We start from the raw sequence: 72,089 nt of genomic DNA, 5'->3' as shown, positions 1-72,089 counted from the left end.
AATGCAACACAGGTGAATTTATTTCCTTATAACAAAATATTCCTGAAGAAAATAGTTCCACAATAGGATTTCCGAGTCAGGACTGTATTAAGAATGGGGCGATTGAGTTATCCAATTTTTACATGAAATGTGAGGACATAAAATTATTATGGAAAGCTAGAAAACGTTAAAATGGAAATGTGTAGACAACAAGTTGATGTAACGGATGTGAGTGAAAGCAAATGGCCTGAGAAAGGAGAATTCTGGTGTGATGACTACAGACTAATTTTCTCTGGTTATGATAACGAGTAACAGGAGCAGAAAAAAGTCAACCTAAATAAATTTCAAGGTGATCAAAAAATTTATTTGCAGTAAAGTGATAGATTAATTTTGTTAAAAAATGAGGTGTATCCGATTGATGTAACTATTATTCGCGTTTACGTGCAAACTACGGGACGCTTAGATAAAGAAGTCGAGGAATCATAGGAACTATTATAAGAAGTATTGTACCTCGTCAATGAAATGCAATTATGATGTCTGGAATGCGGTAACTGAAGAAAGCGCAGAGTAGAATACTGCTTGGAATTTCGGGCTGGGAAAAGAAGTAGCACACGACAACGACTGGTTGACGTTTGCCAAGAACGGGAAATGACAGTTGTCAATCCTCTGTTCCAACAGGAGGAGAGGAGAAAATACTCATTAACTGCACCAGGGGACACAGGTAGATGTCAAATGTATTACATTACTGTAACCTGGAAATACCGAAACCACATCAGTTACTGGTGCTGATGTCTGCAATGACCATAACTTTGATTGCGTGCAACTTAACTTGAAGCTAAAGGAAATAAGAAAACCCAATTCTAGACTAAGTTTAGAAGTGATAAAAGTAATGAATTAAAGCTCATGGATAGTATTTCAAAATTATGTAGAAAAAGGTTTGAATATAGAGGTAGCCAGCACAAGAAATGACAAGTGGAAAACCTGAGAAAAGCATATGTAGATGCTGCAAGAAAATAACGAATTCCCAATGACACCGGTACCAAGAAGCCATCAATAATGAATATGATTGGGAAAAGAAGCAAATTCAAAAGTTCTGGGCGTGGAGAAGGTATAGCAAATTGTAACAAATTCGTGATTTTATTAAACGGGGACTGAAAGAGAGTTAAGGAGCTTCGATTGAAAAGCAATGTACTAAAATTGAAGAAAGTATGACGAGATGATGTGTAGAAAAAGATTATCAACTAGTCAAGCACTACTAGGAAAGTAAAAGGCACAAGGAGCCGAAATCAAAAACTGTGCTAGAATTTATATCATACACATTAATAATTTAGCAGAACACTGGAAGGAATACATAGAGAAGTTATGTGACGTACCTGGCATCACAGATGTGTTAATGGAAAACGAACAGATATATTACAGAATACGCTAGGTCCAAAAACAGTTAGAAGGAATTCGATTTTGCAGCTAAAGAACTAATGCCAAAATAAGCTCCTACGTACGCAATAACTGGAGAAATGTTCAAGGCACCATATGACAAATCAAAAAGTTAACTGTATGAGCTCATTCTTGAGATGTATGAAAAAGAATAACTCTAAAGGTTTCCAAAGATCAGTCCTTGTATCAGTAACTAAGAAAACCAAATCATGTCTCCAAGGTACTGATAGAGACCATAAGCAACATAATATCAAAAAATTAACTAAAACTCCACTGAAGATCAATTTTGAGTTAGGAAAAATAGAGGAACTATAGAAGCGATAATTATCCTAAAAATACTGTGTGAAGAAATTCTCTGAATTAATAAACCACCTTTTATAGGTGTTACTGAGTTAGAAAGTATTTTCGACGATATAGGCTGATCTAAAACTATGCAAATTTAATTAAGAGTTAGGTTGTATCCCCGAGACAGGAAAATAGTAAAGCAATTTTACAAGACTCAGACAGCAGTTGTCGAAATAAAAGACAGTTACAGAAAATTTGCATGCGTAAATAAAAATGTTGGGCAGGGACGCAACTTTCCCTATTACTCTTCAACTTTTACGTGCGTATGTTGAAGGAAGATTTGCAGGTGATATCACAGAACCATGGACCTTGCCGTTGGTGGGGAGGCTTGCGTGCCTCAGCGATACAGATGGCCGTACCGTAGGTGCAACCACAACGGAGGGGTATCTGTTGAGAGGCCAGACAAACGTGTGGTTCCTGAAGAGGGGCAGCAGCCTTTTCAGTAGTTGCAGGGGCAACAGTCTGGCTGATTGACTGATCTGGCCTTGCAACATTAACCAAAACGGCCTTGCTGTGCTGATACTGCGAACGGCTGAAAGCAAGGGGAAACTACAGCCGTAATTTTTCCCGAGGACATGCAGCTTTACTGTATGATTAAATGATGATGGCATCCTCTTGGGTAAAATATTCCGGAGGTAAAATAGTCCCCCATTCGGATCTCCGGGCGGGGACTGCTCAGGAGGATGTCGTTATCAGGAGAAAGAAAACTGGCGTTCTACGGATCGGAGCGTGGAATGTCAGATCCCTTAATCGGGCAGGTAGGTTAGAAAATTTAAAAAGGGAAATGGATAGGTTAAAGTTAGATATAGTGGGAATTAGTGAAGTTCGGTGGCAGGAGGAACAAGACTTCTGGTCAGGTGACTACAGGGTTATAAACACAAAATCAAATAGGGGTAATGCAGGAGTAGGTTTAATAATGAATAGGAAAATAGGAATGCGGGTAAGTTACTACAAACAGCATAGTGAACGCATTATTGTGGCCAAGATAGATACGAAGCCCACACCTACTACAGTAGTACAAGTTTATATGCCAACTAGCACTGCAGATGATGAAGAAATTCAAGAAATGTACGATGAAATAAAAGAAATTATTCAGATAGTGAAGGGAGACGAAAATTTAATAGTAATGGGTGACTGGAATTCGAGTGTAGGAAAAGGGAGAGAAAGAAACATAGTAGGTGAATATGGATTGGGGCTAAGAAATGAAAGAGGAAGCCGCCTAGTAGAATTTTGCACAGAGCACAACTTAATCATAGCTAACACTTGGTTTAAGAATCATGAAAGAAGGTTGTATACGTGGAAGAACCCTGGAGATACTAAAAGGTATCAGATAGATTATATAATGGTAAGACAGAGATTTAGGAACCAGGTTTTAAGTTGTAAGACATTTCCAGGGGCAGATGTGGACTCTGACCACAATCTATTGGTTATGACATGTAGATTAAAACTAAAGAAACTGCAAAAATGTGGGAAGTTAAGGAGATGGGACCTGGATAAACTGAAAGAACCAGAGGTTGTACAGAGTTTCAGAGAGAGCATAAGGGAACAATTGACAGGAATAGGGGAAAGAAATACAGTAGAAGAAGAATGGGTAGCTCTGAGGGATGTAGTAGTGAAGGCAGCAGAGGATAAAGTAGGTACAAAGACGAGGGCTGCTAGAAATCCTTGGGTAACAGAAGAAATATTGAATTTAATTGATGAAAGGAGAAAATATAAAAATGCAGTAAATGAAGCAGGCAAAAAGGAATACAAACGTCTCAAAAATGAGATCGACAGGAAGTGCAAAATGGCTAAACAGGGATGGCTAGAGGACAAATGTAAGGATGTAGAAGCTTATCTCACTAGGGGTAAGATAGATACTGCCTACAGGAAAATTAAAGAGACCTTTGGAGAGAAGAGAACCACGTGTATGAATATCAAGAGCTCAGATGGCAGCCCAGTTCTAAGCAAAGAAGGGAAGGCAGAAAGGTGGAAGGAGTATATAGAAGGTTTATACAAGGGCGATGTACTTGAGGACAATATTATGGAAATGGAAGAGGATGTAGATGAAGACGAAATGGGTGATACGATACTGCGTGAAGAGTTTGACAGAGCACTGAAAGACCTGAGTCGAAACAAGGCCCCCGGAGTAGACAACATTCCATTAGAAATACTGACGGCCTTGGGACAACCAGTCCTGACAAAACTCTACCAGCTGGTGAGCAAGATGTATAAGACAGGCGAAATACCCTCAGACTTCAAGAAGAATATAATAATTCCAATCCCAAAGAAAGCAGGTGCTGACAGATGTGAAAATTACCGAACTATCAGTTTAATAAGCCACGGCTGCAAAATACTAACGCGAATTCTTTGCAGACGAATGGAAGAACTGGTAGATGCAGACCTCGGGGAGGATCAGTTTGGATTCCGTCGAAATGTTGGAACACGTGAGGCAATACTGACCTTACGACTTATCTTAGAAGAAAGATTAAGAAAAGGCAAACCTACGTTTCTAGCATTTGTAGACTTAGAGAAAGCTTTTGACAATGTTGACTGGAATACTCTTTTTCAAATTCTAAAGGTGGCAGGGGTAAAATACAGGGAGCGAAAGGCTATTTATAATTTGTACAGAAACCAGATGGCAGTCATAAGAGTCGAGGGGCATGAAAGGGAAGCAGTGGTTGGGAAAGGAGTGAGACAGGGTTGTAGCCTCTCCCCGATGTTATTCAATCTGTATATTGAGCAAGCAGTAAAGGAAACAAAAGAAAAATTTGGAGTAGGTATTAAAATTCATGGAGACGAAGTAAAAACTTTGAAGTTCGCCGATGACATTGTAATTCTGTCAGAGACAGCAAAAGACTTGGAAGAGCAGTTGAACGGAATGGACAGTGTCTTGAAAGGAGGATATAAGATGAACATCAACAAAAGCAAAACGAGGATAATGGAATGTAGTCGAATTAAATCGGGTGATGCTGAGGGAATTAGATTAGGAAATGAGACACTTAAAGTAGTAAAGGAGTTTTGCTATTTAGGAAGTAAAATAACTGATGATGGTCGAAGTAGAGAGGATATAAAATGTAGACTGGCAATGGCAAGGAAAGCGTTTCTGAAGAAGAGAAATTTGTTAACATCGAATATAGATTTATGTATCAGGAAGTCGTTTCTGAAAGTATTTGTTTGGAGTGTAGCCATGTATGGAAGTGAAACATGGACGATAACTAGTTTGGACAAGAAGATAATAGAAGCTTTCGAAATGTGGTGCTACAGAAGAATACTGAAGATAAGGTGGATAGATCACGTAACTAATGAGGAGGTATTGAATAGGATTGGGGAGAAGAGAAGCTTGTGGCACAACTTGACTAGAAGAAGGGATCGGTTGGTAGGACATGTTTTGAGGCATCAAGGGATCACAAATTTAGCATTGGAGGGCAGTGTGGAGGGTAAAAATCGTAGAGGGAGACCGAGAGATGAATACATTAAGCAGATTCAGAAGGATGTAGGTTTCAGTAGGTACTGGGAGATGAAGCAGCTTGCACAGGATAGAGTAGCATGGAGAGCTGCATCAAACCAGTCTCAGGACTGAAGACAACAACAACAACAACATCTGAATATGAAAGAAGTCTGCAAAAAGCCATCAAAGGATGAACAAGATGTTTTCACAAACATATAACACGAAAATTAATAAGAAGAAAACTGAAATCCTTGCATGTACCATAGGCCGAACATCATTAAACTTATGTCTGTATCGAGATACTCTGAATAATCTCGTCAGCTTTACGTAGTTGGGTAGCTATATAACAGAGAATGGTAGATCAAGCCAGGAGATTAAATACAGACTTCCGCAACCTATAGCAATGTTAAAAATCAAGAAGAAACACGTATCAACGATAAATACTAGTTTAAACGTCAAGAAACAGTATTAATCACTTTTGTTAGGAGCGTTACCCTATATGGAGGGACAATTTGGGAGACAGAACGGGAAAGATTACAAGATTTTGAGGCACAGTGTTGGTGAAGAGCTGTAAAAATTAAATGGACAGAGAGAATGCCTAATGAAGAACTCTTCAACATAGGCAAGAAAAAAATTTGTTGTGGCGGACTATCAAGGAACAGAGGTACCGATGGGATGGGAGCCTGTACAGATATTGTCACTTCCTTGTGAAATGAATAGAAGAAAAAATGATTTGGAAGAAATCACTAGAAAAGGACTAAGACTTCAATATATCAGGGAGATAAGACGAGATCTGAAGCTGACAACATATTCTGAAACGAATAGACTTGCGGAATGTAGGGAAAAATGGAGAACGATAATTGTTGCGGATCAGTCCAGGGATTGAGGAAAAAAGAAGAAGGAAAAGCAGCAGCCGCTCTTGGTCACCGACACCTACTTGCGTTTTAATTGTTACCGCCAGTTTGATTTTGCGTGAGGTCTTTGGCAGAGTGATATTTCAACATTACTTCACGCAATTAACACAGAGCACTCCTGATAGAGTAAATTACTTGGACAACACCATCGTTAAAGGTTCGACCTGCTTCTTTACTCCAAACGTTTTGGAATATCGAATTTCAGTAAAAACTGCAAGGGAATTTGTTTTTCTTTTTTTGCCTAACCTGAGGCACATGCTCAAACGTAAGGATACTCGGCCAACTGAACATCAACATTGCAGCTACTGATAATGTAGAGGCACTGATTAACCTTGAAAGGTTGGGAACGTTCCTTGGAAGATTAACTGCTGTGTTAAGGTCACGCTTCGGTCGGAAGCGGCTTTGTACCCATCGATTGAATTTCGCTAAAAAAGGGGATCTCTTTTTGTGTGGTCACTATTCTACGAAGATAAAACGCCATGCTTGAGAAGGTTTCCTTTGTATTCAGCAGGACCCATTACACGCCTGGAAAGTCATTAGTCGTGGCCGCCGACACGCCATCACACGAGGTCGGGGCCGTGTTAGCGCACCCAGGCCCAGACGGCGCAGATTGCCTCACCGCTTTCCCTTCCAAATTCTCTTTCTACTAACACACCACCATTAATCCTAGATCGCGAAAACGGTTGTCATCATATACAAAAGTGAAGAGATTCAACGAGTATATCTATGGCACCTCTTTCTATTTGGAGGCAGAACTTACGCTAGTAACGGGATTTTCCGGGAGAAACTATAATTTTCCAAACAAAACTACACGATGACTGGAGTTCTGGGCGTTTATCTTTTGCTGTTACTGTTAGCACAGTTAGACAACACACCGATGATGATGTTTTTTCCGGATTTTTTGCAAGCATTATTCTGTATGTCAATTTGCACAACAAACTTTCTTTATACGATGCTTTTCAGTCCGTCAACAGTTTTCCGAATTCTACTGCGCAGGTGGATCAGGAAACTTGACACTACGAAAGAAATCACATTAAATATGGAGTGGAATTTCATTGAGGATGGTTTCGTTAACAACTTTTTTTTGTATTGGATGATAAGTGAGGTGTCGTTCTGTTGATCATAGAGAGAGACACACACAATGAGCGGTCATTTTCTGCTCATTGTAGTGTAAGTCTTACATTTTCTCTCTACACTCAGTCGAGAATGGCCCATAAACATTTCCCTGCTATCAATGTAGAGTACTAAAGACATCAAAAGTAACTAATCTATGAGGGCTTTCACTTACTTCGCTCTTCAAATGTCTGCTGAACGACTTTAAAGCCATTTGTATGCAATTCAAGAGGCCCACCCTTCATTTCAGTGTCATCATCACTTTTATCAGTGATGTCATATCCTTGTCAATGATATCATCATCACATGATAAGCCATACCCACATTCGCCCTTCCCCTTTCCACCACTTTCTCCGATCCCCTCCCTCTTTACCCCAACCCTTTCCCTTTTGACCCCCTCCAACCTTTTTACCCTACCCCCCTTTCCCTTTCCAGTCAATCACGACGAAGAATTAAAAATGAGGCAAGCAATCAGACTGTAGCTGTGAAATTACGCAAGCGTAATTTAAATTGACGCCAAGTTCGAAGATATACAAAATTACGTAACTACATTTGAATAGGGACAAAGTCAAAAACATTTTCATGAAATAGCTGTATGTTCAAAGATATTTGCCTCTCAACTGATACAGCTACGTATTTCTGTATTTCTGCAGCGTAGTATTAAAGCGACACAGTCGATCTGTTGCAGTAAAATAGAGTCATTTTCAATTATTTTTGCTTCTGAACTGTGTACACACACATACATGCTGTATATACATCTATACTTCATCAGCTTCATATTACACAGTTCAGTCACATTAATGTGACCACCTGTCAAATGCCGGAATAACCACTTTCTGCAGCGCAGACTTTCAGGAAGAGAGTCAGTGAGATCCGGGAAGGTATCTACAGGGTTATGGAGCCATGCCAATTAAATGGCTGTGGTCGGCTGTAGTAGGTTTTTTGTTGAGTATTCATGGGGCGACAGTCCAATCGAGGTGATCCCACAAATTCTCGATTGGATTTAAATCTGGGGAGTTTGGTGGGCAGGGGAGTATGATAAAAACATCCTAGTGCTCTTCAAATGACTCACATACAGTGCTCGATGTGTGACACGTTGCACTATGGTACTTGTGTTGATCCATTGTGTATCCCAGAATGACGAGATCCCCCAGGGAATTCCACGAAAACATTCCCCGGATCAGAATTCTCCCCACTCCCATCTGGACTCCGACTTGAGCAATTCCAGCAGGACAATGCGACGCACCACACGTCCAGAATTGCTACACAGTGGGGCGAGGAACATTGTACTGAGTTTAGACGCTTTTGCTGACTAACATACGCCCCAGACATGAAAATTATTGAGCATATCTGGGATGCCTTGCAATGTGCTGTTCAGAAGAGATCTCCAGCCCATTGTACTCTTACAGATTTATGGACAGACCTGCAGGATTCATGGTGTCAATTCTCTCCAATACTATTTCTGACATTAGCGAGTCCATGCTATATCACGTTGCAGTATTTCTGTGTGCTGGCGGAGGCCCTTCGCAATAGTAGGCAGGTGTACTAGTTTCTTTGGCTCTTCAGTGTATGATGAAACCATAACTCAACGAAAGTAGAGCTACAGAAGGGAAAAATCAGTTTAATTTCTCTAAGGTAAATAATGAGGTTTCGAATGCAATACCAGCAAAAAGTACTTGACTGTGCTAGTAGGGGCTACACAATTCAAAGAATTTAGAAGAATATTTACCCTCTTTCTTACAATTTTCACAAGTAAATCTGTTTTTATTCCAGCTATTGATAAGTTACTTTATATGTCAGGGTCGTCCTAACCGCCGTCTGCTTCACGTCTTCTGCGCAGCGAGCTACCTTAATTTAAGTATTAACTCTTCTTACTTGTCACTTCTTCTTCCGTGTGTTTTTGCTTTTAGGAAGCTTTAATTGTCGAGTACTATTAATAGTGTTCCATAGATTTCGTGTTTGTTTTGAATACAGTCAGAGAGAGTCCCTTTAGTCAACCATAGTGCCAGTAGTGCTAGTGTTTGTTTTCAATACAGGTCAGAGGCAGGTAGTGCTATTTTCATTGTTTTCTACAAGAAGTGGCTAGCAATCACAGTTTAGTCAATAATCAGCCGCCTTTAGTGAATTAGCAGTCTAGTTGAAAGTTGATTAACTGTCTTCAGTAAATTGATTCCTTAGGATGGATAGGATATGTAATTGCTGTGTACGGACGCAGAAGGAGCTGGCCACTCTTCGCGAACAACTGAGCGTGTTGATGGCCGCGATCAGCCGTCTTCAGGCTGCTGCTTCAGAGTGTAGCGGCAGTGGGGAGTCTGGTGCGTCGCAAGGTACACCCCAGGTGTTACATGCTTCACCCACTGTCCGTCCTGTCGAGACATCTACGCGAGTACGGGGCGCGAATGGGCTATCCTCTCCCCAAGGGGAGTGGCGGGTTCAGCGGCTTTCGCAGCGCACGAGGCGGAGGGAAAATGTGGAGGCTGGCCGTGTGGCATCGCCCGCTCTGCCTGTGAGTGGACATGTGGCTGCTCCTTCAGCAAGGTCCGGGCAGGCACACGGGGGGAGGGGTTTATTAGCTATTGGGAGCTCCAGCGTTAGGCGGGTGATGGAGCCCCTTAGGGAAATAGCGGAAAGGTCAGGGAAGAAGGCCAGTGTTCACTCTGTCTGCTTGCCGGGGGGTCTCCTCCGAGATGTGGAGAAGGCCCTACCAGCGGCGATAGAGAGCACTGGGTGCACCCGACTGCAAATTGTTGCTCATGTCGGATCCAATGACTCCTGCCATCTGGGTTCAGAGATCATCCTCAGTTCGTACAGGCGGTTGGCGGAATTGGTGAAGGCGGAAAGCCTCGCTCGCGGGGTGGAATCAGAGCTAATTATTTGTAGTATCGTTCCCAAAACCGATTGCGGACCTCTGGTTTGGAGACGAGTGGAAGGCTTAAACCAGAGGCTCAGACGATTCTGCGGAAATCTGGAGTGCAAATTTCTCGACCTCCGCTATCGGGTGGAGAAATGTAGTGTCTTCCTGAATAGGTCAGGCGTGCACTACACGCCGGAAGCGGCTACAAGGGTAGCGGAGTACGTGTGGAATGCACATGGGTTTTTTTTTAGGTTAGAGAATTCCCTCCCTAGGCCCGACAAGACGCCTTCTGAGACGCGGCAAGGTAGGAGTAGGCAAAATGCAACATGGAATAACAATATTAATGTGCTAATAGTACACTGCAGGAGCGTCTATAGAAAGGTCCCAGAACTGCTCTCATTAATAAACGGTCACAACGCTCATGTAGTACTAGGAACAGAAAGTTGGCTGAAACCAGACGTAAACAGTAATGAAATCCTAAACTCAGATTGGAATGTATACCACAGAGACAGGCTGGACAGTGAAGGGGGAGGCGTGTTTATAGCGATAAGAAGTGCAATAGCATCGAAGGAAGTTGACGGAGATCCGAAATGTGAAATGATTTGGGTGAAGGTCACGGTTAAAGCAGGCGCAGACATGGTAATTGAATGTCTCTATAGCCACCCGGGCTCAGCAACTGTTGTGGCTGAGCACCTGAAGAATAATTTGGAAAATATTTCGAATAAATTTTCTCACCATGTTATAGTTCTGGGTGGAGATTTTAATTTGCCGAATATAGACTGGGAGACTCAAACGTTCATAACGGGTGGCGGGGACAAAGAATGCAGTGAAAAAGTGCTTTATCTGAAAACTACTTTGAGCAGTTAAACAGAGAACCGACTCGTGTCGATAACATATTAGACCTTCTGGAGACAAACCGACACGAACTATTTGAAACAGTTAATGCAGAACAGGGAATCAGCGATCATAAAGCGGTTACTGCATCGATCATTTCAGCCGTAAATAGAAATATTAAAAAAGGTAGGAAGATTTTTCTGTTTAGCAAAAGTGACAATAATCAGATTACAGAGTATCTGACGGCTCAACACAAAACTTGTGTCTCAAGGACAAATAGTCTTGAGGATCAGTGGACAAAGTTCAAAACCATCGTACAATATGCGTTAGATGAGTATGTGCCAAGAAAGATCGTAAGAGATGGAAAAGAGCCACCGTGGTACAACAACCGAGTTAGAAAACTGCTGCGGAAGCAAAGGGAACTTCACAGCAAACATAAACATAGCCAAAGCCTTGCAGACAAACAAAAATAACGGGAAGCGAAATATAGTGTGAGGGGGCTATGCGAGAGGCGTTCACTGAATTCGAAAGTAAAGTTCTAAGTACTGACTAGGCAGAAAATTCTAAGAAATTTTGGTCTTATGTCAAAGCGATAGGTGGATCAAAACAAAATGTCCAGACACTCTGTGACCAAAATGGCACTGAAACAGAGGATGACAGACTAAAGGCCGAAATACTTAATGTCTTTATCCAAAGCTGTTTCACAGAGGAAGACTGCACTGTAGTTTCTTCTCTAGATTGTCGCACAGATGACAAAATGGTAGATGTCGAAATAGACAACAGAGGGATAGAGAAACAATTAAAATCGCTCAAAAGAGGAAAGGCCGCTGGATCTGATGGGATACCAGTTCGATTTTACACAGAGTACGCGAAGGAACTTGCCCCCCCCCTTCTTGCAGTTGTGTACCGTAGGTCTCTAGAAGGGCGTAGCGTTCCAAAGGATTGGAAAAGGGCACAGGTCATCCCCGTTTTCAAGAAGGGACGTCGAACAGATGTGCGGAACAATAGACCTATATCTCTAACGTCGATCAGTTGTAGAATTTTGGAACACGTATTATGTTCGAGTATAATGACTTTTCGGGAGACTAGAAATCTAGTCTGTAAGGAATCAGAATGGGTTTCGAAAAAGACGGTCGTGTGAAACCCAGCTCGCGCTATTCGTCCACGAGACACAGAGGGCTATAGGCACGGGTTCACAGGTAGATGCCGTGTTTCTCGACTTCTGCAAGGCGTTCGATACAGTTCCCTACAGTCGTTGAATGAACAAAGTAAGAGCATATGGACTATCAGACCAATCGTTTGATTGGATTGAGGAGTTCCTAGATAACAGAACGCAGCATGTCATTCTCAATGGAAAGAAGTCTTCCGAAGTAAGAGTAATTTCAGGTGTGCCGCAGAGGAGTGTCATAGGACCGTTGCTATTCACAATATACATAAATGACCTGGTGGATGACATCGGAAGTTCACTGAGGCTTTTTGCGGATGATGCTGTGGTGTATCGAGAGGTTGTAACAATGGAAAATTGTACTGAAATGCAGGAGGATCTGCAGCGAATTGACGCACAGTTCAGGGAATAGCAATTGAATCTCAATGTACACAAGTGTAATGTGCTGCAAATTCATAGAAAGATAGATCCCTTATCATTTAGCTACAAAATAGCTGGTCAGCAACTGGAAGCAGTTAATTCCATAAATTATCTGGGAGTACGCATTAGGAGTGATTTAAAATGGAATGATCATATAAAGTTGATCGTTGGTAAAGCAGATGCCAGACTGTGATTCATTGCAAGAATCCTAAGGAAATGCAATCCGAAAGTAGTTTACAGTACGCTTGTTCGCCCACTGCTTGAATACTGCTCAGCAGTGTAGGATCCGTACCAGATAGTGTTGGTAGAAGAGATAGAGAAGATCCAACGGAGAGCTGCACACTTCGTTACAGGATCATTTAGTAATCGCAAAAGCGTTACGGAGATGATAGATAAACTCCAGTGGACGACTCTGCAGGAGAGACGCTCAGTAGGTCGGTACGGGCTTTTGTTAAAGTTTTGAGAACATACCTTCACCGAAGAGTCAAGCAGTATATTACTCCCTTCTACGTATATCTCGCGAAGAGACCATGAGGATAAAATCAGAGAGATTAGAGCCCACACAAAATCATACTGACAATCCTTCTTTCCACGAACAATACGAGACTGGAATAGAAGGGAGAAGCGATAGAGGTACTAAGGGTACCCTCCGTCACACACCGTCAGGTGGCTTGCGGAGTATGGATGTAGATGTACATGTAGATATATGTTCTGACTTATTTTCTCTATATTTTCTTTGTTGCCTCTTTATTGTAACTTTTATTTCTTTATGAATTTCTTTTTGGTGACTACAGAATGCACAAATGATTTTATTTGCACTTTCTGGTTACAAGGAAGATATTTATTACAATTGAGAAAACATAAAAATTTAATAAATCTTGTTATATGTATAAATGGATCCATTTTTAAATCTTAAAAACAACAAACTTAAATATAATGATAAGAAGTTTGAATAATTATTGATGAAAATAACAATCCACAGTTTAAAGCAAAAAATGTGGCTGAACTTTTAGAAGCTACGAACACAAGAAAACCAATATCATATCATGTTTGAGAAAAATTAAGAAAAACTATAAGGATTTATCGTAACAGTTCATTACTCATACATCCTAACACAGTTTTTATTAATAAATGGATTATATTATTTAATCATGAACTTCAAAGTGCCTTTTGCAAAAATGTTTGAAGATTGGATTTATGAAGATATTTTATAGTCTATTCATGATCATGTTGAATAAAAAATGAGGGCTAATGTAAAAAAACTCTATCAATGTCGACAAAACATTTGAAGAATATAAATAAATTTATAGATAGTAAACTAAATAAATAAGATGAAATATAGGATACAATGCTAGATATTTTATATATAAGATATGAACAAAAATTTTTTTATTTTAAAGTTATATGATTATAAGTTTGATTATGGAATTATTCGAACACATTTTAGAAATGTTCAAAAACAAATAAATACTATCACAATTGGACATTCAAACTGTGAAGAATGTTTAAGAATTAATTATGCACCTAATTCTAAAAATTTACTCCAAAGAATGATAGCAGAATTAGATATTGCTCACAGTAGAAATAATTCCAATAAAATAATTATTCATGAGGACATTGTATGATGATATAACTAATCGTGTGAATGTTTCTTATGAAATAAAACTGAGTTTCCAACTCCTTGTTTCATATTCTAAATTAATACAACACTCATACCGATTTTTATGTACATCTAAGCACTGAAACTATCAAAAATGTCTGATTCAATTAAGTTTAACATAATCATTCTTATCAATTTTTATTCTAATACTAACATATGCTCTACCTTCTTTAATAAAACAATAATCATAATGAATATTATATTCAGCAACAATCATGTTTAAATTTTCAATAACTAGCTACATGCACATAAATTTTTTTATAAGGCAATTTTATTTTCATGAAATAATTTTACCTTTATCTATCCAACTGCCGTGTGAATTATCAGATCCTAACCGTTTAACATATGCTTTATAATCTTTCCTATTTAAAACTTTTTCGGCAGGATATACATCTGGTAAATTTGCTTTCAGTAGATCTTATTCCAAAAGTTTCTCTTTATTTCTTTACCATTTAAATCTTTTATTCTGTATGTTGTTGGACTAGAATCAATAACACCTTCAGTTTTCTGTTGACTTATTTGCTATTGACCTTTTTCGAAAAGTACTTTTAGTTTACTTATTCTTACTTTATCCTCTTTTATATATTTAGCCTTAGTATCTAACAAATCTTTTACATAAACAGTTTTCAATATGATTTTTTTACTTTCTTTGTTTATGTCTTTCGGTTTCATTTTTATTATTGAATGATCTGTGTTGTTATACTCATCAACAAGATTTTTAACCAAAACATTTATTATATTTTTTATTAATTATTAAAACTTTTATTATAAAATTCTTTACCATTGTAAATTTTTTGGATAATGTATATTATTTTTAAAAATCTAACTGCATTTTTATCTGTTTCATCTTTAACTGGAGTAGGGCCACAAATTTGGAAAAAATGTTGATAAACATTAATAAAAATTAATATACTTTATTTATTTTTGATATAATTTTTTAAATTGCTAAAATCATGTTTTTCTAAATCAGCTTGCCATAATTCATCAATACCAAGTCAAACTATATTTCTGAGCAAAATTTTTTTTCTCATTCACTTGTGTAATTCATTACTAATTTCTTCATGGAAATTAACAGTCTTCAATTTTTCTACAAATTTGTTTAATGAGTTTGATCTTATTACTTTTACAAACTGTACAAATACCTTCAGTTCTTTGACTTTCTTTTTTAGTTGTTACTCTATGAGGATTGTGTGCTTATGTAAATTTTTTAGTATTCAAAGAGTTCATATTTGTTTATAAAGATAAAAATTTAATACTTTTAAATTAGTTCAAAAAGTGTAATTTACTTTACATCTGGTGGTACAGTTGAAACTGTATCTTTTATTCTCACAATTAGAAAATTTTATTAGTGTACAGTTATTGATTGACTGTTATTATTTATTTCATACAGCTTGTCAGATAAACTCACTGTAATATCAAAATCATAAAATTCAAAACCTCTGATTATATTCTTACCACTAACAATAATCCTTTTAAGCCTGAAATCATATATAAAATTATGTACTTTTGGTTCATAAAAGTAAATTCAATTTTTTGTCTATCATATACTATACCTACTACACTATGACAATTATCTGAAGCAAATGTAAGCTCCATACATATGATTTTCATTTTTTCATCAAGACTTATTATAGTCTTAAAATTATCTTTATGAATTTGTTTGACTTTATCATTAATATGTGTGTTTTCTGCATGATGATCGAATTGTGTAAGATATAAACGTACTCAGATTCTGAAACATAGCCGTTCCCCAACTTTTTTTTGGAACTACATCGTAGCTTGTTATAGGATGTTTTGAAACTATTAATCTTCTGCCTTGAAAATTGAAATATTATTATTTTGTTACTTTAAAAGTCTTACATAATGCCTGATGGAGTTGTTTAATTAAACTTTCTATTTTTGGACCAATTTTTCCTTCAAATTCATTTTTATATTTTCTAAATTTATCTGAATATGAATCAATGATCTTTAAACTGCAGCTTATTTCAAAATGTCCATTTTTTAAAATTCAGAATATAATTAAATTTATAATTATTTCATAACAGTTTCATAACAAACACTCATATGATCACAAATTATTTCACTAAATAGTTAACTAGTTGTTTAGGCATATTTCTTCCAAATGAATTTTTCGATTTATAATACAAATTACATTGAGTACCAACGTAATGAGATGCATGTAAATTCACTATTCAATATTCATTGTATTTAGGATGAAGTCTGATAATTCATTAGTTATGAATACACAATGAAGATGATTAATTTTTTGTTTTTAACTAATTCTACCATGTCAACATTAGATAAAGCATTAATATAATTTTGCATTTGTTATTCGAAGTTTTTTGCTTTTATTTATCTTAGTACCTACTATTTTCTCCATTTCTAGTTTGTTATTCCAATTCTGCATTAGCTTTTTCTTGCTTATTACTGCATTTACAATGTCTGTAGAACTACCAGCAAGGCGACCAATAATTCCTAAATATGAAAATGCAGTTAGTAGTAATGGTAAATATCCACTTTCATCTTATAATATTCCTAAACCTTCTTTCAGATTTGTTACATACTGAATAATTTTTGTCAGATCTGGAATACCTAATGTTCCCCCAGCTTTCTTATCTCTTTTTTTGTTTTGAGGATGAGTGAATATGATTCTTTGTATTTAATTGTTCAGTATTCATTTAATTTTATTTGATTTTGGTTTAGTCTTTCCACTAGATAGAAAAGAATAATCAATGCTTATTCATTAATATAGATTAAAATTAATAAAGAATTTTGTTATTAACTCCATCCTCTATCATCAACATTTACTCCCATTCCTAATTTTTGTGTATTCCTCTAACTGTATTTGCAGCTAATTTTTCACCAGTTTAGTCATCACAAGTGTGTATTCTTTTTTTGCAACTGATTTAAGCTCTTTATCTTCTTTGTGTCTTTTATCTAAATCTTTATTATCTCTATAAACAGTATCATATTTTTACAAGATTCATGTAATGAATTAATTCCTTGATCTCTTCTAGCTAATCTTTCTCCTAGTTCGGCTCTAGGATCACAATAATTATAACCAGGCAGATGTAAGTCATATGATAATTTGTTAGTCTAAGAATTTACTATACCTTTTGTATATGATTCACTTTTCCAAAAGGTGTGTGGTAAATTATTCAAAAATCTAATTAAATTTGAAATTCCTTGACTATTATTGATAATTAAATAACTAAATTTGCTTGTTAACATTTGAGTTATTCTTACTTCTTCATAATGATTTCATTTCAAGTTAATGCTTCTCTATGAATTACTGCTAATCTATCAATTAATTGATACACATAACTCAACCAACTGGTATTTCTGTAAATTTACTAGTTGAACCTTCACCAACTTTTTGAAATGAATTGTTAAGAGTTCTTTCTGAAAACCTAGGAGAATGATGTTCACAACTGTTTTCATCAAATTATTATATTTATTTCCTTTTCATGATTTTATTTTATTTGGTTTACTTTCGTTACACACAACATTTGAGTAGAATAAAATTCTAGCATAGTTTTTTAAAACAATGAAATGAAATTCTTAATCTCACTCATCTAAAATAAATTGCATTTTAGTTAGCAGATTCATTAATCCATCAGTAGTTTCATATCTTACTCACCAATTTTAATTTATCAGCATTAAATTCAACTCTGTATTTACAAATACATTTAAAAGTACCTATTGGTCTTAATCCAAAAACAGTATCATCACTATGACTGATAAATTCTGATATTCATTCACTTATATTTATTCTTTTAACATCTTTGGCTTTTAATTTTTTCTTTCTTTTTCATAATTTGCCAATTAATTAGTTATTTATGATTCACTTAACATATAACGTCTTTTATCTCTATCACAGTGTTTAATTGTTGGATTCTAAATAACTTTGATTATAAGGAACTATTTGTTTTACAACATTTGTTTCCTTCAATTGCTTTTAACCCATTACCAACTAAACCCTGAATTCCTTGTTTCACTTATTCGAATACATCGAGAACTAGTTGATCATCTTTTTCAATTTATTCATATTTTATTCTTGGTTGTTTCTTCCATTTTCAAACTCTTCTTTTAATTGTTCTTTCACTTTTCTTTTCATCTTCCTTTTTAACAACCTTTGGGTCGTACTCTGTAATCATTTGTTACGGCCAAAAAGCATAATTATCTTTATTTTACATTCATTATTTATGTTCATCATTTACATTAACTAGTTATGTTCATCGTTTATATTCAATGTTTACATTCAACATTTGTGTTCAATGTTTAAAAAATTCTTAATATTTTCTATGTATTTGCCATTAATAATTATTCATGTCATATCTATCATAATAAAATCAAATTCACCCTGAATCCGAAGTTTGGTATACATTTCTTTAAATTCATTGATTTTTTAATCACCTACTACAAATTGTTGATAAACATGATTTAAATCTATGTCATTTGTTCTAAAAATGTTTTTAAAATTTTAATTATCCCAAGTAATTATTTTGGTATTTTTGAATGTGTCTGAGTTGAATAGAAACAATCTATTCCTCTATTGCTATCTTGAGATAATGTTCTCTAACAGCATCTTGATTTTGAAGAATGAAACTGTCAGATATAATAACTGAACTATCTTCACATTCATTAAATAGAATAATTTTTCACTATAATCAATAAAATTACTAATTTTGTCATCAGTTTTATCTTCAAGTTTTTCACACTTTTCCATAAATTGTAGATGTTTTTGTTGACCTAAGCTTTAAGAGTAAATGTGCAAAGTATTAATTTCATTCCAATCAACCATCCAAGAGCTAGAATATAATTATTGATCATTACATTGGCTTTCCTCAACTGCTTGTTCTTGTTACTGAACATCGAATAGTATTTGGTAAAAGTTTACTGTGTTTATTTTCTCTGTAATTCTTATTTTTGGTCCCAAATCAGTCATTTATTTACATAAATATTTTATTAAAAATGAGTCATTTATTTCAGTTGATTGATAAATCATCTGTTCTTACAAAGATATTTACTGCACCAGTAATAGATATTAATAAAAAGGTTTCACTAGTTGGACTTTCTTCAACTTTTTTTGCTCCAAATGCTAAATCATAAATGAAGTAATGATAGAAATTCCTGTTGTTCAATACAGCTTGAAAATTTGGAAAAATTTATTCACTCAAATAACATGTATTATACACATTTGACAAGATAACATTTTAAACAGAAGTAGTATTGAGACCAATGTTAAATAATTTATGAATAAAGAAGATTGTATTGGACAGATTTTAGATTTCAATGATCAAATTATTGCAGCTAATGAAAGAATAATTGCTACTAATGTTCCCAAAATTATTCAATTTGAAGTAATAAATACAAATACTAATTTAGGTTATGGCATGTATGTTAAACATATTTGTAGAGAATGTAACATTATTTCTTCATTTAAACCAAATGCTGAATTTCGAAGACCAATAACTTGATACTATTCAAAATTTAATAATTAGTAAAAATTAATGAAATGATAGTTTTATAGAATGGTTCTTGTGTAACTGTAATTTTAAAAATGTCTTCAAGACTTTTTGTTAACAAATCAGGAACAAAATCAGGAGTTATCAGTTTTACTCATAACCTATTAATGAGAAAACAAAAAAAATAATATCCAATAAAGAACCAGAAATTAATATTAATGTTTGAGATGGAGGGAATAATCCAAATAATTACAACTTTATATGAACTTTAGAAGTGTTTTAGCTGATGGATCAGAATCTGATTTTCCAACTTATGATTTAAGGCCAAATAAAAAATTAATTACATATTATTTGCTAAACTGGTTGATGATATCTAAATTAAAAAAAGGGAAAATATTCTGTCTAGAGTAGAATATACATTTATTTCTTCATATCTTCTTATTCTATTGACTTCATCATTATCGAATTAATTAACTAGAGAAAGACATATTATTAATTGCAGAAAAATGAAAAACAAGCAAAATGAAGTACTTTATCCATTATAATCATCTGGTGGATTTTTTTAGAGGTTGTAAAGAAATTATGTGGGAAGGCGATTACATTGCAATTTTTACTTGGATTTCAACTACAGGAGATACAGTGTTTCGATGGGCTGATAAAAATGATACTTAAGTTGCAATAAAAAATACGGTTACAAAAAAGTGGAAAATTGTAGTAGAATCAATGTAAATTCATGTTCCAGATGTTAAATATTAACCGAATTATTCAGTTGAACTAGAAACATTGCGAAATCCAAAAATTCCCATTTCTTTTAATGAACCACAAACTACTGAAATTCCTGTACCATATGGAAAAAGAAATTTTGAACTAGGTATTACTAATGATTATAATTCTGCAGAATACGATGTGCAATATTTCATATTTGTTGTTTTTCAGACAAAAAGGAAAAATAATTAGTTAACTGATTCTTCTCTAATTGATCATGTTAAATTACGAAATATCTACATAAAGAAAGGAAGAAATGAAATTTTTCCTCAACAATTATGGAATTCTGATCCGCTGAATAAGTTTGTAAAAGCTTACAGCTCTTTTTATGACTTTAAAAGAATAACACAGTCAGATAACGGTGTCAGTGTAAGTTCATTTAATTTTATTGAAAATTATCCTATCTATGTCATAAATCTGACAAGACAAATGAATTTTAACGAGTTGAAAAACAACGAAGTTGTCTCTTGTTTTTAATGGAAATATACCAAATGTTACACTTGCATATATAATTATGTATGATAAAAAGTATTTAACTCATGAGTCACAACATAGAATATTAACTGAAAATTATTAAGCTTGGAAATTCACATTTAAAGAAATAAATGTTTGTTAAAATTTATATTTTTGAAATCTAATTATTTCTGTATAAATAAAAGCAAAAAAATGAATGTGAATGACAGTATTGGAAACAGAGGAAATGAAATTAACAATCACAGCCCAGACATTTTTCATTTTTGACGGCTTATGTAAGTAATATGTTATCACATAAGTAATTTTAGAAGTTTATGTATAGATTGCATAAATGGTCGAGATGTTATTTTGATCACATTTTAGGACTTCTGAAGAAGACTATATTATTATATTTGAAACCATAGTCAAGATATAGAATTCACATAGTTAGTGCAACTGTGGGCTGTTTTTCATTTGAGACAATTTCGTAAAGGTTGCTGGTGCCGCTGCCATGATGAAAATATTGTCATAGGATTTTATCATTTTGACAAGCTCTCTAGATACCTGCCAAGATAGCTATTAGTGTTAAAGCTCTGCTTCTGGGACTGGGAGGTGTGCCAGACTGGAATCGAATACGCCCGGTGGATTGATGACGAATGTTGGTATGCCACCCAGCCTGATTGTGGTTTTTAGTCGGTGTCCTATATCTCACTAGGTGAATATCGGGCTGGTACCCACATTGCACCTCAGCTACATGATTCGCAAACAATTATAAAATGTTCCAACCTGGGGATAGAGGAGTGGTGACTGTAAGGGCATCCAGTCACTCCTTAAATTAACAGCACCACATATGTTAATAACCATGCTGACCCTGCACTGATATAGGGCAAGGACACAGGAAAAGGAAGAAGAAGGCAAGCTCCACGGATGAAGCCATACATTGATATTAATGTACAAAATGTATGATTGAAAACAATGATTTCAAGAAAAACGTTTTCAGTCAGATAAATAGAACTGTATTTTGAAAAGATATACAAAATCAGAGAAAGATGCGGCATAGCGACATCCTGTGAGGGCAGCTGCATTAATTGCCAAAGCAAAATTCTTAAAGGAGTGTAATTATTAATGAATGTTTAGTTGCTACTGAACTTAACAGGCTTAATGTAGTCTTTGATAAACCAATTGGAGTAGGAATGGCGATTTTCGATACTTTGAAAATGCTTCTTGCCAACTTTAGTTGCTGATAGATATTACACGAGTTTCCGGCAAAATCATGTAAGACTGTGCTCCACAGACACCGATAGCCTCATCTGTCACACTACATCTCTAGATATCAATGAGGATAACAAGAATGATGTCCACATAAGATCTGATACTTGGGTTTCCCTGAAAATAGCAGATACAGTATTCCGCTGGTGGATAAATTATAGATCGGGTTAATCACAGACGAATTGAATGGTGAACCAACCACAGAATATCTTGGTCTACAAGCGAAAATGTATGCTCTCCAGATAGAGTCTGGGCACATAATATGGAGAGCAAAGGGTATAAAACAATCTTCCATTAATAGAGTACAAGCAATGTGTATTGGAGCCATAAGTACAGACGACTGAGTACTACACGATTCAATCAAAGCAGCAGGTTATTTCTACTACAAGCCAACCCAAACTAGCTTTATCTTAATGGGATGATAAACATTTGATATTTCTGGATAAAGCAAGTACAGTAAATTAGTGTCATTACTGCATAAAAATGATAATGATTAATTTTATTGCCAATAACTGTAGAGAATTTATATAACGTGAATACCAGAAAATTGTGTGTGACAAATGTAATTAGAAACAATTTTGCACAAGAAAAACCTTTTGAGAACATCTTGAATGAACAAATGGAGATTATTAGGTGGTGGTGGTTGTTGGGATGTTTAAGATGGACTAAACAGCTAAGGTCATCAGTCCCCCAGAGATTAATAGCCCCTGATTTTTCAGAAATTATAAAACTTTGTTTTTTGCTAAAGAAAGAAATATTTAATAGTGCAACAATTTGATAAATTAAGTCACATTTGACATATCGAAAAACATTTGTTTTATAAATGATATATCTGGTTAATAAATTATGTAATAGCTTTGTATTTTGTTTGACATAATAAGACCTGTGTATCTGTAGACTTGCAGAATCTTTACATTTGAATATTTTTGACTTGTTTTAACTTGTGTTTACAAATGCCGTAGAATGGGAAGTATATATATGTTTACTCATACTGTACCTTAATGCCATGTATCCACTACTGGAAACAGTAAGCACTTTTTTTCGATTTGTCCTAGTTTTGTAAACTTATATTCGCAGTGTACCACTTTGTAATATACCATTGTAATCTTACCAGGACCAGAATTAACCTAAATCTGAAAAAAAATGTTGACTATCAAGGCACCTGAAGCTAAGCCCATAGGTATCGAAAACCATCGTACATTGAAATAAAATCACGACTGTGTCTGAAGGCGGTTGATTTTTATTTTATAAAAATGTAAATTGCAGATAACAGCTTGAGGTCAATGCCAACTTTTTAACTGATGTGAATTCAGATACTCCTTTATGATTACAGTAATATTATCATTTTGATATCGTAAAAACACTGTAGAATTTAAGTTATGAATATCCCTTGTCTTAACTTGAGTGCATGTAATAGATAATGCTGAAATGTAACAACATTATGTGTAAGAAAAATCATAATTGTTGAAGTATAAAAATCACTGAAAGTATATAAATTTTATGCAAAAACAGTGAATGTAAAAACATTAAAGAAATCATAATTTTATATCTGGTGTACATTTTGTTTTCCTTGCTGTGTTTATGCTTCATGCAGTATAAATTTAATAAGCTGACGTGCATTGTGTCTCTTAGCAGACTGGCTGGGCTGTGTGTTGTATCAGACACCTCAGGTGTGAGGTGATATCTGTTCTCCTGCTCTGACCTCCACAAAATCTCTCTCTCTCTCTCTTTCTCTTTCTCTCTCTCTCTAACAAGAAGTAGCAGCACCGATGTCCATAGTCCGTTCCTTGTGTGTGAGTGAGTGTGCGTGCGTACGTGTGTGTGTGTGTGTGTGTGTGTGTGTGAGAGAGAGAGAGAGAGAGAGAGAGAGAGAGAGAGAGAGAGAGAGAGAGAGAGTATGGTTTACTAACGTCAAAGATCGGTTATTTATATCTTCTTTAGGGTGTCAGCTACTGCAGGTGTCAGCTAACGGAGTCATCAGCTGCTAAAGCTATACAAACGGTAAGGCTCAACTATTTATACTTTTCTTGGCGGCTACTGCTGGTGTCAGTCACTGGCAAGTCAGCTACTGGATGTGTACGAACTACATAGATCAAGCATATTCATTTTTCGGGGGGGGGGGGGGGGGGGTTGTAGGGACTGCAGGTGTCAGTTTCTGGGATGTCAGCTACTGCAGGTGTATGAACAAAAAATTTCGAGTATTTATACATCTGCAGATCTCCAGAATGAAATTTTCAGTCTTTAGCGGAGTGTGTGCTGATATGAAACTTCGTGGTAGATTAAAACTGTGTGCCGAAGCGAGACTCGTGGTCGGGATCTTTGCCTTTCCCGGGCAAGTGCTCTACCATCTGAGCTATCCAAGCACGATTCACGACCCGTCCTCACAGCTGCATTTCCGACAGTATTTCGTCTCCTAACTTCCAAACTTCACAGAAGGTCTCCTGCGGAAGCTGGAATCGTGCCTGGGTAGCTCTGCTGGCAGAGCGCTTGCCCGCAAAAGGCAAAGGTCCCGAGTTCGAGTCTCGCTTAATCACTGCTCACCTTATTCATTGAGAGTCTCAATCGTGTTACCAGCTTCGGCGTTATCTCAGTAACAGCCCGTTGCCACTGGATTCGATGCCAAAAAGCTAATGGCCGTTATTGAATTGCTGCGGGTTCTTCATAGGCTGGACAGAAGCTCTACTCTGCCCTTTGTATAGTTTGAGGAACGGAGACCATAGCAATGCGTCTTGTATAGATGGGCCCACAGCAGTCAGAAATGCATCGTGTTTGAATATGTTACATCGATGCTTGACTGGAGTGAAATAAAAGTTGCTAACCACTGAGTAAATTCTCGTGATCATGCCTCATGAGCTTATGACATTCCAAGAGTTGCAATCCTGCCATGTCGTCCTCATTTAGATTTGTTGTACCCCACGTGTCCTAGAACCATTTTACGCAGAATAAAACATTATCATAGCATAAAATAAGCTTACAGCTTAACGGAAGACAGATTTTACCTAACAATTACAGATGGATGACTAATATTTCTGGCAAATGTCAATGACTAATTACACTTTTATTTTATTTAAACTACTTAGATATCAGTACGCATGTGACAGCAAGCACTACCTATCATGTTCCCAAATACCTTGCATAAAAACAGGATTTTTCCAAGGCTAATATGTGAGGATCTGTTCGTGATAGAAAGATGGGGTCAAGTATTTGCATAGCTGTTCATACCTAAAAGAAGGACGATCTGACTGTAACTACCACACACTACAGGCTCAAAGCTTGAATATTACACTTTTCCTTCAGCTTAGGCACTGAGCAAATCGCTTGATTCTTTTTGCACTGTATGTGGTCTCTGGTGCGACTTAAGGGGCTTGTGGAGACATTATTTTGTTCATGGGCCGTTCCTGAGAAAACCTGAAAACCATGGTTTTTGATACCAAAACAGAGCTGTGGATTGCAAGACGTCTGTGCACAGCAAATAACTGAACTTTTTACGATGTACACTCCTGGAAATTGAAATAAGAACACCGTGAATTCATTGTCCCAGGAAGGGGAAACTTTATTGACACATTCCTGGGGTCAGATACATCACATGATCACACTGACAGAACCACAGGCACATGGACACAGGCAACAGAGCATGCACAATGTCGGCACTAGTACAGTGTATATCCACCTTTCGCAGCAATGCAGGCTGCTATTCTCCCATGGAGACGATCGTAGAGATGCTGGATGTAGTCCTGTGGAACGGCTTGCCATGCCATTTCCACCTGGCGCCTCATTTGGACCAGCGTTCGTGCTGGACGTGCAGACCGCGTGAGACGACGCTTCCTCCAGTCCCAAACATGCTCAATGGGGGACAGATCCGGAGATCTTGCTGGCCAGGGTAGTTGACTTACACCTTCTAGAGCACGTTGGGTGACACGGGATACATGCGGACGTGCATTGTCCTGTTGAAACAGCAAGTTCCCTTGCCGGTCTAGGAATGGTAGAACGATGGGTTCGATGACGGTTTGGATGTACCGTGCACTATTCAGTGTCCCCTCGACGATCACCAGAGGTGTACGGCCAGTGTAGGAGATCGCTCCCCACATCATGTTGCGGGGTGTGGCGCTCACCTGCACGGCGCCAAACACGCATACGACCATCATTGGCACCAAGGCAGAAGCGACTCTAATCGCTGAAGACGACACGTCTCCATTCGTCCCTCCATTCACGCCTGTCGCGACACCACTGGGGGCGGGCTGCACGATGTTGGGGCGTGAGCGGAAGACGGCCTAACGGTGTGCGGGACCGTAGCCCAGCTTCATGGAGACGGTTGCGAATGGTCCTCGCCGATACCCCAGGAGCAACAGTGTCCCTAATTTGTTGGGAAGTGGCGGTGCGGTCCCCTACGGCACTGCGTAGGATCCTACGGTCTTGGCGTGCATCCGTGCGTCGCTGCAGTCCGGTCCCAGGTCGACGGGCACGTGCACCTTCCGCCGACCACTGGCGACAACATCGATGTATTGTGGAGACCTCACGCCCCACGTGTTGAGCAATTCGGCGGTACGTCCACCCGGCCTCCCGCATGCCCACTATACGCCCTCGCTCAAAGTCCGTCGACTGCACATACGGTTCACGTCCACGCTGTCGCGGCATGCTACCAGTGTTAAAGACTGCGATGGAGCTCCGTATGCCACGGCAAACTGACTGACACTGACGGCGGCGGTGCACAAATGCTGCGCAGCTAGCGCCATTCAACGGCCAACATCGCGGTTCCTGGTGTGTCCGCTGTGCCGTGCGTGTGATCATTGCTTGTACAGCCCTCTCGCAGTGTCCGGAGCAAGTATGGTGGGTCTGACACACCGGTGTCAATGTGTTCTTTTTTCCATTTCCAGGAGTGTATTTATAAGATTTCAATGTCGAAAAATTTTTTTTTATACCTTTATCCTTTCCTGAGATATATAGGTTCAAAGTTACCCTACTTGTACATGTAAAATACACTATTGATGGCAGAGCTTAGTTCAATAGTGTTGTGGAAGTTTAAGCAACGCTTGAATTAACCTGGAAGTAGGCTCATAGAGACGTACATTTAATTCTTTGAAACCACTAATTGAAATCATGTTGCAGCGCGGGCTAGCGGCGCGGTATACGGCCTCTTGTTACGGTCCTCGCGGCTTCGCCCATCGATGGTTCGAGTCTTCCCTCGGGTATGGGTATGTGTGTCGTCCTTAGCATACATTAGTTTAAGTTAGATAAGTAGTGTGTAAGCTAAGGGACCGATGATCTCAGCAGTTTGGTGCCATAAGAACTTACCACAGCTTTCCGAATTGAAATCACGATGTCCAAATATGATCAAAAGCTCCGGTCGACATTTAAGGTACTCTTGAGTTAACCACAAACTGAAATTGCAACTATAAATATTATCAAGAGCTGACTATTAGGATGATCTGTTCCTCCATAATAACCCGCAACCCAGGAGAATGTTAGACAAGAATGTCTGAGAACAGCTGATCCAGTACATTAAAAGCAAATCATAAAATATTCTCCATATCATAAATTCAAAATTCTACCCCTCTCGACTTAAAACTAATAAACTTCCAGTGGTGACTCTGCCGTAAAATAAACGACAATGCCTTATTTCCTATTGCTAAAACGTCTATTAACGAATGCTTCCAAATACATACATAAGAAACCAAAACAACACACTGTGGTTTACTCAGCAAACCTTTAACAGATGAGATAGTTCATTTGGTACAATTCCATAATTGAGTCTCTGGATGAGAACATTTCGGAACATGCCATGCATCCAGTTGTCAAGAACCACTTTTAATACCGAGACCTTCATTCTTCCAGCCCCCTATGCCAACAATGCAGATCGAAGGTCCATCCACAAGAACTCATACAGTGCGTACTCAGTGCAGCATTGAACTATAGCACCTGACTTGCAGTGTCATTAGCAGAGCTTCAGAACCTGTGAGACTGCCACAGCGCGGCAAACACGATTTCTACTATTCTCACTTGGCGTCTCCTTTTCCAACTGCCATGCCACCTCGTTGCTCCAGCCCTGAGGAAAAAGATGCTAGGCATTAATTGATAGTAAAACCATAGTCGATTCTCAGAATTGTTCAACAGGCACAGTGACATGCCTTGCATTAGCATGGAAAATAAGGGAACCAGAAGAATAAAGCTCCTACAAGAGCACAAAAAAACCGAATATACTCCTGTTTAAATGACTCTGACAAAAATGGGGTAACAGCTGCCTCATTCTGCTTTCTTCAGCACCTTTATAAATTTTCCCAAAAATTTAGGCATGTAAACATATTTGTGCATTTTATGCTTAGGGAGAAGGAGGCAGTGGCAATGGGAAAGAGACGGAATAGTAATAAATGCTGGAAGATATTAGAAAATGGTTGTGGTATAGAGAGAGCGGAGGAGACTGTGAGAATGTAAGAGAAAGAAAGGGATACAGTAGCAGTGGAACATAGTTGACAGTCACAGAACAGTGCTAGGAAAAGAGTAAAGTAGACAGTCTCAGTGGGAAAGGAATAAAGAGAAGGAGAAAGTGGAAGTTATTAGGAACCAGTGCTAATGAGACAGAGTCTATGATAATGACAGTAAGGGAGAGAGAGGTAGTGACAGCGAGAAGAGATAGTTGTAGTAGGATGGAATGAATGAGATAGTAGAAGTAAATTAGAGAAATATGGAGACAGTGACAATTACAGTGAGAGGAGACAGTAGTGTCAGGACAGAACGGAGGAGGCTGTGGCTTTGAGACAGGAGACAGTGACAGAGAGACACAAAGAGATGATGGCAGTGAGTTGAGCAAAACGAGTGAGTGAGAATGGACATGAGGGAGTGGATGTGTATGAGCGAATTTCAGCGATGTACTAGTGGGTGTGATAGACTTACAGATAGGGGAGCTAATGGGAGTGTGAGGTGAGTTACATGTTGAAAAGAGCACGAATATGTTCGCATGCCGAAATTTTTGAGAAAAGTTTTAAAGGTGTTGAGGAAGGTAGAACGAGGCAGCTGGTGCTCCACTTTTCAGTTAGAATGTTCTAAACAGGAGGATATATTAGCATTTACCGCTGGTATATTCGGCGTTACGTGGCAATTACATGGCGAGATGATTTAACTCTTTGATCGCTAAGGGTACCTATAAACAACTAGTAACAGGATGACACTACGCGCATAAAAAAAAAGTATGTGAAATCTTATGGGACTTAACTGCTAAGGTTATCAGTCCCTAAGCTTACACACTACTTAACATAAATTATCCTAAGGACAAACACACCTATGCCCGAGGGAGGACTCGAACCTCCGCCGCAGTCCATGACTGCAGCGCCTTAGACCGCACGGCTAATCTCGCGCGGCCTGAGCGCATCACTACCCTAAACTGCATTAGAGTAAAACTCAACAGTGAATGACTGCCAAACGGGACGCCGACAATTTTGAGAACATGTAGACACTGGAGGACGCTTCACGAGCTGATCAAGCACCAGGAGTAGTAATTCTTCGACTCTGTGCTTCACATCCCAGGAACATTCACCCGGACCATTCGATAGAGCAATGTAATGTTCGACAAAAAGCAAAACATAGTAGAACATAGTACTGAACATTCGTTTTGACTTGGTATCCAATAATTTGATCCTGAAAGTGACGATCTATCTCCCAGAGAAAAACTGACATGTATACTGTGACGGATACTGAAAGCGTTACGTCATGAAACACCAGTCTAATATTTATCAAACATTGTGGAGATGTTCATTAAATGTTTCACCTTTCACTCCATTCTGAACTTATGTCCATAGTGAGAATAAGAATGACATTTAATCTCCAAAGACATGAACACACTCGTGCTTTCAATGTGGTGCGGAAGGAAATAGCCTCCGAATGTCATCTCGAAGAATTTATTGCCACTCCTGAGTCACATTCTGTGTCAGTTCATTGAGACAGCTGGTTAGAAGCTGAATGAAATTATCTGTTTTCCCATCGCATAAAAGACAAGCTCTATGGATGTCTTATCACAGGACTGGAAATGCCATTTGGTACCCTGGTCGAGAAGGGCATGACAACAAGGGTTATCACTCTCACATCACACTAATGAGCATTCAGTCTCTCTTGAACTAATGCTAAATCAGTCCTGTTTTCATATTCAATAAGTCTCCACATCATGATTCTAGGAGCTGGAGAGGTATGGGCCCCGAAAATTACTTCTTCCTGTCACCTTTCACCAGGTCGTCTACGGAGATGTTGGCGTCGATCTGACTACCTCAAACAGAAGCGAGACTCATTGCTGAACACCACAGTATGCAACTCAGTGTTTCAGTTGCCTGGCTGTACATCTTGCAAGGCTCTGTCGCCTGTGCTGCGCGGAATTAGCCGTGCGGTCTATGGCGCTGCAGACATGGTCCCGGCGGAGGTTCGAGTCCTCCCTCCGGCATGAGTGTGTGTGTTCGTCCTTAGGATAATTTAGGTTAAGTATTGTGTAAGCTTAGGGACTGATGACCTTAGCAGTTAAGTCCCATAAGATTTCAAACACTTTTTTCTGTCGCCTGTCAGTGATAAACAGCGTTTGGTAATTGGGTATGTCAACCGAGCTTCCAGTAATCAGTGTCCGACTGTTCGTTTACACACTCTGCCTGTGACGTCTGGCACGATACAGCTGTTCCCGCCCGTCAGTCCGTCAGAGCCAGTCCAACAATCATACAATCTTCTCATGGTGTAGTGCTTCTGGAAAGACCTGTGTTTACTCTTCTTGTCACACTGTTGCCACTCGACAACAGTCGTTCTACAGTTCTTGCACTACAGCTAAGTATCTGTGTGATCCGACGGTACGACATTCTATGTCATTCATGTCGACATGGCGATAAGTTGCAGGTGCTCGTCCTCCGGGGATGCTGTGTTGCGATTTCCACCTCGAAAGTTCCAGTAACGTTAAGCTCACCAAATAGCCATCACGTACTCACACCATTGTTCATCTGTAGGAATAGCTTTTGTCTGAACTGAAAACAAGCTCTTAGACAGATGAAATTTTTATTAATGTAACCCACAGGCACAAAAATACTGGAGTATCTGTTTGATGGTGCTCGTTCAAGGTGTTCAGCACGTAACACTTTTCATTTCCATAGCGATAGTTATTCTAAAACTGATCTCCTTCAAAGGGAGACATATATTCGATCCAATTTACTTACGTTCTTTTTGAATTTAGTGACATATATCAAGGGGTAGACCTCTTCAAGAATTTCAAGAAATAGATTTTTTTTTTGTTGTGGCTTAAGATTTTCTCTGGGATGTCTAGTTCACTGTAGTGTGATCACAAGTTTTCCAAAAGTTCCGCCGGCCTAGGTGACCAAGGGGTTTTAGGCGCTTCAGTCTGGAACCGCGCGACCGCTACGGTCGCAGGTTCGAATCCTGCCTCGGGCATGGATGTTTGTGATGTCCTTAGGTTAGTTAGGTTTAAGTAGTTCTAAGTTCTAGGGGACTGATTACCTGAGATGTTAAGTCCCATAGTGCTCAGAGCCATTTGAACCAGAAATTCCGTTTCGAGTTACAAGGCGGTTTGCGAAAAAAGTGTCTCCGAAAATCAATCACAGCTGGGAAAAAAATCGACATGTAATTTCACAGCTGCCTAGAACGTGATGGAACTTGAGACCGGACCACTCTGTTGCAAGTTATGCACCAAATCGGAGAAAAAGCGTATCGAGGAGGCAGAGCAGCGAATAACAGAAGCTGCCAAAGAGAACCGCAAGATTGCCATGGCACGAAGAAGTGGAGGAGGACCTCCTTCTGGATATGGAAGGAATGTTGTATGGTCCAGGGATCGCTGACTAAAGGTATGTTTAAGTTAATTACAAAAAATGTAACCCAAAACATTAACTGAACTTTTTTCGAAACGGTATTTTTCAAATTGGTGGGGAACAAACTTGACTTGAGAACGGTACACACGATTTTTATAGAAATTTGATGCCGTCATTGTAAACTGAATTCTCTAGCGCGTAGGTAGGCGTTTAGTGTTATCTTCAAAAGTCTATTTTTACTGCAAGGTTTTTGACTCGATTTTGTTGGCGAAGAAAATGATAATTGTTTCAACACGTCATCATTTTGTTTATAACTTAATAATAGTAATTATCGTTTGTATTATGATATGAAATGTATTGAAAATTACTTATACAACATTATTTTGCTATAGGTCCACTTTGAGGTCCTCGGGAATTCCCGCAGATGAATAATGTCCTTCTCCCAGGTGCAGCGTTTACAGGAGCGTCCAGTGCGGGCAAAAAAAAAAAAATTTTTAAAAGACTAAAATGTAAGGAATAAAACTACATCGTCAGTTTAGCATAAATTTTTAATTTACTTGAAAAAATCATGAAAATCACCTACTTTTCAGGCGTTGAGAGGAATCTACCCTCTTAAAACTGTGTGGAGCGTGTATCGTACATTTCGTTCAAAATGGTTCAATGGCTCTGAGCACTATGGGACTTAACTGCTGTGGTGATCAGTCCCCTACAACTTAGAACTACTTAAACCTAACTAACCTAAGGACATCACACAACACCCAGCCATCACGAGGCAGAGAAAATCCCTGACCCCGCCGGGAATCGAACCCGGGAAGTACATTTCGTTATGCTAATGAAACGGTTAAATGTGAAAGTTTATTTGGAGCCTTTGAAGGTCATTTTAGAGGAGAAATATTGGATGAAAATATAAAGTAAATGCATGTATGTCATACTCAGTATACGAGTAACTTAAAATAACTGTAATGACCAAACAAGTTACAAGCATCTAAATAGGATTACGTAGCACTACCTACTGCCGTGAATTCGGTGGAGAGACGATGGCAGAGATATGAGAGGTCTCATTTCGTACTACGGCAACATTTCTAACATGAGAATACAGTATATCTGCTGCCTACTTCAACTGTCCACTTTTGGCTAGCCAAATGTATAATAAAATTTCCTCATGAGATTTTCAACGTACTCATACATTTCCATCGGCGAGTACCAACATCCACCACGACTCATCAGGCAATTTGCATTTGCTGTGTTCCTGAGTACGTACCAAACCATGTGACCTGTGGCGTGCGGAGAGAATTTGTTCAAGCGTGGTAGCATTAGCTTCTACAGGATGCTCGAAAATTTCTGTTACAAAGTTCTAGGCCTTGTAGAGGGGAGTAAGTATATAATATTTTGAATAGGAACCCATGTTCGGAAACGTACCGTTTCTATTCTACGACGGTTTCAGTTCAGATGTTTCAGTCATCCACGTCTGCTTGAGGAACTCAATTAGGTGTTTCGTAGTACAATTATTAGGTAACAATTGGAAAGGAGACATAGCGAAACATCCATTTATCACGTAACAACGTTTGTTTCTATTAACACTTAAACATTACTTCCTTACATTATTCGAAAACATAAAAAAAACCAGCATACCGACGTACAGAACAGTGTTGATGCATTACAACAGTGGCTCGATGTGGCGACCACCAACGTTGTTGTGGACATTGTAAACGCCATTCTGTCTATCCTATTGCATACCAGGACAAGCAGCTCTGAGACTTTTCTCTTTCCCTCAGCAGAAGTGGGCGCGTTTCACATCTGAATTGAAACAGTCGTAGAATGGAAAAGGTACGTTTCCGGATATGGGTTTCTATTCAAAATATTAGGTACTCACTCCCCTCTACAAGTACTAGAAGTTTGCAACGGGAATTTCTGAACACCCTGATGCACCATGCCGGCTGCGTCGTTCTGGAAACACATCGGCCCTCTGGTTGAGCTTCTTTAAGATCCCTGCTCACTCAACGGTTTGTGTTGCGTGTTATACGCACAAAACACTCCTCAATGCACTTCACGTTCTGCTCTAATACACGCCCAAATCCGGAGCTTTCCCCTTTACACAGACAGACTGTTTGCTCAACATGATTTTCTTTTTATTGGAATAGAGAAGGAATGCTCTCTCCCTTGCGATATAATCAACTAAAAACGAAAAATCTGATCCTGCGGTGTTCCACCCTGTCTGGAATTCTGTGATTGAACTAATTAAGTGTAGAACTTAGAAGGGGACCCTCCATACTGTAAATCACGGATTTTGATGCGCTTCAAATATATTGTAGAGGCACTTACCCAGAGTACCTAGCTATCTGGTTTTTTAGAGACGGGCCTTGGTTTTTGAGAAAATCGATTTTGAAATTCATTGCTGCGCGTTTGTATACCCGTAACATTACCTATATTCCGAACAAGTTAGCGTAGCGTAGCGGTAAAGATTTTCGGTTACCGCGCTGGAGGTATCGTGTTCGAATCCTGCCTGTGCACTTTTTTTTAAATCGTTGGTTTTTTTTTCAATTTTATTTCGACGAATATCAACAAACAGTGTAAGGTGTGCAAAATTATAAAGATATATTCCGTTATTAATTTTTCTTTCATACAATATTACAGAATCTTATTTTTCATCGTCCACTTTGCTTGACGTGCCAGAACAATATTGTGGGTGATACTTGTCATAGAACAAACCGAAGCACAAATTTTCGCAGCACCACGCGCATTTTATGAAAGCAACCATCTTGCAGGAGCACAGTTTCTTAATGAGCGATACCTGGAAACAATACTTTTGCATTAAAAAAGATTTTTCTTTCATCCGCTAATTTCGATGCGAACCATGCGTATCTAATCATGCTTTGAAAATTAGGTGCGCTGAACTGATGTAGGAATAGCGAATGTAATTTTATCGAATCTTCCCTAGAATTGATCTCTCTATTCCCTTTTATCAAGCCGGAAGCATTTATAATTTCGCACACCTTACACTGTTTGTTGATATTCTTGGAAATAAAATTGAAAAATTAGGCCGATTTTGATAAAAAAAGAAACAAGTACACGAGCAGGATTCGAACAGGGTACCTCCAGTGCGGTAGCCGTGAACTTTTATCGCTGCCCTACACTGACTTGATCGAAACATATGGATATACAAAGCACGCAATGAACTTCAAAATCGATTTTCTCAAAAATCAAGGTCCGTCGCTAGATAACCGGATAGCCAGATACTCAGGGTAAGTGCCTCTACAACATATTTGAAGCGGACCAAAATCCGTGATTTACAGTATGGAGGGTCCCCTTCTTAGTAGTATTTACAACCTAAGACCAAAAATGGGAAGAGGTCTTTTTACGTTAGCAAAATACGACCAGATGCTGTAATTAGTTAAAAATAGAAAAGAAAATTTCGATAAGAATGTACAACAACTACAGCCAAGTGAAAAAATGATAGTCCCGTGAACATTTACAACTCAAATACCTCCCTGTATGTCTCCCACTCACCAAAAAAAATTCATCATGTGTTCATCTTCCTATGCTGTATACGCACAAAAGGTAAAATATTTGTATTTGCTATACTACCTGGTGTCGCAAATTTAATGGCTACCAGGGTATTTCTCACTTCATTCGTCTAGGTGGAATCAGACCACACATCAGAACTAAACACTGTGTGTATAATTTACTTTGCCAGAACGAATGTTATAGTTCAACGTCCGGTACTCAACATTGTCACTAGAGACGGAGCGCTTGCTCGAATTATACGAAGATGTGGAGGTTACAGGCAGTGCTCATCACTCGCCAGCCATATATAATCGTTATTTCTGCCACAGGTGGCAGCTCTACGTACACAAGTTTGCACAGTGTGGATCCCCAAATGAGATCAAATTGCACTGAGCACTATGGGACTTAACATCTGAGGTCATCAGTCCCCTAGAACTTAGAACTACTTAGCCCTAACTAACCTAAGAACACCACACCCATCCATACCCGATGCAGGATTCGAACCTGCGACTGTAGCTATTGTACGGTTCCAGACTTAAGCTTCTAGAACCGCTCGGTCACATCGGCCGGCTCTCCAAATGACCTAAAAATTTAATCACGTATTCTTCCGACTATGATGGCTGTTAACAAATGTACGTGCATGTGGAATAAGTTCACAAATATGTGAGTGGCTCGAAGACTTCTTAAATAATAGAACCGAGCATGTTGTCCTCGACAGCGAGTGTTCATCAGAGACAAGGGAATCGTCAGGAGCGCCACAGGGGAGTGCGATGGGACCGCTGTTGTTCTCTATATACTCGTACAATATTGATTTGGCGCACAGGGTGGACAGCAATCTGCGGTTGTTTGCTGATGATGCCGTGGTATACGGTAAATTGTCGAAGTTGAGTGGCTGTAGGAAGATATACGACGACTTAGACAAAATTTCCAGTTGGTGTGATGAATGGCAGCTAGCCCTAAATGTGGAAAATGTAAGCTTATGCGAGTGAAACAGGAGGGGAAATGACAAGTAGAGGTATAGGGTTCCCTCCGCCACCCGCAGTACGGTGGCCTGTGGAGTATCTAGGTAGATGTAAATGTAGATGTAGACATAATATACGCGCCATATGTAAAATTACATTATTTACTACCCCTCCTGGTGTTGAAATTTTAATGGTTTGCAGTATATATGGTGATGATACGACTATTTAGGTGCATACTGTCAGTAGTCGGTTCATCAAATTCCAGGCCACTGAACATCGATTTACAATTTTCAAAGCTGATAACTTTTCAAATTTCCTAACAAATATTGCACAACATGGCAGTCACGCAATTTGCTGGCGTCGTTCTTCCATTAACGTGCCAGACGCTAAGTACCCTCCCATAAAATCATGGATGCCCGTAGGTCTATGTAGAAAGATGCTCCCTGAATGATTTGCGCGCTTTGACCAGATCATGTGTCCATACTGCCGACTTAAAAACACTTTTGAACAGCCACATACAATTCAGAAAACATCACCAGCCGGACAAGGAGTGACGTGCAGGTAAGAAAATGTGACTGTCCCATCCCAGTTGTTGCAAGTCCAGTGAGACAGAAGTGCAGTTTTACATCGGAGGATGGAGTGCACGAGTTTGTTTGCGAATATTTGTAATAAATTTTTACTTAAGAACAGTATGTTTTCAACCAATATTTAAGAGTATGGAAATTGATATCTCTCGGACTTGAATACATGGTGGTGGAGGACCATAGAACTGTACTGTGCCACCATTTAATTCTTAGAAGGTGTAAAAAAAACTGAGTTTCATCTGTTAAGGCTAAATGCCATCCCTGACATTATTATTGTGTTTAATGCGAGGGTAAGTCAATTATTAACCGAAAAGTAGTTATAAAATTTTATTGTAATCAAATAGGAAACTGACAAGAAAATCATTTTTTGACACAGCCTCCTTGCGTTTCCACGCACTTGGTCCATCGTTGTACAAGCTTCGTGATGCCCTCATAAAAGATGGTTCTCGGTTGAACTGCGAGCCAGGAATGCACCGCTTCTTTCACTGCTTCGTCCGAGGCAAATGGACGACCCCTTAATGCCTGTTTGAGTGGACCAAACAATTGATAGAAGGGAAAAGATTGGGGCTATTGGAGGATGATCCAGTACTTCAAATTTGAGTTTCTGGAGCGTTTCAGCTGTGTAGGCATTGTCGTGCAACAACACAACACGTTTTGACAGCAACCCTCGGCGTTTGCTTCGAATTGCAGGCTTTAGCCTGACAATAAGCATCTCACTGTAACGTACGCTGTTTATTGTTGTGACCCTTTCCCCATAATGTTCCAGTACTGGACCTTGTGCGTCCCAAAAAACCGTAAGCGTCAGTTTTCCTACGGACGGTTGGGTCTTGAACTTTTTCTTGCACGGCGAATGTGGATGCTTCCATTCCATACTCTGCCGTTTACTCTCCGGCTCGTAATGATGGATCCATGTTTCATCGCCAGTAATGATCCTGTATAAGAAGTTGTATCCTTCGTTACCATAGAGATCCAAATTTTTTTTTTTTTTTTTTTTTTTTTTTTTTTTTTTTTTGCAGATGTTCAAGTGCGTTTGTTTATGCAACTGTGTGAGTTGTTTTGGGACCCATCTTGCACAAACTTTATGTAACCGAAGTCTGTTGTGGATGATTACGTAGGTAGAACCGTGAGTAATTTGCAGACGATGTGCCACTTCGCCAATAGTTAATCGTCTGTCTAAGAGAATCATGTTCGTGAACGCTCAATGGTTTCTTCATTTGTGGCGGTAAATGGTCGTCCGGCTCCTTCATCGTGCGTAACACTTGTACGACCATTCCGGAATTTTTCAATCCATTCGTAGACACTCCGTTGCGGCAAAACACTGTTACCATACTATACCGAAAGTCTTCGATGGATTTCGGCCCCTGATACGCCTTCCGACCACAAAAAACGGATCACTGGACGTTGCTCTTCTTTGGTGCAAATAGACAGCAGAGCAGCCATGATTAACAGCTCGGCAGCGATAACTAAACTAACCTAGCGGCTTAAAAATTGCAGAGATTTAACAACAAATAAACAAAGCATGCGTCATCAACTTAAAACGAGGGTACTACCAAAATAAACAAAAATATAACTAAATTGCGGATAACAATTGACTTACCCTCGTACATTGCTGCTGCCTGGCGTAAACTGTCAATGAATCAATTAATGGCCAGTGTTATTTAATATTAATAAAGTAACACAATAGGAAAATATAATAAAATGTTTAGAAATTACTGCTGTCAAGGCTGAATCGGTAAAGGCTTCACTTGTCCAGTTTTAACACTTCAAGTGCAAATATTTAACTGAAAGCAAAGGTCCGAGGCATTCCATAAATATAGCGCCTTGATGAGGATTGTTTGATTGGAACCGTTTCATTTACGGTATATCCACGAGCTATAGGATACGATATCAGTTGTATGCATCGGGACTGACTGTAACCTAGTTGTTGATATTCTTGAGTCTGTAAGGAAATTGGAAACGTTTCGGATGATACTACATGAATCTGACGGGTATTTTAGGGCCATCGTCAGAAAGTAATAATGTATACAGAAACTTTGTAGTCTGCTTTTCACTTTTTGACACTTTCCTGTACAAATAGCCATGTGGTGGCTAGTGGACGCGCATTGTAGTGACATTGCCGTGGTACCTGAACCCAAATTGCCTGGGTAGAACGCTGCACTCAGGGTGCAATCCAGAAAGATTTGCCAGTTCCTGGTCTCTCCAGCTAACTTTCCAGAAGTGCAAAGGGCATCTTGCGCAAAAATATCGTCCTAGTGTAATGTCTTACATAAAGTCAAACACCACACGATCTAAATGCTATTGCTCTCTAAATGTGTTCTGGTAAAACTTACGGCGGCCAGGCGTCACCTATTGGATGCGTAAGTCACGTCATCTTAACTCGTTTGCGACGGCGCGGTCAGTGATGGCTATTTGCTGCATCCCTGACGTGATGTTCGTAAGCAGTACCTACCGCTGTAAGTGGGTACACGAAATATTAGTGCAGTCAGCTTGAAGATGTAACAGCCAGGAAGCACGAATCCAGTATGCTGCTCTCAGGGCACACAACGACAAAGCCCTGGAAACTCTGAGCTCGCAACCACTGCTGGCCTCGGAACTGGATTTCCTGTCAGGAAGACTGTCTCATCTCACAGATCCGCACTTTATGCACGAATTTCATCTCACCGAGCTGCTGCTACGGTTGCGTTGTTCCCAAGGATAGACTCAAAGCTCTTGCTTACAGCAGGATTCAGAGAAAAAAGTTGCTCCTCTCTGACCTCTTTGGTGATTATCCACGCTAAAAACGATTAGCGCTGTACTGAAGATGATAGATGTCGTCAGTCTTTTGTAAACACCGTTTCCATATTTTGGTTTGAATAGATTGACCATTTTAAGAAAACTTGATGCTTGATGCTCTTGTAGGCAGATCCTTTATGAGCAATATTTCGACGAAAATGAACGAAAAAGTCCATGGTCTTTGATGCACAACCTTTAGTTTCCGAGTAGTTGGTGCATACAACAGGATATATGAATGATGCTAAAACTAAACTGGACATACGACCTATATGGGAACGGAGTGCGAGCCAAACGTGTACGATTCTAACGTGCACTAGTACATTTAATAAAGTCAGCATCAATAAAATAAATGGAGTCTTGCTTTTTTAGAAAAAAGCATCAAGACTGGCCACCTCGAGGTATTGCAAAATTTTCAGCGATGTATTCATTGCTGTTGTTCGTTATTTTGCTAGCAATAGGGCAGAAAATCAATTTATTGTAGTCTGCGTTACGCACACTTTAGTAATTTCATGCCAAACAGATCTCTAATACAGATATTAGCTGTCCGTTCTTTGTAAGGTAACATGTGTTATTACAGTATATCGTTAACTGTACAATTGTCGTAGTGTGAAATTCTTTTTCATTTTTGTTCTTATGTTCGGTAGATTATTACCGATAAAGGCAACTAACTTGAAATTCATTTACGTTCATTCTATCTGGAGGGAGAGTATTGGCAGTAAAAGAGGGAATACAGATTCTGTGAGTGCAGTATTTGCTATTTTTAATTGTGTGATTTACCTGTAATGTGAAATTGTTCCTGGTAAAACTAAAAAGTTATCAAATAATGTAATCCTAACACCAGTCGATAGCAATTTCCAATTTCCAACTTCTGCAGTACTGACCTTTCATTTTATTTTTTTACGTCTTCGTGGGAATGAATAAATGTTTGTACAAGCAGGAAATCTGAAAGCCCATCACTTTCAACATTTCTTCCCGAATGTGTGTGTGTAGGAGAGTGTGTCCGTTCTCTATGAACTTGAGAATTTTTTTCGGCAAATTTCTGAGACAGATAATGCATAAATATTTTTTACTGCGCGTTCGAGAACACGGGGAACGTACTGTCCAGAATTCACCGACCGATAAGAATTATCCAGACACCTGTTAGTGGACATTAATATCGGGTGTATCCTTCCATTGCCATTATAGAGGCTTGAATTCTGAAGCAGAAATTTTCAGTGAGGCATCTGAATGTCAGTGGATGAATAGCGGCCCATTCTTCCTCAAGAGCCGAAACCAGAGAAGGCAGTGATGCTGGTCGCTGGGGTCTGGAGCGATGTCGACGGTGTAACGCATTACAAAGGTGTTCCATTAGGTTCAGGGGGACTCTGGCCAAGCCAGCACTTTTCAGCCCACAAGCTATTGCCTTACAGATTTTGCTTTATAATAGTGTGCACTGTCATGCTGTTACAAACAATCATCGTCCCTAACTGTTCCTGTGCTTTACGCAGTACACAAGGCAATAAGATGTGTTTTTATATTCATTCACCAAACCGAATCCCTTCCATAGGAATGACACTGGGTATAGCGTGATTCATCACTCCAAATAATTCGCATCCAGTCATCCGCTGTCCGGTGACGTCGCTGTTTACACCACCTCGAAGTCGCTTAGCACTGAATACAGAAATGTGTGGCTTCTGAGCAACTGCTCGACCACCGTAGTCCATTCTTTGTAACACCCTACAGACAGTCATTGTGGTAGATGGATTGCTGGTCGCATTTTCAACTCACGGGTGATTCCTCCCACTGATCTCAATGTATTGTTTATAACCACTGTTCGCAGTGCTCGATGGTCCATGTCCATCCGTACATGAGGTTTGCCTGTTATTGCTTTGTTGTTGGTTGTTCCTTCGCGTTTTCACTTCACAGTCGTAACACCAACAGTCGACCTGGGCTACTTTAGTGGAGCTGAAATGTTCTTGGCCGATTTGTTATCAGGTGACATCCAGTGACTAGTCCACGCTCGAAGTCAGTGAACTCTCCTAAACGAGCCATTATGCTGTAATTGCATCTCTACTGGCAACGCAACACTCCCCGCTTCCGTTTACACTGAAGGGTCCTCCTATGGTGATATGCAATAGATAATGGTATTCGGAAACTTTTGATACGATAGTGTACTTCGTAAGGGCCCAGAGATAAAATGTATCTTACAGTAGACACAGGAAAGTGATGTGAGACTCTTGAGGGTATTTGGGAAGTATTACAGTTGTGAAAATATGCAAAATTGAGAAATGTGATGTTGAAGACTATCAGAATACTACGAAAAGCAGCAAGTGCAAGTGGTCTAAACCTTGACATTTTCGGCTCAAAGATGGCGAGAATTTCAAACTAGTCAGGAGTAGGAAGATAGAAGATTTGGGCTATTCTGCCTGTGCTATTGGTGAACATGAATGGCTTTTCCGCAAGTTCCATATAAGGCAATAGTTTTTTTTTTATTGGAAGTCTCTTGTGAGGAACTGTGTCAAAAACTTTCTGAAAATCTAGAGATATGGAATCACTTTGTGTTCCCATGTCGATAACACTCATTATTTCGTGTGAATGAGGAGCTCTGTTTATGATTCGCTACTATTCGCAATACAGTACATTCATCAGTATTTTCGTAGAACGAAAATTTACGTCTCTTCTTTATCTTTTAGTGACAGTCAGACCATCACAACATAGTATTCGTGAGGAATAATGACATAGCTTAATCCTTAGACTGAAAATAAACGCCATTTAGGTTTTCCTACATAACGCAAATATTATTTAGGTTTCGAGGCAAAGACTTCATGATTGTGTACGAAATTAGCTACAAGAAAAAGTGTTAGACACAAGGATTCATTGCGTCGTGAGAGGAAACCACAATAAAAGTTTAGATCTACAACTACATAAGGTGCTGTGAAATAGGCTTCGTGATATATTCAGAAAATTAGAGAGGCCACTACAACGAGTAATGTAGAATCGTCTTATAGCAGACGCCAAGAAGAAAACATAAAGATCAGTCAGGAAGTGACTCCTGCAGATATTGAGGAAAAGTTCTACGCAGCTGGAGAAAGCAGTGAAGGAATGAAAAGCACGATCACAGGGTAAAGAAAAAAGCTTTCACTTGGCAGAAAAATGTTACTCCTAACGAAACCAGAGAAGCGCGAACTAATTAAACGCTTATCGCGAAAAACTGTTTCTTGTAGGTGGCTATAATAAAGCCTTCCATACCGTATTGCTGCTTAGCACCTTACAGTTGCTTTAGACTACTGTACACTAACCCAATATGAGGTACATCGGCTATAAAGATCATCTGTTAGGAAGAGTATCAAGTTGGTTGAAATGCAAACTGTGTGTTACATGTTCGTGACTATAGCTGATAAACCAGAAATTAAAAAAAAGCAAGCACACTGTCTGGAAAGCATCTACTGAGTGCCAGCGTATAGGTAAACGATGGGTTCTAACTGAAAGAGAATCTGCAATGTATTGTGGCCATTCCGAAAGAAACCTACTGGGGGCTGTAAACGAAAATCTCTGAAGGAATAATAATGCCACCGTCGCCAAAGGAACATGGGTGCACACCTTCGTGATGACAGAGTGAACACGTGCACGCGTAAACTGTCCACTGCACTCAGTAGTGCTGAAAACAGAGAAATAGAGACTTCAGAAGAAAAGGAAAGGTGTGAAGTGCGCCTCATGACAGTGGAAGGAGAGCGGGAAACGGAAATTCATCAAAGAATGGCGCAAGTGTATGAAGAGCACTGCATGTCTGCTGCAAGATTCAAGGTGTACAACAAGCGATCCAAGGAAGGACGGATGTCGTTGGCAGGTGACGCACGACCTGGTACGCCACACCACATTACCAGTACCATTGTGCAGGCGGTGGATGACCTCATTATTGAGGACCGGCGAGTTGCGGTGACAACCATTGCGTCAGAGGTCGGACTGAGTGTCGGAATTGCAACGGACGTTCAGTGCTCTCTGTCCACTTGTGTCATTCTTCGATGCACTTCCGTTCCCCGAATTCCTTCCGCTGTAAGGAAACGCTCTAGACCCATGCTGTTCTGTTGAAACCAGCATATCTCTGTTTTCAGCGCTACTGACAAGCGAAACTTCCCATCGAACCCCCCTTCACATTAGTGGTAAAAGGGCCCAGTGGATAGTCTGTCAAAAAGTGAACACACTTTATGCATGAAAACAGGAAGAAATTTAAGATGTGCAACATCGAGTGAATTGTAAGAACCACGGTGTCGTGGTTGTGTCGTCACGGTGTAGGTGTGCAGAACGGGAAATACGTGTTCAAATCTCCATCGTGCCACTTTTTTTTCACAAATTTATGAACTGCACGTCCCGTTGTTGACGTGTCTGTTTTCCTTCTATAGCCTTGGCAATTGACATTCTATACATTGGTTATACAATATGAGTCATGTGGTAAAAATGTTATATTACTGTCGCAAGTAAATGTGATGAATAGCGAAAGCAAGAGGAATGCCGCATAGGCCTCTCACACTAATAAAAAAAAAAAGAAAACAAATAAACGGGTGTAAACTATGTTACAAAAAGGAGTTCAAGAATCAAAACTTCCAAAACGGAACGGAAGAGTTATAACATGTGGTACTTGTGTGTAACAAATAGGAGGTATGCACGTCTGGAGGTCCCTTCGTTACATTTGACTGCTGCAGACAGACGTTACACCGCGACACTGACCGAGCGAGGTGGCGCAGTGGTTATCACACTGGACTCGCATTCGGGAGAACGACGGTTCAAACCCTGGTCCGTCCATCCCGATTTAGGTTTTCCGTGACTTCCCTAAAGCTATACTTTAAAAGGGTAGGGCTGGTTTCTTTCCCCATCCTTGACAGTTTCCGAGTTTTTACTCCGTCTTTAATGACCTCAATGTCGACGGTACGTTAAAACCAATCTCCCGTCTTTCATCACGACAGACACAAATTTGAATGCAGCGAACAGATACGTCAGTGACCGACGGATAGTTATTGAATTTGTGAAAAAAAATATGGGGCACGAAGTAGACTTTAACACAGACCTTCCCTTTCGCAGTCCAACACAGTGGCTACATAACCGCAACGTCGTGGCTATTCAAGTTCGCTCGATGTTGCACATCTTGAGCTTCGACCGTTCGCCGTTTCTATTCTGCTTCATTTTTCACAATTCAGTACACGTTATTCCTGTTTTCATGCTTCACCTGTGTTCAGTTTCTGACAGGCCATCCACTGGGTCATCTTACCACTAAATCTGAGGGGTGTGCGATGGGCAGTTTCCTTTGTGAGTGCAGTGGACAGTCGACGCGCGCACGTGCTGGCTGTGTTGTCACGTAACTGTGCGCCCATGTCCCTCTAGAGGTGAGATTGGGGCCTCAGCGTTCTTACAGGAGCCACACCTTCTTACGTTGGCAGTGGCATTACGATCCCTTCAGAGATTTTCGCAGAGAGGGGAGGCGCTGTGGTTAGAACACTGGACTCGCATTCGGGAGGACAACGGTTCAAACCCGCGTCAAGCTATCCAGATTTCGGTTTTCCGTGGTTTCCCGAAATCGCTCTAGGCAAATGATTCCTTCGAAAGGGCACGGCCAATTTCCTTCCCCATCCTTGACACAATCCAAGTTTGTGGTCCGTCTCTAACGACGTCAGTGTGACTCGAAACCCAATCTTCATCCTTTCAGCGATTTTCATTTTGAAGTCTCTGGCTAGTTTCTTTTGAGTGACCCTAATAGGAGAGTTGCAAATGGTTCAAATGGCTCTAAGCAGTATGGGACGTAACATCTGAAGTCATCAGTCACCTGGATTTAGAACTACTTAAACCTAACTAACCTAAGGACATCCCATACATCCATGCCCGAGATGGGATTCGAAGATTCGACAGTAGCAGTTGCGCGGTTCGGGACTGAAGCGCCTAGAACCGCTCGGCCACATCGTCCGGCGGAGAGGTGCACATCTGACCAGAAAACCTAATTTTAAATTCTTCTGTACTTTTAAGACGACTTCACTACAATGCACACTGGATTATGTGGAAACTGACCAATCGACACTGTGCAGCACTATGTGCTAATAATAACTGAATGAGACTGTTAACAGACTACATAAAAATAGGCTGAGTAGCGTCCTCTCGTGTATAATTTGAAAGTTAGGGTAACGACAAGCTTAGTCAATGAAAAGCAGTAAAATGAAATTGAAACAATAAAGAAAAACATATTGCACTTTGACGGCGTGAAAAAGAATCAATATCAGCATGCGACTGGGTTGAAATGGAGTAAAATTATTGGCACATGCTAATTAGGTTGATGATACCGTGGTATTTTGGCTCGTACACAGTCTGCTGACTCATCGATGAAGCGTGTGTAGAACCAATGAATAGAAGATGGTAACACGCAGCAACGAACATGTATTAGACCCTGCAATGTGAATACAGCACAAAGTGATGGCCACTTCGTCCACATTTTCACAACATCTACATCTGTATCCTGCAAGCTATCTTGTGCTGTTTGGTGATGATCTCTTCTGGTACCACTATCATTTGCCCCTTCCCTTTTCTATCAACGAATAGTACATGGGAAGAACGATTGTCGGTAAAATCCTAAAGGCTGTTATTTCTGCGAATCTCTCTTCGAGGTCATGTGTGGTAGGATCTAATACATTGCCCGAGCCTGCTAGGAACGTACGCTCTCCAATTTTCAGCAGTGAACTTTCAGTTAATAATAAAATCAACATTATGGCTTTTTCACTTGTTTGACGTTTACTGACCATGTTCCGTTCCTAATCCAATAGATATGGAAACATTTCTACACGTCTTTCTTGCATTCACCATGCCAGATTTGCACCTGATGGCCAGAAATATTTTTTCCAGCGTAAATAGATTCCGCGTTATCACATTAGAATATATACCAAGTTTCGCTGTCATACGATAATTAGAGTCCGCACTGGACGTATGTCATAGCTATGTATGTCACATGCTAAGAGATTTCTTGGATCATATCAACACTCGCTTCGATTTCACTTCACATTTTCAGAGATTCTGATTGCATTTCGAAGCGTTGTACGCCATATTGAATTCTGAAAGACTGAAATATCAGACAGTTCTGCAATCCTAATCATGTTTTATATCATGTGCAGCATCTATGATAAAAAGGTAATTTTAGTTGCTAGTATCATTCTTGCTATTGAAGTCTGTACTTTCTATGGAGATAGGTAGTTGATTTGTTTTTGAAGCATTCGCTTTCCAAAGATGTCCGAAACTCAAGAGTTTAAAAGCATAATTTTTAGAACGATACGGAGTTAAGCACCAAGAACTACAAAGTACGAAGATAATTAAAAACACCAAAGTGCGAAGATGATACGAGTTTTGCAGGAAACTTGTGGTGAATAACTGTGCTTAGAATTTTTCTAAATACATGATGCTTCACCCACTGATTATTCAGCTAAAGATACAAGAGTCCTGGTAGTTAGTAGTAGATACGCACTACCAGCTCTGGCTCCAAACCGGTTCTGAGAGACTTCTGCGGTATCAGATTACGTCTGTGGCAACTGGGTGATCTATATTCAAGGTTATCTCCACCCATTCCATACCAAGTAACCACTGGTACCAAACCAGATATTACGGTCAATAAAATGTTTCTGGGTTTGTAACTGCATTGTCAATATGTGAGACTACCAATGTTTCGGTCACTGTTGCAAGTGACCTTCAAGGTCGATAGCTTTACGAACTGACGATGCCGTCACAACCCCCACCCCCAAGAAAAAAAATATTGAATGTGATAATGACAGCGGTAGTCAACATTTGTACAGGTATTATTGGTTCAATTGACTGATCAGATAAGACTTTCAGTGGTACGGCTTCCAGGGACTGCAGCTCACAGGGCAAAAATTATTTTACAATTTCTACTTTCTGTTCTTGGACATTTAGGTATTAATTTGGGTGTTTGTTGTCTGCCAAGATTTTAGTTTTTTCAGAGGAAGTGTTTGTTTCTCTAGTTCAAGGATTTGCTCCTTTTCTTTCTCAATTGTTTCAGCGAACAGGCCCAGATCATCTGAAAAGCAATACAATTGATTCTGAGATTCTTCTTTTTGCAACCCATTATCATTCCGATCTTTATATTTTTGTTCCATTCCCTTACTACTTTCTCAAGTGCAAAATTAAACAATAATGGGGAGAGACCATCGCTTTGCCTTTCTCCTGTTCTTATTTCAAATGTGTCTGATACTGCAGCCATGAATTTAACTTTTGAAAACGTATTTGTATTAGTGACTTTCATTATGTCAGTTATTTTCTTGTCCGTCCAGTTCTTCTACTGCTGATATTAAGATTCAAATCAACGAAGGAAATTACGTATGTCTTTTTTCCTTGTTGTGGGTTCAATTGCGGCTCTGCTCTATTTAAGAGGACTTTGAAAGAATCATAAGTTACACCCAGCAATGGTATTCCTTTGTAACTTTTTGGGTTTGTTTTGATGTCTTTTTTGTGAAGAGGCAGGGTAGGAGCTTTTACCATTTTACTGGGATCTCCACTTCTTCGCAAATTTTGTTGAAGACACATTGAAGAAACTGAATGGGATTTTTATTAGCTTTTGTCCATAGCTCGGGCACTATTTGAATTGCACTTCATGCTTTATTATTTATTAAATTTTTAAATGATTGTCTGCATTTCTGAAACTGTTGACAGTTCTGAATCCGGTTTATCAGAATTATTTGGGTTGAATTCAAATTCTTCAAGAATACGTTGACAAATCAAGAGTTTCCCAAAGTATTCTGCTAATATGTTTCAATTTTTTTTTGGTGAACAATGTACCCATTATCAACTCTAAACGTAAGAGCTGGTGCTTGGTATTTTGATAGTTCTTGCGGGCAGTCTTTCATATGCTTTCTTAACCTTTTTTAATTTTTTTATCTAACGTTTTACTAATTCTAATGAAACTTAATCTGTGTTCCTCTGTTTCTTGTGACCGCCATTTCTGCCAAACCTGTTTTTTTTTGTTGCACTGTATGTATCACATTCCATCGACCATCATACATATTTTCTAATTTCTATTTATCGTGCTATTTGTTCAGCTTTGTTCAGTACGTTTTCCTTGATATTTTCTCAGCTTTTAGTATGGACGTTTCTCGTTACCTCCTTGAGGTCATCGGAACTTAATATGCTTTCTGTGCTGTCTTTCTGGCCTCTGTGGCTTCATTATACTGAGCAGTTATTTGCAGGAGAATATCAGTCCATTGATATGATATGCGAACATTAATATACATCTGCATGCATGTTTTAATCATTTGGTTGGAAGGTTTTGAGCAGTCGCCTTGATCTGGGAGAGTGTCGAGTAGTGATATTCGGTACGGCTCCAATAGTCTTGAAATATCTGTCATAAAACTCACTGCCATGTTCAATTTGGAGGTTGCCCGGATTGCGATTCTTTTACTTCTACAACAATTGATCAAACACCTGTGCAAATGGATTATGTGTCTTTAGTTTTACGTTTGAGACACATATGAATTTGGAGTACACATCGATTTCTGTTGAAAATATTTGAAACCTTTATTCTCTCATGAATATTGTCTCATACCTGCAAAATCTGCCACCTATAAGTAATCTTTAACTCATATTTTAACGCGCCCTTGTGGGAATTCCTTCATGCCGGTCATGTGAAGTTTTTAAATTACAGTTTTCATAATTATTATTCGATAATACAAATCCCTCAAAGCTCTTACATGCTGCCCAGTTGTAAATATCCTTGTGGGTTTCATTTGTATTCTCTGATAAGGGCACTGATGTCATCAGTTACTATGGTGTTGCTGTTATCAGAAAGGAGAACTTTTTCTCTATGCCTTACATTGTCTGGAAGGCCACTGATATATTGTGAGAACAGAAATGGACCCAATGCACTACCTGGAGGGAACCTCTATTAATGTGTTTCTTGTCTCACAATCGTTTTATTAAAAATTTATCATCAGCAGATGTGTGAACTATATCCACATTTTGGAGCTTGTGTGGCAAGTAAGACTGAAACGATTCACTCGCTATTCCTCTTATACCTAGTGCTTCTAGCTTTCTTGGCAGTATTTTATGGTGAACAATGTCAAAAGTCTCGGACAAGTCCAAGAAAATGTCTGAAACATATTCATCATGATAAAGAGATTCAAGTACCACTTTTGTGAATTCTGTAATGGCCGATACTGTACTTCTTCAACTTCTGAAACCAAACTGTTCTTCCTTCCTTAAAAGATTCTATTTACTTATGTAACTTATTATCCTCTCTTTCACGATGTATTCAGTTATTTTTGAGAATGAAGACAGTAATGCAACTGGCCTGTCGTTTTCAGTACTTTCTGCTTTACCTTTCCTTAGTAAGTGCACTACTTGGGAATTATTTAGATACTCTGGAAAAGTACCTGAACTAAAGGACAAATTTATTTTTGTTAATGGGGTTTGTAATCCATCTATGCCCCTCTTTGGAACAGAGACAGGAATCCCATCTATGTTTGGTGACTTCTTTAAGTTAGGAAGACAATTCACCTATTAAAAAGTAAGCTCTGTTAGTGGTACAACATCACTGAGATGCTTTGTAAGTCACTGTGGCTGCTACATGTGTTTTAGGAAGATTTTGTTGCAGTTCCTCTAAAGTACAAGAGAAATAATCAATTAGAAAATGTAATTCGTTAGTGTTTGATGACAGCACCAATATTATATTCTCCTTCATCTTTTGATTTCAAGAGTAGTTCAGGAGATTCAGTTAAAGGTCTAAACATTAGTCTGAAAGACAGGTTTCTTTCGAAATGCTCTAACCTCAGCAATCAGTTTCTCCCAGCCTTGTATACCTCAACGAATTTATGTTTTGTCAACATGCTGTTCCTCATTAAATTATACACTAAACAGATTCCGGGCTCGTACAAAATTTATATATACTATCATTTGCTGTTTTTCCTTTCTGTTGCATTAACCCTTGTAGCTAATTCATCGTTTAACATCAAAATGGCCCGAGGATGCATATTTGTATCTCTGAAACTTTTGCTGAGTCTCTCAATTCTCATTGTATGGCATTTGATAATATCACTTAAGCATCTGAAGTTCCGTAGAATGGATTTCGATACTATCACTAATGACCTCAATTTTCACGTCAATGTACGACTGATGTTGTGCCTTCTCTCAGACTGAAATGGGGGGGGGGGGGGGGGCGGTAATGCATGCGGATTTGTCAATAGGCTGTTGTATAACGATGTAATTGACACCTTATAACATGTAATAGTTGATATTTGAGCTGTATTATCACCCGTTTTTTAAACTGCCTGAAAATGTCAGCTCTGCTGAACTGTCACTTAGTTGTCTTCTTTTATCAATAACCAAAAATACATATTTTGTATGATTTCAACAATCTCAACATAAAGATTTAATTCATGGAATGACATGTCAGTTCCCAAATGAGTCTGATAAATCTGTTTTAAATGTAAATGTAAGAAGAATAATCGGCTTTACTTCTTCAGGTGGTGGGTATTGCTGTTTTTATTGAATGCCGTGTATGTTATAAGGTCCATGCCTGACATTATCTCCTGTAATAGTATTTGGGCTGGAATAATGTTTTTGAAAATACATATACATGTTTCAAGTTAATTCTGAATTTATTAGTAGTGTCATAAGAAAAATCGTCTTGTCACAGTCTGAGGCCATTAAAATTATCGATCATACATTGTCAGGCAGAAATGCTTTATTCTCCTCATGTTTTTCTGCAGTGTTCTCAAATCAGTCAGTTCCTACAAAATCCTTTTAAAGAATGTATTTTATCCAGCCGCTTATGAAATTTTGTAGAAAAAACATTCACACATGTGTAACACATTTATTTATTTATTTATTTATAAACTAACTTTAACTGAGAGTAAAACAGGCACGAACCTGCAACAGATCTATGAAGGACATGAAGGTGCACTCCACCTTCAAACCTACTAGCAGCCCTGAGACATATATAAGGTGTGCCCAAATGAAAAGGAGACTACAGTTACATGTAAAGAAATTATGATTACGGTTCACGTAGAACAGTACAGCTACGCACAATCGCCACTCACATTGATACAGCGATCCTAGTGGATAGGAAGGGGTTGAACTCATCAGTGTATAAACTTCTGGGTTGCAGGCAGATCCAGTTACCCACAGTGCTCTGCATTTTCTTGTTATAGGTGAACCTCTGAATTTTCAGAGATTGTTTTAATGAGGCGAAGATATGCTAGTCACATGGGAGACATCGGGGCTGTAAGGAGGATGTTCCAGGACATCCCATTGAAATTTTTGAAGCAGCTCGTGGGTCTTCTTGTCCACACAACCTGCCCCATATCGCGAACACCACTGGAATATTGTATGCCGTTCAAGACACTGTTCCCTGTATACGTCTTTCATCGTGAGGTAAATTTGTGAAGAATGCTCCCCTTCTTCACACGAAATTCGATAACCACTCTTTGTGCTGATTGGGAGAGATGCATCAGGAAACGAACTGCAGAAACAACTCTCCTGTGAAGCTGTTGAACCCAGTTACGGAACGGGAATACCACGACACAATCTCTCTGTAAACAAATTCACTTACTGCGATTACGTTCAATGCCACTACAGCAAAGGTATCGTTCGCGGCTGAGCATACCTTATTCAAGAACCAAACACCCAAAAGGAAAATCTGTAATGCTTTCGATACCCAATGCTTTACTTTAGTTAAATTGCGATCGAAGAACCTACCTACTGACACTCAGCTTCTGGAGAACTTAGTTCTTAAAGTTTTTCGTAGAAGAAATACAGTATATAATAGTGAGGAGTTGCATAAGCAGTTCTACATATTGCGTGGTAGAACTGCATTTGACCCTCAGCAACAGTGGCCACATCGCAACTTGCACATCTACTGTCCACGGACAGAAACAAGGTGTTTAAAAATGTACAAGCTAAATTTTATGAGAAGTCAGGACATCGTGCATAAAATTCGCAAAGCAGTTGAAGAAATGAAGTTCGGCGTTCTGTGTTTACAGCACCAATACATAAAGGTAAAAACGCCTTGAATTCCAGTCAAAGCTCTGGTCATCACATGCGGTCAATAAGAAAAGTTCAGCTATAAAACTTGCACAATACTGTAATGAGCACATGACTTGTCTTGAGTTACAAACAGTCACGAGAAGTTTAATTTTTGTCTCAAGGGATTTCAGTTCAGTGACGCTATATGTGGAATACGTACAGCAATTTAATGACTTCTGTTACCTTGGCCAAAGGAAGCCACTAATCCACATCATCGACACAAACACTAAGTCGCAACTGTGGTATAGTTCAGTGGAGGATGAAAGGGGAATTATACTACAGGAAACAGTAATGTAATTAAATATGGAAGTGGCAAACAGAAGTAGAAATAAATTCAAATATCAAGCAAAGGGTGGTACACAGCCCAATATAGACGTCGCAATACCAACGAACGTATGGTTTGGAAGAGCGGAACGTGGAAGTTGAAAGAAGCCTCAACTAGAGTGACCACAACATTATGATCTTTCAAGTTTACTCCTGCAGAGATTCATCAGACACATTAAAGACACGATACAATATAAGGAAAGCCGCTTAGAACCATCTCAAGAGTAATATCCACTTTCTGAGGCCGGTGACAATAAATGACAACTTGGACAGGAAACCTTAAGAACTATTCACTGCAATGCAAGCGGCCATACTAGGTGCAATGCCACTCATAAGGCAAATGGGTTGGTTTCGTAAGTACTAAGGAACGAGAGTTTTCAAAGACTAGGAACAGAGATCAGAAGGGCAAGAAGATCCTTCCAGGAAGGCCGCACTGCACAAGAAAGGTACGCAGGCTGGACAGATACAGAGGTCTTAAGCAGCAGTTTAAAACGGCATCTGAGAGGCAAGAATAGAGAACTGGAACCGATTCGTGGCATAGGAACTACGAGTACATCTTGATCCACGGGGAACGCCGCATACAATAGTCTGTCAAAAGATAAAATCTCTGACAGTGTTATCAACTCTACAACAAGCAGACGGCATCGAGATGGGAAGCTGGCCGCAATATGCATAATTATTGTTGGACACAAGTCTCTCCAGACGACACTGTAGAAGACAAATTTGTTGAACGCAGGGAATAACGGAACGGAAATAGGGAAACATACTGTGGAGATTAGGTAATGCCGTGGTGTCCGAGCGGTTCTAGGCGCTTTAGTCCGGGACCCCGCGACTGCTACGGTCGCAGGTCCGAATCCTGCCTCAGGCATGGATGTGTGTGATGTCCTTAGGTTAGTTAGGTTTAATTAGTTCTAAGTTCTAGGGGACTGATGACCCCAGATGTTAAGTCCCATAGTGCTCAGAGCCATTTTTTTGATTAGGTAATTTATTCATTTTCGGGTGAGAAGGTGAGGAAAAAATCCTAAACCTGAAAATGAACAATTAACCAGGTCCTGATTGCATCTCTCTTGAAGTTCTACGTGCCCTTAATATGCACGCAAGTTTATATTTGTGCCGACTACGTGTGCATTGCACGGAAGAATACCAGATATTTGGAAGCAAGCAAGTGTGATTATCTCGAAAGAGGGTGCATACACCCCATAGATCCAGAGTCCTACAGACTATTCCGAAGTTGGCAGAAAGCATGTGATTGCACCGCCAATCTGCTGTCAGCTCGAGGTACATCCTAACCAATCACCGCGGCCTGCGCCGCAACGGAGAGGGCGTAAGGGTCTTATTTGTCAGTCTGTCTAGTCTACTCTAGCTCAGAGTCTAATCATTCCTCGACACTCAGCCTCGGCCAGTACTGGACATATACGGACTAGGCCTGGCTCAAGGACTTGCATTGTTCATTGGTCTGGACTTGTTACTGGAAATCAAGTTAACTAAAATTTATCAAACACTGCGTGTGAATTTCAATCTTTTGCTTTTGCTACAATCCACTAGCTGCTTGGCATCCATCATGGAACGACAAAACAACTGACGATGAGGGAAAAACTGAGTTTGTTTGCTGCTTGGTACTATTTGTCGTTAATAAATTACATTTGCGACGTCGTTTTATTGGTTGTCTTGCGTCCTGACATTGTTTTCGGTTTCCGCTAGTGTATTTATTAATTCTTGCAGAATTCTGGACATTTTCCGTGCTTATCCACCACGTTGCCTCTGCGTGTTAACATTATTGTCATTATTGTGTGTTTCAGAAAATTCGCCTGCATTTGACAGAGTTTCTTGTGCTATTTCGGGGGTTGCTTTGTACAGTGACCTTAGTAGGCACTTTCTTCCAACATAGCTTAGTGGTTGCGCTCTATTTGTGTACTGGTGTTCTTTTTTCGTGTCTTGATCACGGCCAGTACCCCGTAAGAATAGTCAGTATCTCAGATTATTCAGCTGCAAGCTCAGCAGATGCAACAGCTTATGGACTCCATAAACAGACTGCTGGCAACGCAAGCAAACACAGCGGCGGCTGCCACAGCACCCGCAGCCACGCCAGAGCAGGCAGCACCTGTTTCTGCTCAGCCATTCCATGCATTTCATTCTCAACAAGAGGGTTGGTTCGAGTACTTCTCACAGCTCGACGCTCGCATCCAGGTTCGCCGCCATGAAGGTAGGGACTGGCAACCATATTTCCTTGCAACAGTTGGTGTTTTAGAGCACAGTTTGGCCCGCAAACATTTTTCCACTACACGCCCTGAAAGTGTAACATACAATGCGCTGGGCTAGTACTATCATGAACAGATTAATGTAGCAGCTGTACATTACAAATTCTTTCACTTGTGTAGGTAACCCGACCAGACACATAAGCAGTGCGTGGCTAAAATAAATGTCGCGTGAATAGAGCCTCCCGTCGAATAGACCGTTCGCTGAGTGCAAGTCTTTCGATTTGACGCCACTACGACATTTGCGCGTCGATGGGGATGAAATGACAATGGTTACGACAACACAACATCCAGTTGCCGAGCGGAGAAAATCTCCGACCCAGCTGGGAATCGAACCCGTGCCCTTAGGATTGACATTCTGTCGTGCTGACCACTTTTTTCTTTCAGGCGTTGCCCCTAACTATTCCCTCACTTTTTTGTTTTATTTTATTTATTTATTTTTTTACATGATAAATAACATATAGGAAACGTGTACAAATCATAATCCTTGAAACTGAGTGTTACAACGACAAAGGTGGCATTCAAAGAGTAAACATAAAGATAAAAATGTAAATCACTAATATAATTCCAGCTAAAAAAGTTCTCCAATAAACGTAACTGGTTCCATTTGGTACTACGCCATCGTCATTTGATATCTCCAACAGCGCCATTTAAGGGTATCTGCAACGGAGGCGTTCTGCTTCGCTAGTGCCTCAAGGAAAACAGCAACCCTTGAAGTAGCCTGTATCTTCCTTCTCTCATCGCTGACAAGGCAGAACGTTGAGTCGCAAGTGTGGTGCGGCACAGAACATTAACCGCAGCTTGGCACTCCCCAACTGAGTGGGGGGTTAACGAAAACACTGCGTAAATGATTTGCGAAGAGCGTACGGTATCTTGGTGTGCGTTCGAGGGCATTGTGAGCATTTTCTAGGAACGACCAGTAATCAAGTTTCTCATTCTCTCCGTCGCTAAAGATATAGGCAACGGTAATTCCTTTGATCCATGTAAACGCATCATATTTTGCGGCTGGAAAGTAAGATTCATCTGGACAGAGGGTCAATTATTTCAGGCGTGACTCGAAAGTAACAAGTAAATATCTTCTGCGTTAGTCGCTAAACTCCGAACGACGACACGCATGTTAAACGATGTTCATTGGTATCCAAGAGGTGACAATCTGGGCAATAAGGTGAGTCTCCCAGTGCAATAGCGTGAAGGCCACTCAGCTACCGGGGACGGACATAATGTCGTGTGGCTAGGGCCTCCCGTCGGGTAGACCGTTCACCTGCTGCAAGACTTTTTGATTTGACGCCGCTTCGGCGGCTGGCGTGTCTATAAGGATGAAGTGATGATAGGTAATACAACAGAACACCCAGTCCCTGATGGTTCAAATGGCTCTGAGCACTATGGGACTTAACTTCAGAGGTCACCAGTCCCCTAGAACTTAGAACTACTTAAAACTTACTAACCTAAGGACATCACACACATCCATGCCCGAGGCAGGATTTGAACCTGCGACCGTAGTGGTCTCGCGGCTCCAGACTGTAGCGCCTAGAACCACACGGCCACTCCAGCCGGCCCAGTCCCTGAGTGGAGAATATCTCCGACCCAGCCGGGAATCGAACCCGGGCCCCTTAGCGTGACACTCAGTCACGCTGACCATTCAGCTACCGGCGCGGACAGTGCGTGGCTGACTTCAAGAACTTCCACGGCGTTCTAAATTCAAGTGTAAGTGTGGACGTTGTCATAGTTCTGTCATGATTATGGATGCTATTACTCAAAATTCTTGCTTTGGGGAACACATTGTTAAGAATCCTCGTCTTAGCTTGAAACAGGTTTTGGAATTAGTGGAGCACGAAGACTCGTATGATAGTGCGGCTGTGTACTTTGATTCGAACTCTATTTATGCGGTTCAGGCTGGTGGTAAACAGGTAGAGACCGTCGTTCGCCCTCTGAGACACGCAGAGTCTCATCAACAGCACAGCACAGTGCTAGGCAGCAGGTTGGTGCGATTAAATCCTGAATGGAGGATGATGATGTTTGTTAGTGGGGCGCTCAACTGCACGGTCATGAGCGCCCGTACAAAGTCCCAATTTTTACACAGTCCTATTTTTACTCAGTCCAATCTAGCCACTGTAACGAATGACGATGATGATGATAAAATGATGAGGACAACGCAAACACCCAGTCCCCGGGCAGAGAAAACCCCCAACGCGGCCGGGAATCGAACCCAGGACCCCGTAATCGAGAGGCAGCAACGCTAGTCGCTAGTCGCTAATAGTCAATGGATGTAGATGCAATATTTCCAAAACCAGGTAGTGATTGAAGTAGTGCTCAGTGGAAGTCAAGTGCAAGAGTGAAGAAGTCACAAACTTTTCCATCCAGCGCCAAGCTAATTTACACTCCTGGAAATTGAAATAAGAACACTGTGAATTCATTGTCCCAGAAAGGGGAAACTTTATTGACACATTCCTGGGGTCAGATACATCACATGATCACACTGACAGAACCACAGGCACATAGACACAGGCAACAGAGCATGCACAATGTCGGCACTAGTACAGTGTATATCCACCTTTCGCAGCAATGCAGGCTGCTATTCTCCCATGGAGACGATCGTAGAGATGCTGGATGTAGTCCTGTGGAACGGCTTGCCATGCCATTTCCACCTGGCGCCTCAGTTGGACCAGCGTTCGTGCTGGACGTGCAAACCGCGTGAGACGAAGCTTCATCCAGTCCCAAACATGCTCAATGGGGGACAGATCCGGAGACCTTGCTGGCCAGGGTAGTTGACTTACACCTTCTAGAGCACGTTGGGTGGCACGGGATACATGCGGACGTGCATTGTCATGTTGGAACAGCAAGTTCCCTTGCCGGTCTAGGAATGGTAGAACGATAGGTTCGATGACGGTTTGGATGTACCGTTCACTATTCAGTGTCCCCTCGACGATCACCAGAGGTGTACGGCCAGTGTAGGAGATCGCTCCCCACACCATGATGCCGGGTGTTGGCCCTGTGTGCCTCGGTCGTATGCAGTCCTGATTGTGGCGCTCACGTGCACGGCGCCAAACACGCATACGACCATCATTGGCACCAAGGCAGAAGCGACTCTCATCGCTGAAGACGACACGTCTCCATTCGTCCCTCCATTCACGCCTGTCGCGACACCACTGGAGGCGGGCTGCACGATGTTGGGGCGTGAGCGGAAGACGGCCTAACGGTGTGCGGGACCGTAGCCCAGCTTCGTGGAGACGGTTGAGAATGGTCCTCGCCGATACCCCAGGAGCAACAATGTCCCTAATTTGCTGGGAAGTGGCGGTGCGGTCCCCTACGGCACTGCGTAGGATCCTACGGTCTTGGCGTGCATCCGTGCGTCGCTGCGGTCCGGTCCCAGGTCGACGGGCACGTGCACCTTCCGCCGACCACTGGCGACAACATCGATGTACTGTGGAGACCTCACGCCCCACGTGTTGAGCAATTCGGCGGTACGTCCACCCGGCCTCCCGCATGCCCACTATACGCCCTCGCTCAAAGTCCGTCAACTGCACATACGGTTCACGTCCACGCTGTCGCGGCATGCTACCAGTGTTAAAGACTGCGATGGAGCTACGTATGCCACGGCAAACTGGCTGACACTGACGGCGGCGGTGCACAAATGCTGCGCAACTAGCGCCATTCGACGGCCAACACCGCGGTTCCTGGTGTGTCCGCTGTGCCGTGCGTGTGATCATTGCTTGTACAACCCTCTCGCAGTGTCCGGAGCAAGTATGGTGGGTCTGACACACGGGTGTCAATGTGTTCTTTTTTCCATTTCCAGGAGTGTATTATTTGTTACTTTGCAGATTTCCAAACACATAATAGTATGCAATTGGAAACTGGTGCGTCAATGACTCTTTTGAATAGAAGCACATGCTAACTGTTAGGGAGGCCCAGTCAACGAAAGTCCCACGACTCTTACTGTTTACGATGGACATAACATTCCTGTACTACAAAGTCTTACGTATTTGCAGCCTACCTGACACATTTGTAAAGTTACAAAAACAGTTTCGTTCACAGTTTTGTGCGCGTGTAAAAGTGAAAATACACAGGCTATTGACATCAATGTGACCATCGCCTATGTTCGACGTTGAATTGCAGTAACCACTCTCAGAAGGCAGATGGTGGGGAGTATATACACCGTGCCGATGGGATGCGGAAAACAGTGCAGTAGTTGTATAAAACATTCTCGGATTTCTTGCGGCGTCAATTGAGGGCAAAACCTCAGCCTTTGGGCGATTTGCAGCATTGTCTTTGTCAGGAACAACTGACTGTCAAAATTACTGCTCTTGTGACCTTACGTAGCCCAAAGACGGCTTCTGATTGGTCTGTAATTACGTCATGCTGTCGCAGATTGTGTCAAAGTCTGCGCCGGTGGCGCCACCGCTCCCGCCGTACCGTAACCTTACGACGAATGCCTCTGGCTCTTCTCTTTTCGAGAGCTCGCTTCCATGTACAGCTAAGATTACATCCGTCGGCAGGATTGAAGGTTTTCTCACTAATTCTTATTTCTACAGCCTCTTTAATTATAGAGTCTCAGTGTGTCGGAAATTGCGCCAAAATTTTTGTTTTGTCAAACAGTATTTTATGTTTGTTTGTGAGGCTGTGTTCAGCAACAGCAGATTTTCCAGTTCTCGACTTTTAATATGTCGCTAACGTTCTGCACAGCGGTCGTAAACAGTGTGAATGGACTGACCGATGTAACTGCTTCCGCTCTCACATGCGATGTTGTAAATCCCAGGACTCATGAGGCCGAGACTGTCCTTAACTGGGAGTAAAATCTGCTTTATCTTCCTAGGAGGTCGGAAAACAGATATGATACCTCATCTTCCCAGGACGGTGCCTATTTTGCTGGATGTAGCGACGCAGAGTAACAGGTGCTACGCCCTGTTAAGGACAGTCTCGGCCTCGGGATTCCTGGGATTTATAACATCCCATGTGAATGCGTAGGCAATTACATAGGTCAGTCCGTCCGCATCGATTACGATCGCTGTGCAGAACATCAACGGCATATTAAAAATGGAGAACGCGAAACAGTGCATGAAAGAGATGTCTCAATACAGAGAAGAGCCAGAGATATTCGTTTACGCTACGGCGAGAGCAGTGGCGCCACCGGCGCAGACGTTGGCACCATCTGGCTGGACAGCATGACGTAACTGTCGGCCGATCAGAAGCCGTCTTTGGGCTATATAAGGCCACCACGGCAGCAATTTTGACAGTCAGTTGTTTCTGGCAAAGACGACCATCTGGTAGCTTCCTTCCTCTCACATCGTCCTTCCTATGTCACCCTCCATAACACCAACTCCCGTATATTTTATCCCACTGCTGACGTCCCCCAGGGCTCCGTCCTCTCCCTTCTCCTTTATCTCCTGTATACCGCTGATAAGCCCAAGCCACCACCACCTGTCCGCCTCCTCCAATGCTGATGACACCGCCTTCCTGGCTCTCTATCCAACCATTCAACAGTCGCAACACTCCCTCCAAACCCACCTTGACCAGTTCACCACTAGGTGTAACCAGTGGTTCCTTCGTCTCAACCCCTCCAAAATCCAGGCAATCATCATAGGATGCACCACCCGCTCCTTTCGTCTCCATGACTTCTACCTCACCCTTTGTGCTCGTCCCATCCAGCTCACTTTCAGCCTGAGGTACCTTGGCCTCACCCTCGACTGTCACCTCACCTGGACCCCTCATCTCCTGACCATCTAGCAGAAAGCCCATTCCCACCTCCGCTTCCTGAAACTCCTGTCTGGCCAGTTATGGGGATTACGTCCTTCCCCCATCCTCCACACCTACAAATCCCCCATCTGTCCTATCCTTTGTTATGCCAGCGTTGCCTGGATCTCTCCACCCATTTGTTTTTACAAGGTCCTCCAAATCCTCAAACGCCATGCACTCCACCTTGCTTACATATCTGCCTTCCTTCTGCCACACGTCTCCTGTATGGCCTCATCCCCTTCCCCACCTCCTCCTTTTCCTACAACATCTCTGCATTCTGTACACTATCCGCAGGCTTTATCCTCCCCATCCCCTAATTTCCTCCTTCCTCTCCACCCCTCACCCTCTATCGCTGTATCTCTCCTTCTCTCCACCTCCACATCCTCCATCTCCTTCATCAGGGCAATTTCCAGCACCTTCCCCTCCCAGATGTTGAACTTCTCCTTGACATCTACTCTTCCTTCCAACTGTAACCTGGCCTTGTTCCCCCCTCCCTAGGGGTCCTTTTTCCTGTCCCCTTCTCCCAGAGTGGATTTTTCTCCGTCCCTCTCTGCATCCCTGCACCCCCGTAGACAGGAAAATTAACCTCATAGTGTCCAACATGTGTGGAACACCAGGCTGCTCTACCACAAAAATGTTTCGACTTGTCCAAGACAAATGCGCCTCTTCGAAGATTGCGTATCGACTTTTTAGGTCCCTACTGCAATTCCTGTTGGTTTCTGGTTGTGGATGCACTTAGCAAGTCTCTGTTCTGGTGCCCATACACTCCACCACAACAGCTAGGACTATCAAGACCGTGACGTCAGTCTTTTGCATAGAAGGCTTACCGTAAATGCTCGTTCCAGACAACGGACCACTGTTCACATCGACAGATTTTCAGCCGTTTTGTGATGCCAACAGCATCAAGCGTGTTAAAGCCGCACCATTCCACCATCAATCCAGTGTTGAAGTGGGATGTTTTGTCAGAACTTTCAGGCAACAGATGAACAATTCAAACGCCTCCCATATGTGGGAGCAAGCTTTAGTGATTTTTCTCTCGTCCTGCCATTCCCAGGCATTCAACGGGAAAGCGTCTGTAGAGTTCTTGCAGGATACTGCCTCAGCTGCTTCGTGTTCCGCAGCAGTTGGCCCTTTCCCCGCAGCGCTCTAAGTTCAATGTGGGCGATTTGCTCTTCTCCAGAGTTTTTAGCAGACACAGATGCTGGGAATATGACGTTATCATCAGAGTCTTGGACTGCTCACTGTATGTTGTACAGGGTCCCTCCAGGCTGCACAAGCACCATCAAAAATTAACTTTGTTTTTGTAGGCCGTGTGATGCTGCTGCAGCTTTTCATTTGCAGAGTTGATGCCCATTAAGACCTCACAGCCTCCATAGCTTTTGTCTTCCTCGGGTCCCGTGCCGTCGGCGCCAGACGCCCATGGACGTCGACACAGCACCATCACTGTCACCGCAGCTCCAGAAGCCCAGCCGAAGGAGATGGCCCACCTTAACCTTGTTGTCGTCCAGTAGGCTGCTATGGGCCCTCCGACAGCCATTGCGCCCCCAACAATAGAAGGAGATACTCTCTGCTTGGCATAAATGGGCGTCCTATGTCTGGATTTTTAACTGATGATCCTAGCCATTCGCAAGACGAATGTCGGGGTGCTGGCAGTAGCTCGCCATTGGCTGAAGTTCTAGCTCCTCCCTCCTCAGTGTCACCTACGCCCAGACTTTCCCCGTGCAGTCGTTTCTTCAAATACCAGTGCACGACGACAGAGAGGAGTTTTTTCTTTATTGGGGGGGGGGGGGGGAGAGAAGTGTGTCACTGTTCGCCAGTGATACCACTTCAAGCCAGTCCACATTCCGAAGTTAGCAGCAACCATCTGATTGCACCGCCAATCTGTAGCCGACTGAGACACGCCCTCATAAGTCCACATGACCAGCGCAGCCATGGAGCTGACTGAAAGGACGCTGCACTTCACACCTGCCAGTCTGTGTAGTCTAGTGTAGCCAGTGATCTAATCGTTGTTCCTCGACATTCAGTCTCTGCTATTATTGCGGGTGTTAATTATGGATTCGGCTTGTCTCGAGAACTTGTAGTGTTTATGGATTTATTGATCTGGACTTGTTACTGGAAATCAAGTTAAATAAAAGTTTATCAAACACTACTTGTGAAATCCATTTTTTTCTCTATGTAATAGAACCCAACCAGCACCTTGTTGTCCACAATGGGATGATCAAACAGACCAATTTGCCTTCTCCTTACGTAAATGAAAATGATGGAGAAGCTGCTATGTGGAAGAATACAGAGAAAAGATTCTTCGTGGGATGAACTCACAACAATGTGGATTCAGAAGTGAAAATTCCAAAGAAGACGCTGTAAATGACGTGATAAGACTTGAAAAAAAGTTTTGCATAATTGTGTTGTAGCCGTAATGGTGGATATCGTCTGGGCTTTCGATCACTTATGGTGGCCAGCACTTTTTGATCGCCTGAGGGACTTGGACTGCCCACAAGCTTTATCCAGTTGTTTGAAGAACTATTTTCAAAACAGAGAAGCAACTTTGTAGCGCCCAGAACAAAGTCTTACAAAAGATATTTCTAAAGAGCTGGTCACAGCTATCCATACATGGCCCCAAATACTGGAATCAGGTACTCGACCTGGTATTAGGAAAGCTGCAGGATAAAGAAGCGGTTGTAGGAGTATTGACATACACCCAAGAACTGTGATTCACGTGAGCGTAAGTTCCAGAAGCAAACTGCATCAGTTGCGCCAAGGAGCTAAATTGTCTGTTGCACCTGAAAAATTCCATGTGCATGTTGTTAAAAAGGAACCTTTTAAGACAACTGAGCATGAATTAAGCAAAAGGTCTATAAAGAGAAAGTCCATCACCAGATACCTAAACGTTTCCTTGGACGAGCGGCAAAATGATAGTGCACATATTGAAGAAATAGCCAGCTGCGATTATAAACCACCAATGCAAAAAATAAGAACATATCATAACGCTATTCTAACTGCGATTATAACACCAGCATGAATAGTTATTAATCAGTTGAAGTGTTGTACGTAATAATTGGAATATGCCCACTCGATCTTCAGACATGAATAACGAGGCGGTGTATTGGCTGAAGAAAGAAAAACACTATGAAGCACTGAATTTAATAGGAATACGGCCCACAAGCAAGCAGCAAATTCACACTCTGTATTCTTCATCTGTGGCTGAGAACATGAGATGACGCCCAAACAGCGAGGTGCACCTACGTTTTTCTTCCAGATATGAAACACTGACTGGAAATTAGGTATCTGCATCTCACAAAAGCCTGACACACTTCTTGACAGATCATGGGCCCACCTGCTGGCATCTAACTGATCGAAGACAATCCTCCGAATGGACCTGTGGTGATGAAGGCAGGCCAAAACTAAATATCTGAGGATGTCCACTTTATGCAATCTTGTTGATACTGATCGGTAGCAAGTGAATCGGCATGGAAGACTCTATGTCAAGAAGATAGTGGGCTGCGCTACAGCATGGTAGATCGTGGTCAATATTGCCGATACTATTTCAAGAAAAGCGTGGCTAGCACGATACTTTATCGATCAAACCCCATCTACTGCGCTACAGGATGTTGCGACAGAAGATTGAGACGCAACGCAGTGAAGTCAGCTGTTGCGGCAACCGAACAGCCAACACTGCATGCACGGCGATCTTAAGAAGAGTAACCGCAGGCCACGTCTCGTCACCCCAGAAATTAGAAGCAGAGTAACGTGGGATAGGATGTGACTGTGCATCTCACTAACAACAACGACGCTTCCTCGCACCAGGAGAGTCGTCACCTGCAACCAAAAGAATCAAATGCAATAACAACACCCTCCACATCGCCCAAGAACCGGCAGAATATGCAGGCACACCAAAGAGTGATACAGTGCATTTTGGAATGTACCAGATAAGAGCTGATGCTGTTAAGATAGTGGTAGACATGGATTTTGTAGTATGTGTTGTTTTTATTAATAGGAGAATTACACAACTGGTCATTAAAATTGCTACACCAAGTAGAAATGCCGATGATAACTGGGTATTCATTGGACACATATATTATATTAGAACTGACATGTGATTACATTTTCACGCAATTTGGGTGCACAGATCATAAGAAATCAGTACCCAAAACAACCACCTCTGGCCGTAATAACGCCTGGGCATTGAGTCGAACAGAGCTTAGATAGCGTGTACAGGTACAGCTGCCCATGCAGCTTCAACACGATAAAACAGTTCATCAGGAGTAGTGACTGGCGTATTGTGACGAGCCAGTTTCTCGGCCACCATTGACAAGACGTTTTCAATTGGTGAGAGATCTGGAGAATGTGCTGGCCAGGGCAGCAGTCGAACATTTTCTGTGTCCAGAAAGGCCCGTACAGGGCCTGCAACATGTGGTCGTGCATTATCCTGCTAAAATGTAGGGTTTCGCAGGGATCGAATGAGGGGTAGAGCCACGGGTCGTAACACATCGAATGAGGGCTAGAGCCACGGGTCGTAACACATCTGAAATGTAACGTCCACTGTTCAAAGTGCCGTCAGTGCGAACAAGAGGTGACCGACACGTGTAACCAATGGCACCCCATACCATCACGCCGGGTGATACGCCAGTATGGCGATGACGAATACACGCTTCAAATGTGCGTTCACCGCGATGTCGCCAAACACCGATGCGACCATCATGATGCTGTAAACAGAACCTGGATTCATCCGAAAAAATTACGTTTTGCCATTCGTGCACCCAGGTTTGTCGTTGAGTACACCACCGCAGGCGCTCCTGTCTGTGATGCAGCGTCAAGGAGGAGGAGGAGATCAGTGTTTAAAGTCCCGTCGATAACGAGGTCATTAGAGACGGAGCGCAAGCTCGGGTGAGGGAAGGATGGGGTAGGAAATCGGCCGTACCTTTTCAAAGGAACCATCCCGGCATTTGCCTGAAGCGATTTAGGGAAATCACGGAAAACCTAAATCAGGATGGCTGGAGACGGGATTGAACCGTCGCCCTCCCGAATGCGAGTCAAGTGTGCTAATCACTGCGCCACCTCACTCGGTATTGCAGCGTCAAGGGTAACCCAAGGGTAATCCGAGCTGATAGTCCATGCTGGTGCAAACGTCGTCGAACTGTTCGTGCAGATGGTTGTTGTCTTGCAAACGTCCCCATCTGTTGACTCAGGGATCGAGATGTGGCTGCACAATCCGTTACAGCCATGCGGGTAAGTTGCCTGTCATCTCGACTGCTAGTGATACGAGGCCGTTGGGATCCAGCACGGCGTTCCGTATTACCCTCCTGAACTTATCGATTCCATATTCTGCTAACAGTCATTGGATCTCGACCAACGCGAGCAGCAATGTCGCGACACAATAAACCGCAATCGCGATAGGCTACAATCCGACCTTTATCAAAGTCGGAAACGTGATGGTACGCATTTCTCCTCCTTACACGAGGCATCACAACAACGTTTCACCAGGCAACGCTGGTCAACTGCTGTTTGTGCATGAGAAATCGGTTGGAAACTTTCCTCATGTGAGCACGTTGTAGGTGTCGCCACTGGCGCCAACCTTGTGTGAATGCTCTGAAAAGCTAATCATTTGCGTATCACAGCATCTTCTTCCTGTCGATTAAATTTCGCGTCTGTAGCACGTCATCTTCGTGGGGTAGCAATTTCAATGGCCAGTAGCGTAGTTATGATTATGGGAAGTACTATTATGTTGGATGTAATAGTGTATACTGTACAGGGTGAGTCCGTGATGATGATGCAAACTTTCAATTGAGGTAAGAGGCCCTTGTCGGGAAACGACCGAGTCGGCAGTTGTAAGCGAAGTTCGTTCTGATACCTGTGCCAGTGGAACTCTTTCACTACAATCTCTTTGCTTTGAGGAGAAGGCAGTATGGACCATAACATGACAAAAATGTCCAGTAAACATGGGCTCAGAAGTGCATACTTTAAGAGTTATGAGCACTTGTTCATCTTTCATAAATTTTTGTTTTTGTTTGTATCATCATCAGGAAACCACTCTGCATAATTAGTAGCCGATGAATAGAAAAAAAATGCTGTTGATGGTAATAATTTGTGTACATTTACATCTACATCTACATGGCTACTATGCCAATAACACTTAAATGACTGGCAGAGGGTTCATCGAACCACCTTCACAGCAATTCTCTATTGTTACAATCTTGAACAACATGCGGTAAAACGAACACCTATATCTTTCCGTGCGAGTTCCGATTTCCCTTATTTTATTATGCTGATCATTCCGCCCTACGTATGTCGCGTCAACAAAAAATTTTCACATTCGGAAGAGAAAGTTGGTTATTGAAATTTCGTGAGAAGACCATCCGCAACGGAAAACGGCTTTGTTTTAAAGATTTCCACCCCAAATCCTGTACCATGTCCGTGACACTCTCTCCCCTATTTCTCGATTATATAAAATGTGCTGCCATTCTTTGAACTTTCTCGATCCACGCCTGGAATGACTCCAGCCGCATGCAACGCGCCTAACACTGGAGTTCCCAAATACCAATAAACCCACCCTTGTGACTGCCTGGATCTTGCAGGCTGAGACAACCGACTGCGTCTGCCTGACGGAAATTGTCGGGCGGAGATAGCACCAGGAACATGAAGAATGAATATAGCCAGTGTTTAAACTGTAGCTTGCAGGCTACAGTGTAATAAACAAATTATTTATAAACTCTTAGATATAGCTGGATGTGTGTGCATGCTTAAATAAGAAACCTAATTCTATGCCTACATCTAGTATGATACACGAGGACATATTACCACATACTGATGCACAACATGCATCATAACTTGAGCTACGTTTTCTTCAGTGGGATGCAGAGTGTGCTGTGATACACTCCTGGAAATGGAAAAAAGAACACGTTGACACCGGTGTGTCAGACCCACCATACTTGCGCCGGACACTGCGAGAGGGCTGTACAAGCAATGATCACACGCACGGCACAGCGGACACACCAGGAACCGCGGTGTTGGCCGTCGAATGGCGCTAGCTGCGCAGCATTTGTGCACCGCCGCCGTCAGTGTCAGCCAGTTTGCCGTGGCATACGGAGCTCCATCGCAGTCTTTAACACTGGTAGCATGTCGCGACAGCGTGGACGTGAACCGTATGTGCAGTCGACGGACTTTGAGTGAGGGCGTATAGTGGGCATGCGGGAGGCCGGGTGGACGTACCGCCGAATTGCTCAACACGTGGGGCGTGAGGTCTCCACAGTACATCGATGTTGTCGCCAGTGGTCGGCGGAAGGTGCACGTGCCCGTCGACCTGGGACCGGTCCGCAGCGACGCACGGATGCACGCCAAGACCGTAGGATCCTACGCAGTGCCGTAGGGGACCGCACCGCCACTTCCCAGCAAATTAGGGACACTGTTGCTCCTGGGGTATCGGCGAGGACCATTCGCAACCGTCTCCATGAAGCTGGGCTACGGTCCCGCACACCGTTAGGCCGTCTTCCTCTCACGCCCCAACATCGTGCAGACCGCCTCCAGTGGTGTCGCGACAGGCGTGAATGGAGGGACGAATGGAGACGTGTCGTCTTCAGCGATGAGAGTCGCTTTTGCCTTGGTGCCAATGATGGTCGTATGCATGTTTGCCGCCGTGCACGTGAGCGCCACAATCAGGACTGCATACGACCGAGGCACACAGGGCCAACACCCGGCATCATGGTGTAGGGAGCGATCTCCTACACTGGCCGTACACCTCTGGTGATCGTCGAGGGGACACTGAATAGGGCACGGTACATCCAAACCGTCATCGAACCCATCGTTCTACCATTCCTACACCGGTAAGGGAACTTGCTGTTCCAACAGGACAATGCACGTCCGCATGTATCCCGTGCCACCCAACGTGCTCTAGAAGGTGTAAGTCAACTACCCTGGCCAGCAAGATCTCCGGATCTGTCCCCCATTGAGCATGTTTGGGACTGGATTAAGCGTCGCCTCACGCGGTCTGCACGTCCAGGACGAACGCTGGTCCAACTGAGGCACCAGGTGGAAATGGCATGGCAAGCCGTTCCACAGGACTTCATCCAGCATCTCTACGATCGTCTCCATGGGAGAATAGCAGCCTGCATTGCTGCGAAAGGTGGATATACACTGTACTAGTGCCGACATTGTGCATGCTCTGTTGCCTGTGTCTATGTGCCTGTGGTTCTGTCAGTGTGATCATGTGATGTATCTGACCCCAGGAATGTGTCAATAAAGTTTCCCCTTCCTGGGACAATGAATTCACGGTGTTCTTATTTCAATTTCCAGGAGTGTATATATCCTGGTGCTAGAAATAGCGTAGTCAGAGGTGTAGTCAACGTGTGTACACATAAAAGAAGTAGCAGCACTTTCCCCTCATTTCTCGCAGTAGAAATAGATTAGTTTTAGTGTTTCCTCATATCGCTGCATTCATATCGGTTTTTGCTGCATTCATTCGGTGTGAACGAGTTTTGTGTGACTGGTGACGTGGTCTCCTATCGTGACCATGCCATGGTGTCAAGACACAGCTGACTGGGCGAACATGTTAGAGGTGACTGGCACACGTGAATTGCCATTACTTACAAGTACACTGCTGGAGTGTGTGGTTGGGTATCTTGGTATCGAGCTATACAGTTCGGTGCCAGACATATTGACAGAGTCCTCTCTGTAGCTGCTGGCCATGTCTGAAAACTGCTTCCGGCCAGAAGAGGCTCCCCGCCCTCCTCCCCCTTCCTCTCCCCATCCCCACAATTGCAGAGTAAGTGGCACATGGTCTGTGACCAGCTGATTGACATATCCTACAATTGTTTCAAGAAATAAATAAAATGCTAACCCATATTCCTGTTCTACTACACACACACACACACACACACACACACACACACACACATACACACACACAAAGTTACAGTGCGACATGTTTAAACATAGCAAATTGTACCACTGGGCTATTGAAAATCCAGTAAAGAACAACTGGCCTAACCAATGGCGGCTGCGCTAGCATGGTAAACCCAGGATTTTTTAATTTCCTGCCGTCTTAAACTTTGGAGATGTGGCCATTTGCAACAGCCATGCAGGCTGCACCAGCTGGAAAAAATTAGGATTTGTGCATGTCTGCAATTTAAGACTTGGTACAAGTGCCATTCCATAGTAGGTCTGACAGACATTCAGGGTACACGAGGAGAGATGACCCAGTAGTTCTGAATTTCCCATCAATTTAAACTTAGTGCAACTGGGCTAGTTCCGCCATCTTGGGTTCTAAAATGAGCACAAGTGACCTACTTCTTAGATTGTTATATTAGAGGAATGGGGGATTCAGTGGGATAGATACTTGCTATTTTTCATGATTTCAATGTGGAAAGTAGGTCATCAGAAAGCTGGCAACAATTCAGACTGTCCTTGTAGCTCCGTATCCCGCAGCTATGAACCTGTAGACAAAGTACACTGATCACCCAGAACATTATGACCAACCGTCTAAAAGCACGGATAACGGCGGGGACGCATCATGGCATGGAAGTATCGATGCCTTGGTAGTTCGCTGGAGGGAGTTGGTACCACAGATGCATACAAATCATCTAACTCCCATAAATTCTAGAGAGGGGCCGATGAGCTCCAACGCCACGTTAAGTCACATCCCTGATGTGTTCGATTGGCTTCAGATCTGGCGAACTGGGAGGTCAGAAAATCAATTGGAACTCGCCACAGTGTGCCTTGAACCACTCCATCGCACTCCTGGCTGTGTGACACGGCGCACTATCTTGCTGAAAAATTCCACTGCTCTCGGGAAACATGATCGTCATGAAGGAGTGTAGTGATCTGCATCCAGTTTGCGATACTCCTTGGCCGTCACGGTGCCTTGCACAAGCCACACTGGACCCATGGATGTCCACTTGAATATTCCCCAAAGCATAGTGGAGCTACCGACAGCTTGTCTCCATCTTGCAGTACAAGTGTCAGGGAACTGTTATCAGGGAAGACGACGGATTTGCGCCCTCTATCGGCATGATGAAGAAGGCACTGGGATTCATCAGATTATGTAATCCTCTGCCACTGCACTAACGTCCAGTGCCGATGGTCATGTGCCCATTTCAGTCGTAGTTGGTGATGTTGTAGTATTTACATTGGCACTTGAATGGATCGTCAGCTGTGGATGCCTATCATTAGGAGTGTTTGGTACACTGTGTGTTCAGACACACGTGTACTCTGTCCAGCGTTAAGGTCTGATTGTAGTTCCACCACAGTTCACTCGCTGTTCCGTTTTACCAGTCCACCCAGCCTATGATGTCTGACATCTGGAATGAGGAGTGACTGCCCAACCCCAAGAAGGCTGGACATGGTTTCACCTTGATTTTGCCATGTATTGAAGATGAATGAGATTTTCACTCTGCAGCGGAGTGTGCGCTGATATGAAACTTCCTGGCAGATTAAAACTGTGTGCCCGACTGAGACTCGAACTCGGGACCTTTGCCTTTCGCGAGCAAGTGCTCTACCATCTGAGCTACCGAAGCACGACTCACGCCCGGTACTCACAGCTTTACTTCTGCCAGTATCTCGTCTCCTACCTGCCAAACTTTACAGAAGCTCTCCTGCGAACCTTGCAGAACTAGCACTCCTGAAAGAAAGGATACTGCGGAGACATGGCTTAGCCATGTTTCCAGAATGAGATTTTCACTCTGCAGCGGAGCGTGCGCTGATATGAAACTTCCTGACCGATTAAAACTGTGTGCCCGACTGAGACTCGAACTCGGGACCTTTGCTTGGGTAGCTCAGTTGGTAGAGCAGTTGCCCGCGAAAGGCAAAGGTCCCGAGTTCGAGTCTCGGTCGGGCACACAGTTTTAATCTGTCAGGAAGTTTCATGTATTGAAGATGCTGACCAGAGCACTCCTCGAACACCCGCCAACTCGTGCAGTTTCTGAAATTCTAGTGCTGAGCCTCCGGCTATCAAAATCTGCCCTCGGTTGAACTCAGATACATCGCGCGCCTTCTCCAGTCTTCCCCATTCTACATACGGATAGCCCGCTCACTAATATTTCGTGCACCATAC

The sequence above is a fragment of the Schistocerca gregaria genome, chromosome X (genome assembly GCF_023897955.1).
Source record: "Schistocerca gregaria isolate iqSchGreg1 chromosome X, iqSchGreg1.2, whole genome shotgun sequence".
NCBI classification, from domain to species: Eukaryota; Metazoa; Arthropoda; class Insecta; order Orthoptera; family Acrididae; genus Schistocerca; species Schistocerca gregaria.
Note: the sequence above shows the minus strand (reverse complement) of the source record.